A 72,089-nucleotide genomic window follows, 5' to 3' on the forward strand; every position below is an offset into this window, starting at 1 on the left:
GCTTATAAATCGTGAAAACTAAGTTGAATAGATGTTACATAAAATAGGATTCATTAAATTAAAATAAAAAAAATAGTTAGTGTTTAGTCATATAAGAAAAAATGATTCAAGATATCAGTGTCTGCTAAAGGCAATAAAAGATAAATGGTTTCGTACAGTAGAAGCTTATTGAAAAAAATACAATCGTGATGAAAAGTCACAGATAAATTCATTTTAAGACTTGAAGCTTATAGGATTAAAAATTCAAATTTTTATCAGATATTATTACAATGAGCTCTAGCGAAGGCCAGCGGAGAGAGATGCGACGAAACTTGTCAGTAATAATTTCAAGATAAAGAAGAAGGAGAGAGAGAGAGAGACTTGTTGGAAGTGATACAGGAGCTAAAATAAAAGAATTGTTAGCGCAGCGGTTTAGACAGTTTAAAATTACAACTACACGCATTTGAGAATAAGAATTAAATTCGAGTAAGAATTAGTACTTGATCGTGGGTCGCGTGATTAATAAGTAAATTCGCTGTTTGGTGAGTATGTTCATGAAGTCCCGATTAACAAGTCAAAATTGTGATAAAAGGAAACAGAGACGGCAAACATAACAGAAGGAAATCAACAAATAGGTGAAACACACGATGGGACAACATGCCGAATAGACTTGGAAAGCATCATGATTGCTCACAGTACGTAGTTAAGTTATAACGAAAAGCAAAACTTTCTCTTCTGAAACTCAACGAAAAACTTAGCTGAAAATTTTGTAACTCTAGTTTGACGCTTGGCCAACTGCTGTTTTTCCATCATCTTCTTCCTACCAAAAGCTCATTTTCGTTAATTTGATATCTTTTTCTTTGTTTTTTCTTATCCGCTATTCAGTGGTTTCGGTTTCGCTTTTATGCTGGTCCGAAGGGAACACATCTGGTTTAATACAAATTAGTTTTCTTTTGTTAAAAGACACTAATAAAAAATATATTTAGATAATCTTTTAAAATAAAAACTAAATAACTATAATTAAAAATTCTGGAAATGTAAAATGCTTTTTTAATGCATTTTCATTGTATGCTCTTGTGATATATCTTTCATAACACTGTTCGGTATTAACACACCACTGATTCTAATATAATAGCAGAAGTCTCATTCCGAATTTCTTATTTTGATAACGCAAATTTAATGTGCACTGTTACGAAACTTTTTTTAATATGCAGACAATAAAAATGAAATTTATTCATTGAAAAGTATGTAAAACATATTTTTCAAAAACTCCTCGACTAATGTTTTTAACCAGCACATGCTTACGTACAGGATTATGAACTTCCACACTAATTATTTCCTTAAATTTCCTTGCCATTAACATCGATATCGTCGATGTAGTTGTTGACTAATTATTTTGGTTATAATCTGTTACACTGGAGGGGAAAAAAAAAAACAACAACCTCCCAATACCAAGAAATACTTGTGTTAGATAAACAAAATTTGGTAGGCGTGTTTATACATCTGAAAGATGACATCGATTCAAATTTCGCGCTTCCTGCACAAGTGTGACGCTAGTAGCGCCACTTAGAATTTGCATGTCAGGTTGCTTTAAATGCTTGCTGTAAAGCTCGTGAGATTTATTTATCTTTGAAATTTGGTGTATTGAGTTGATGATAGCCAAGAATGCCTTTAAGAAGACGAAGAAGCCACTATCAACTGCTCACCGAATTTGAACGAGGTCGTGTAATAGCGCTACAAGAAAGTAGATCCCCCCCCCCGTGATATTGCAGAAAGACTTGGCCAGAATGTATCCACTGTACATGATTGTTGGAAGCAGTGGTCAAGGAATGGTACTGCCTCAGGAAGATCGGGTTCTGGGCGGCCACGCAGCACTACTGAGAGGGAAGACCGCAGTATTCGGCGTACAGCGAGCGCATCGTACTGCGTCTGCGGCAGAAATTCGAGCTGTAGTTGGTACCACAGTGACACAACGAACTGTTAGAAATTGGATACTTCAAGGACAGCTCCGAGCCAGGCACCCTGTAGCGTGCATTCCGCTGACTGCAAGTCATTGCCGTTTGCGACGCCAGTGGTGTCAAGCCAGAGCTCATTGGAGAACGGAGTGGATATCTGTTGTGTTTTCTGATGAAAGCAGGTTCTGCCTTGGTGACAGTGATGGCCGTGTGTTGGTCAGAATGAGGTCAGGGGAACGCCTGCAACCAAACTGTTTGCGGCCTAGACATACTGGACCTACAAATGGTGTCATGGTCTGGAAAGCAATTTCCTATGACAGCAGGAGCACTCTCATGGTTATCCCAAACACACTAACTGCAAACTTGTACGTCAGTCTGGTAATTCAACCTGTAGTGCTGCCATTCATGAACAGCATTGAAGAGAGAGTTTTCCAACAGGATAACGCTCGCTCTCATACCGCTGTTGTAAGGCAACGTGTTCTACAGAGTGTCGATATGTTACCTTGGCCTGCGGGATCACCAGATCTGTATCCAATTGAGCACGTATGGAATATCATTGGGCGGCAACTCCAGTATTATCCACAGCCAGCACTTACCTTCTCAGTATGCACAGAACAAGTACAACAAGCATGAAATACCATACCACATAGAGACATTCGACACCTGTATGATACAATGCATGCACGATTGCAGACTTGCATTCAAAATTCTGGAGGATTCATCGACTATTAATGTAACAGCATTTCACATTTTATATGCATTTTCATGAGCTTAAATTAACTTGTGATCTTGAAAATTAAATCAATTAAACATGTTAACTAGACAAATGCATTGTCCAAATTTCATTACTCTACAAAAAAAAAAAAAAAAAAAAAAAAATTCCCCATCTATGTACATCAGATGGACTTGTATCTAGGAACAAAAAGTCAATTTCGATTTACACGAGTATTGCATCCATATGAATAAGAATCAATATTTTTCCGTAGTTACAAACGTACTTTTATTGATTCCGCTAAAGGAATAAGCAGTTTGCTTTGAAAAATGAGATGTTTCAACTAAATTTTTTAATGAATATTCAACAAAATTATCTAGTTGGGAAATAATATTTCACAATTTTTTTGACAGTAATATTTCTCTAAATATTATTGATGTTGATATATAAAGTATTACGTTCGATTATTTTTAATTTTTAATTTGATTAGATTATTTTTAATTATTTGATTTATTCGGTTATATTCGATTTTTGCTGACTGAATTGACCAAAATAACCTGGGGTATGTGCGTATCACGCTTCAAATCGCTACGTTCTTAACTATATATTCCATTATTCATCTAAGAATTTTCTAACAAGGCACATTTGCAAAACGTTTCCCATATTTTAGGGAAAACATTATTGCCATTACACTGTTGGAAATGCAGTTACTTAAATAAAATGATTTTTATTTTTTAAAAAATTCTTTACCATCAGGAGAAATATTAAGCTAAGGAAATATGGAACAAAAAAAATTCATTTTGATTTTAAATATTTTTTTATTATTTATTACCTTTAATTAAAATTATTATTGAAAATCTTTTAATATTTATTCTCTTATCCAATTAATAATCTGTTAATTAATTATATTTTAAGGGTTTATGCCATCCCTCAATAATATCATTTCAGAAGCGACGACTTGAAATGAAGATGAACAGTCTTCTTTATTCTTCGAAAACTTTCTACTTTTTAACTGAAATGAAGATGACCAGTCTTCTTTATTCTTAGAAAACTTTCTACTTTTTAACTGAAATGAAGATGACCAGTCTTCTTTATTCTTAGAAAACTTTCTACTTTTTAACTGAAATGAAGATGACCAGTCTTCTTTATTCTTAGAAAACTTTCTACTTTTTAACTGGAGAGCTGTCGGTACAAGTTCCTGGGTTTATATTTACTATGAAAATGTTGTACAAGGATTGAGTTCATAAATTAGCTACAACTTTTTCTGTTACCTTGACAGAATCCTCTGGTTTTGTGTAAACTCATATAATTTTTATCTATATAATTAATTAATGTTTCTTCCATACTAATTCCGAATTTAGAGATCTTTTATTTAAGTACAAGTGCCAGTTTTCGAGGTTTAAATATTTATTTAATCAATTGGTTTTTGAAAATCTCCCAATTATATGAACCAGTAATAGTTAACCATTTTACATTGTTAGAAAGCCAAATCTGATCTACTATCCTCAAACACAATGTTACAATTTTTTTTTTTTTTTTTTTTTTTTTTGGTTTTAGAAAAGCAGAATGATTTTTCTGCCAGTGATTATGGATTTTCCCCCTTCGTTTTCCATTATTATGATCACATGGAAAATCGTTATTGTGTATTATTTTATAGAGATATGTCTCATTTTATTATTTTTCAAATAATAAAAACTAATCTAATGAATTAATCTAATTTATTTTATTTTCTGTATTTTGAAGCTCTCTAAAGTAAATGCACAGAACAGTGCAATACATTTATCTTTACATTTTACATTCGAAAATCGACAACTATATTCTATTTTCAAAACTAAATTTAGAAGAGTAAAAAGCAGAAATGTTCTGTAGAGAGCCTAAAGAGATATTTAAATTGAAGAGATTTTTTTTTCGGATGAAAAAAGGAAAAAGTTAATAAATATGAATAGAAGCATTATAATATTTGTTGGTAAATGCTAGGTTAATCTTGCATTAACCAATAAATTCATAAATTGGACCTTCCTTCTTTAAAAAAACCCCCAAAACAACAACAACAACAAAAAAACGTTTGTCGGACATACAACAACTAATGGATAATTGTATCTTTATGTTCATTTTATTATATTATTAAAAAATGCATCTTGTCTGCTTTCCGAAGGTATTTTTAATTTCAGTAATTTACTCATTTTTTTTTTTTTTTTTTTTTTTTGCCTTCGTAAAATTCAGTGTATTTTCGAACTGAAGCTAATTTTATATACTTACATGAATTTCAAAGATTTAGAAAATTTCCACTTATATTAGCGCCGAAAAATTCCTTTCCTTGTTATAAGTGAGCCTATACTGGTCTTAAACCAATTTCTATACATTTAAAATAATATTTATATTTTCGATTTGAATAAACGAATCAAGTAATCGTAAACGATTCGACAGATGTATTATTTAAAGTGTACCTATTTCTATTTCAATAAACGAATCATGTAACTGAACATTACGAATCGAAAACGATTCGGCAGATATATCATTTAAAGTGCACCTATTTCTATTGGAATAAACGAATCATGTAACTGAACATTACGAATTGAAAACGATTCGACAGATATATCATTTAAAGTGCACGTATGCAAATCCTCTCCTATTTATTTATATCTTCCGATCTGGATCGGAATTTCAGTAATGCAAACAATCTTAATTCAAATCATCAGAAGACTCTAATGAAAACTAATTAAATTTTTCGGTTCAAATACCAGCTTGATAAATTTTTTAGAAAAATAACATATACTTTTAATTGAAAAAACAAAACAAAAAAACTTCAATTTTTGAATAATTTTAGCTGGATATCTTCGTCAAATTAATAAGATTTTCAGAAGATCTTAGTTTTATTCATTTGAAAAGATATTAATCTTGTTCTAAGTCTTTGCACTTGTCTTAGTTCCCTCATTTCTCAAATTCATTTCACTTAAAATTTTGTCTCCCATTTTCATAATATGATAATTCAGTAAATTGAGGTGATATTTCCTCAGTTTATTTTGTAAATCAAGAGCAGTTCTGACACTCATTGTTTTATAACTATTTATTAGAATAGAGTATAGCTGAATTTTAACTGAAAATTCTTTGAAATTTTAAAAATTATCTATCAATAAATAAATTAGTACAAATATCAGAAAGGCTTCATGGGATTTTTTGAGCAAATATGCAACTACATATATGTAGTTGCATATTTGCTGAAACATTTGCAATAAGAATTCATTATTGCAAATATAGCATTGAAAACCTAGGATGTAATCATTTGCAACAGGAATCTACTTTAACCCTTCTCTTTTCTAATGAACGAAAAATGAAAATTTAATCACGAAATGGTGATTACATTAGATTCTAAATGTTCTAATTATTCATATTTATTACTGCTGCAATTCTCTGTAATTAAAAAGGCTTTTAACGTATCAATTATATTTACCGGTAACATAAGAAAAAAGTTTTTCGTTTTAAAAATCTACTTCTGTCAATATTTTGTTTCTAATTTATTTGACTTTTGTTGCTCATCAAAGACAAATTAAATTAAAATAGTCACAAGACTGATTTGTCGGAAGTAGCACAATTCCTTTTTCGGCCTTTTATAAAATTTTATAGTTATAGATTAGTGCCCTACCTATAAAAGCTTTCTAGTTGCAATTTTTTAACCAGTCAATCTAGGGTTGTAGGGATTCAAATGATGGATAGAGTAGAAGGTGATGGTCGAAGGAGTTCTTTCCGGTGTTGATGGCAGGAGATGCGGCTACATGATCTTGAAAGAGAAAGGAAATCACTCGCGCTCGCCATTGTGAAACTATCAATTTCCGACATCTCGTTTTCTTCAGGAGGACACAATAGGAAAATCTCTTTTCATTTAGGTTGCTCTTGAAGGCCCTTTTCCGGTGACGGGAATCGCGCCCAGGTGGGATTACAGAATGCTCAATGCTATTTGCCTATTCATATTAGACATGAAGGAATGTAACAAAAAGGTGAAGAAAGAAATGTTTTCTAATGGCAAGAGCTTGTTCAAGGTGAAGGATGAGTAGAGGTGAAGGTGTGGTCAAGATCGCCCCTTTTTGCAACATCCTCTCGGATGGGAAAATCTTTCTTCTGTTTGAATTGAATTGATTTCAAAGTAAAAGACACATAACGGGGTGAGTCGCTTCCTTTGGTATTCACTATCGAACACCGTGCTTCCGGGTTAATGCCAGGTAGTTAAACAAGTAAGTAGGGAAAGTTATATGAATGCATTAAATAGTCAGAGATTAATAATACGCTAATCCAAATAACTCAATGAGTCAGAATAAAATTAATAAATAATCATAACCCGTGATTAAATCATTATTAAAAATGATTAATTATATATGGTGATTTCAAAAACAAATAAGTTTCTAGCAATGATCTCACCTTCCAACTATTGATTATATCTTGCATAAATTAAAAAAAAATTTGATGTCATTATTTAACAAAAATTATTGTGGATTTCGATTTCTAATTTGTTATTGAAAGTGGTTAAATATGCAAACTAATTTTGATCATCAGAAACCTACATGCAATCAAAAGGCAGGAATTACTAAGCAGCGATGTCAAAGCCTATTCATTCGCATGATATAAGAATCGAGCGGCATGTGATGTCTTCAGGTTTATTTACAGTAAAACATGGTAAAGAATTATTATTTTGGCTTATCATACACAATGTCTTGCTTGTTGTCCAAAGGTTGATCATACTAAATTAAGGAGTGAAAAACATGTACCGATTTTAAACATCTCATGTTAATTCTAAACTTTAAGTTTTCTCCTTGCTATAACTTTACTCCTTTATACTATTATAACATATCAAAATACTCAGTAGACTTTATCTTTTAAATTGATGCATGAAACTTCTAAAACTGATCACTTGTTCAAATGTAGATATTAATTTATAATTATGCTATCAACAGGTCTGAATGAAGCCCTATAGAGTCCTTTAGGCAATGCAAGGAGCACTCTTCCCCCTAATGTCCCAAACCAATTAGTTTTTATTGATTTTATTGCAATCGTTTTATCAGCAGTTTTCAAGTTTGGAAAACTGAATTAATTTAACAGTTTATTGTGAAACATTATCAAGACAGCTGGTTTTCAGTATTTTGCATATAAAAAAGTTTAAAAGTTATTTTGAATAAAATGATAAAAATTTATAAAACTATTTAACAGAATCTAAATGCGCTAATACGAAATTCGTAAATTCTATGGATTTACGAGCAGTTACAGTTACAGTTAACAGCAATATAAATTAACTACATTAATTTACAAAATTTCGGGAAAACATTAAAAAAAAAAAAAAAACGAATATTGCTCTGAAACTTAAAAAATACTTAATTTTCTTTTGAATACATGGCTCTTGTTAATCATATTGAAGCACCATACTTTAATAATAAAGAAAGGAGGCCCGATAAAGTTGAAGACCAATAGACAGTTGCCTACTTTGCTATTTGATAATTTAGCCTTGCTAACTATCACTGGTAATCAGTTTCCCATCTTGTAGATGCATGTGAATATCCTGCTTCACAAACTCAGAAAAAATTCATTATATGAGATATTCTTTTATTATTTAACAATATTTAAATGCTGATTTGATGATAAAAAATAAACCATTTACGATCATTTTTGTTGTTGCAAGTTAGTGGGACACCCTCTACTTCAACACTGAATAGAGAAATCCTTAGACGCTCTAAGATGACTTATAGTGAGGCATTCATTTTATATAATCCTTTTTCAATTAATGTATGTGCGTGCACATAGGTACAATCATTAACAAAAATAATATGACACCTCTGTAACTTCGTTATATATTATCTTTATAAAACTGGTGTTGATGGAAATGACTTATGGGGACAGGTTTGTTTAGATAGATGTATTGATTAATTAGATTAATCAACGTAAGTAATTAATTAAGTTTCTCAAAATTTTCCCATTATTCCAATCATCTTTTTTAGCTCAGACAATTGCTTCTCATGAAATTAGCCACCAGACTCGAAGAAAATTTCGAGAATTATTAAGTTTTGAATACGGCGTCCAGTGTTAAAGGAATCAAAGTTTTTGGCAATATATTAGAAATTATATTTCTAATTTTTTTGGTTTATTTAAAGAACATAATTCTACTACACATATGGATAAAGTAAATTTATAAATTAAATTTTTTAAAATAAATTTTTAAGCACGACTGTGATAAAAAAAAAAGTGAATTGTAATATAGTAAATTTTTACATGATAGCAAAACTAGTATACTAAAGCATTTGAAACCTAAAAACTACGAGCATATCTGCAATAGTTTTTGAAATATTTACAAAAAACTGCAAAATTCCCATTGTCGATTGGTAACGCCTTGAAATTCCTACTTGCTGAAGGACTGTTTATTATTTCTAATTGTTTCTATCTATCTGCTTTTCGTGATACAAAAGTTTTAACTAATCTTTTAAAATCGCCATTGGGTAATTTCCAGATTAAATAGTTTTTATATAAAGTAGAATTTTATTTCTTTATATTTAATCAGTTGATATAAAAGATATAGAATATTAAGACTTTCTTATTAGAAGAAAGAATACTTATATTGCTGGATTACGATTTGATGAATGATTTATATCTTACTATTTTTCTTTCCAAGATTTAATGCTCAGTGACTAGTGGTACAAGTAATGAATATTCATAGTTCATATTTGATACATTACTTCTTGTTGTATTCTCACATTTTTTTCAACTGTTTTTGATGTATGTGGTTAGATTTAAATGAGAAACTGCAATATCGCAAAGTTCATTGCAAATTAATGATCACTTGAATATTTTTTATTGCTTTTTTACTGTGATTACCCTCAGTGCTGAACGCATTTTATGTTTGCATTGCAGATTAATACTGTAACGGAAAATGCCAATTGATGTTTTAGTTACTTTATTGTAATAAAAACTCGTCTTTTGGGCATTAACTGTTTGAATCGAACATTCAATACATGAGTACAATTTTAGTGTCAAAATTACATAACAAATTTCATATATATATACTTTGTTGCATTTTTGAGCAATTTCGTTTGAACACTCTGGAATCGACAGACTAACAGACAGTCAACCGTTTGATAGAGATGGTCCAAAATTTGATACAGATTTTTAAATCTTATAGTAAAACCTTATACCCAGTACCTTATACCTCCCTTTTTCGATATTTAATTAGAAAACATATAAATTGACCTATCTATTATGAAGTTAAAGCAGAAAAAAACTTTTATATTTTCAATATATTTGTAGTGGTGTGGTGTGATGAAAAGGCAGTTCCTCTGTGTTTATTTACTAAAAAAAGTGTTCTAATCTAAATCTTCAAGAGACCATCTATTCTTTTACCATCATCTTCTGTCAAAACATTGACTCACACGTCTTCTTACTAACCACTTATAATAGCTTCTATCTGACTGACTTACGGCCTCGTCTTCTTGCTTCTTATATACACACATTTTACAAACTCATACTTATTTCTATATTTATACCTATATTTATGTGCGTCCCTATCAAGCCGTTACATATTTAAATGTAAATGCATGTATTCTCAATAATATTTATTCGAATGGTCAAAATGACGCCTTCGGTAAAAGTAGGTATACTATATACATTCCTCCGAAACTAAAAAAAGAAAAGAAAAAGATAATATTTGCGATTATATATCTTATAAATGTAGGTAAAAATTAATTAAAATATTCACATAAAATACGACAATAATTTTCTTGAAGAAAATGAACGAAAAGTTTTCTCATAGGAGTTAAAATGACCCCTTGGTAAACCTAGTGTTAAACTTTATACATGTATTTAGCTTTTTTTGAGCTACCGTATTCGCATACACGTGGTCGAATAAACAGACATACTAACTTCCCTTATTTTGATTTAGTTAAAACTTGGTGCAATACTACATTTTTGGTGTAAAGGCCATATACAAAATTTCATCGTTTTAATTCGTCCACTGAAAAAATTTCATCACAGACAGGCGAACATAATTCCATTTTTTAAAAATAAGGGATGTATAAAACATGAAGTTTCAGTAAATTCACATGATTAAATTATTAGAAAATCACAGATTTTTCTCTTGCCTACTTTAAATACAAGAAAAAATAAAAAATAAAGAAAAGTGTCAATTCTGATGATTAATTGTTTCATCATCAGTTCATATAGTTAAAATAATCGCATATGAGCGATATTTATGGTGAAATATAACTCATATGCGATTATTTTAACTATATGACCAATTAAATTTTCTTCTATGAATCAATCCTCATTTCTGTTATTTAATATCCTAAACTTACTTATTTTATTAATCCGATAAAAATATTATTGAAACCTGTTTAAAATCAAAGTGTTAAAACCAAGTACATGTTATAAACAACAAGTACTCCTTATCTTAAAGAATTTTCTAACTGATTAACAATATATTCAACCTGAAAATAAAACTACCTCCCTTAAAATAAAGGCTGATGAATTCATTTGCTTAAAATGCCATTATGCGAATTAGTTTCTAACCAATGAAATAAAATTTCACTTAAAAACATTGGAATCAATACATTTCATTGACAAGAAAAATTTCAGGATCAACTATTGGTGGATTTAAAAATATTTTGAAAAGTAATGAAATGCTTAAATTTATTTTTAAAAAGCCCATATATTAATTTGAATTTGAAAATGAATGCCCATGCTAAAAGTCAGTCTTAGTCACGTTTTGTTAATTCTTTGGAATCACATTGAAATAAAAAGAAAGAATTACATTTTTTACCTTTAGCAATCTGAGATTAATTTAATATATGGTCTTTAGTGGGTTAGCTCTTTTCAGGCGGGGTTTCAGGCAAACAAAATTAATTATATATCAGAAACTACTGCAAATTTTGAAACGAAATTTTATACATATATAGAAAAAAGCATATTAGATCGAATTTTTTAAAAATCTCGATTTCCGTAATGAGAAAATTCAGAGATTCTAATTAATTAACTATTTTGATTAACTCGGTTAATCAGCTTTTCGATCAAAATAAATCAGCCATTTTGAGAATTTCCATCGATACCAATTTTGTGAAGATGCGATAGCAAATAACAAAGTTACAGAGGTATCCCGTTAATTTTATTGATGATTGTTCAATGCTTTCAATATTGTAATAATTTAATATTGTTCTTATTCTACGCCCAAATGATGGTGTATAAGAAGGTTTGTTTGCAGACAAATATGGATTGCAATACCGGTATTTTGAGCCATTTGTACAGTTTTGTAATACCGGTATTCACAAGTTAAAATACCGTTTTTTCGGTATTTACTCGAAATTTTTAAAATTGTCTCCACTATATGTTCAGGAATAGCCTACATTGCAAAATAGTTTTTGTTTTTGTCTCCCTAACGGGCGAAATTAATTAGACTGTGAATACAAAGTTGCATCGTCGAATCAAGAAAAGTGATAAAATATTGTTTGACAACGGATTGTAAAACCCACCGCGCTTTTGCGAATGCGTTAGGATGGCTTTAATTCGACAAAATAGGAGTGAGAGGAAAGATTAAAGGTGGAGAGGTTTACATTTAACAATGAAGACTCGCGGTTTTATGAGACGTAAACATTACAGATAATTAGTAATACAAAAGGAAAAAAGTACAAATGCACAGTAAAATATTTCAGAACAATTTTTATTTAATAAAAGTGACATAAACATTAAATTATGAAGAATAAATGAAAAAATTAAATGCTGTTAGAAATAAAACAACACTCACATACATGTGAAAAAAAATGAACAAAAAAGTATCTAATTGGGGAATGGAAGACGAGGGATTTAGAGGTAAATACTTGGAAAAAGTATATCGCGTATTGTTAACAGTACCACCAATTAGCGTAGATGCCGAATGAGCGTTTTTGATAGCTGGTAATTTTTGCACAAAATTACGTTCCAGGCTTAATGACAATACAATTGATGCATTATGCTTTTTAAGATCACATTTCAAAAATTTCTAATAGTACCACAGACTGAATAGTCATATTTACACTTTTTTTTTGTGTTTTAAATAAATAAGATGTTCCTTTACTTTTTTGTGATTCTTTATATACTGTTATAATTTATGAGTTACAAATTATTTTTTGTGATATTTACAGTCTCTAATAAAGCTGACAAATAAAACAAAGAAACATTTGTGTTTTCTTTCTTTTCTAAAATTTCTACTACCGGTATTAAAACCAGTATCAAGATCTAAAACTATTGGTATTGAACTTTTGGTCCGATATTACAATCCCTACAGACAATGAAACAAAAAACAGATTGCAATGGAAACTCTATATTTCATTCATGTCTTTGTAATGAAAATTCACTTCTTATAGCATAAAACTCTAAACAAAGGTTGCACGAAATGCCTTTCAAAGTATAACGAAGGCATTGATGATGCATAATGTTTTAGCACCACTGCTGCTAAATTAGTATTAAAAAAAAAACTACAATACTAACTTAACAGCAGAGCCAAAAACTGCAATTTAAAAATCTATTTTTAACAGAAAAAAGTAGTTATATATTTTTTGAAGAGAATGGTAATCATTTTCTCATGATTTGCTAGAGATAAATTTCAAAAGTTTCAACGCCTTATTACATTTCTTTTTGAAGTTGCAGCTTGAATGTTTTTAAATCAAGCAACAATCTTTGAAACTTCTCCTCTGATACGACAGAAATAATATTTTCATAGAGTAAAATATCCGGATTTGGTTGGAGATTTCATTATCTTCAGAAATGCATGCATTTTATCCTATCAACAAAAAATACAAACACATTCTTATTGGTCCGTTCTATTATCTTTCTGACAGCAGTTAAAAGTTGCGTTTCTACAAATGACATATAAGATGCTATACAATGAATCTAGAAATAATTAAGAAGGCAAGCCAAACTCGTATGGAAACAACTACTTGATAATGTCATTAATTATATTGATCAATAAAATGATACTCCATCCGGACACAATCTCATCCTGAGCTCTTTGAATTCCCCCTACTCTGGGCGACGCATTTTATAACAATATCTTTGAGGATACGTTCGAAATGAAAAATTTCATTCATCAGAATATCGCCAATGCAAATTTTAAGGATTTTGTCTAAATAACGTTTTTGATGAAAATAGGTAGCTTCATATGGAATCCCCTGGTGTAAAGTTCTTTTAAAATACCACTTCGTCATCACAGGGTTTCTCCATATCAAAAGTACCAAAACCAGATAATTCTTGGTCATGAAAGCATCTCATATTTGTGTTTCTAATTGCAAAACCTTGTCTTAGGTACCATGACTGCGACTAAAATCCCTCTGAAAAATAAAAAGGATGTTCTTTAACTTCAAAATGAAAACCAAATGTTTTTTCACCATTTTTTTCCATGGATTTACAGACTGTTAGTCAGTGACATGGGTCCCTAATCCGGTTTTCTCTACAGAAGAATTCTTTATTGATGAAATACTGGTACCAGATCTAGTTAAATAGATTTATTTTTTCAAAAAATAAACAAAATTATTTTCCATGCCTTTTTTACCGAAACAAATCGAGTCGCAAACCAATCACGAATAGCTGTAGTCTAGTGACATGGCACACTGTCATTCATAAAAATCCCATCGTCGTTTGGGTACATGAAGTTGATGATTGGCTGCAAGCGATCTCTAAGTAGCTGAACATAACGGGTGATCGGTTCAGTTGGACCAGACGAACCAGTCCATTTGATGTAAAAAAAGCTCCTACCATTATAAAACCACCACCAGCCTGCACAGTGGCTTTTTAACAACTTGTCCAAAGTTTCTCGGGGTCTGCGCCATACCACCATCAGCTCTAACCAACTGAAATCATGGCTCATCTGACCAAGCCACGGCTTTCCCGTCGTCTAGGGTCCAACCAATATGGTCACGAGCACATAAGAGGAGCTGCAGGCGATGTCTTACTGTTAGTAAAAGCACGCACTCGAATCGGTCATCTGCTATCGTAGCCCATTAAAGCTAACTTTTGCCACACTATCATAACGAACACGTCCGTCGTACATCCTACATTGATTCCTGCGGTTGTTTCACGCAGTGTTGCTTGCCTATTAACACTGACAACTGTACCCACACGTTACTTGTCTCGGTCATGAAGTGCAGGCGGTCGGCCACTGCATTATCCATGATAGGAGGTTATGCCTGAAATTAGATATTCTCGGCACATTCTTGACAATGATGTTGAATTTCCAAAAGATTTCCGAAATAGAATGCCCCATACATCTAGCTCCAACTATTCTGCGTTCAATGTCTGTTAATTCTCGTAGAGCGGCCATAATGACATCAGAAACCTTTTTACATGAATCACTTGAATACAAATGAAAGCTCAGCCAATGCACTATCTATTTATACATTTTGTATGTGATACTACTGCTACCTATATATCTACATATTGCTATCCCACTATTTTTGTCACAGTGTAAATGCAAACATAATTTTTAATCAATGTTTAAAAATCTCTTTCATTTTCTTTCTTTTTTCATCTATTTCTTATATGCTCAACATACTTTTAGATTTGAATGAAAAAGAGAGAATTTGAAAGACAGATAAATGAGAAAATTCTATTAAAGTTCAACCATAACAGGAGTCGGCTTTGAATTTAGGCCTAAGAAATATTGATGATTCATTAATAAATTCCTAATAATAATAAATATATAGGAAATCATTCATTAAATATCAAGATAAAGTAAAAATAACATTTCAAAAATGAAATATTTTCACTGAAACATCTTGTGCATTAAATACACAACACATTAAGAAAGCATTTTATACAATATAAGAAATTAACTAAAAATAGAAGAGGATGAAATCTTCAAAAATTATTCATCAGATTAGTCAAAATTTATTTTCATTTGAAATTAAAAAAAGTAAGATGTAAATTTGATTATCCAGTGTTATATTGTTGTTAAACTCCATAGGAGGTGATTCATTATTTTCATTTCATTTAAATTCTGATCCCATACACAAATAAGAACAAAACGAGAGTAAATAAATTAATGTCATATTCTACTTATATCTATGACAAAACACCGTTAGAATCAAAGAAACAATTAAGACATGACAAAATTTGTATATTTATTCACTATAAAAATTGTACTGATTTAGTTTAAATAAAAATCCATTCAATAAATAAAAATTACTTCATCAATCAGCATTTCATATATTATAAAAACAGATTAATAATTTTGAACTCAAACAAGAAAGAAAAAAAAATCAACAAACGGTAAAATACATAAAAATACTTTCAATTGAGGTAAAAATGACTATATATACACGATAGAGTACTACAATTTGAAAATAATTACAGTACTAGTAGATCAAAATCAATCACGAAAGACTACATTATAAAGCATGAAGGGATAGGACTCATCAGATGACATTACTCAGTAGATTGCTCAAGCTTACTGAGGAAATGTTTGGTACAATACAGCATTGTTTTCTCTGAGTAAAGGCTGATGAACCATGTCGCGTTCAGGTGAAAGATATACTAAACTCCCTCTATTCCTTGCTAGTGAGTATGTAAAGTAACCTGAGTTAGCTCTGGTAATTCCATACACAGTTGTTTGACGCTTCCTGAGCCACACAATCATAGCGATAATTGAAAGGACAACCCATATAGTGCTCATAATTATATCTATACAAAAAGAAAAAAAAGAACAAAATGTGAAAATAGTGAATACAATAAAATATTTCAAAGAACATAGATAATTAAGAAAAGACAATAATGGAGTAGCATTTCACAAATTTAATTAAGCAGTGGCATAACTAAGGTAGGCAAGGCTGATGCCATGGATGCTATTTTGAAGAGTGAACATATTTAAAGGCCAAAGCACGGGGAAAAAATAAGAATTAAAATTTCTTACTTTTGTGCAGAATATCTTGATTATTTCATTGATATTTGTTATATTTCCGAGCCGAAAATGATAATTATAACAAATGTACAAAGGAGTTTAATTCGATTCGAAATATCAAGCACCTTCACGTCTATTTTTGAACAATATTTTTAATTATATTAGTTTTTTAATAGTTTCAAGAATTCAACTCGCAGATAAAGAGAAGGCGCATTTCCCTCGTATTAAAGATTTGCTATTGGATAAATTATAGAAATCAGGTTCAGAACCAAATGCTTTTAAAAATAAGGGCCATTAAGAAAGTTATTATTCTTCCAAAACCATTTACTACTTTTTTGGGTTTCATTTATAAAAATTTCAACAATAGAAATAGAATTACATGTAAGACGTGGGTTGAACGTCTTAACTCTTGATTATTTGCTTAAAAAGAATAATTTTATTTTATTCCATACATAGTTAAAGAAGTTATTGAAAGCAATTTTTTTTAAACATATCATTTGTTTTTTTTTAAAAAAAAATAAACATTAATTTATTTAACTTTAAATAAAGGATAACCATTAGTTAGCATGGGCTAATACTCCTTCTCCATGGTTCGAGGACCAAGTAATATCCATGCCTACAAGAATACCTACTCTTATCAAAGCCAAAGAGATTCTACACATTTTAAACGGCACAGTAGGTCATTCCTAACAATTTGGTCTATCAGAATAAAATTATTCTAATATATTTATACACATTACTTTTATATTTAGTTTATTTGAGAAACATAAAAAATAAATATGGAAAAGATAAATACAAAATTCTGCTTGACTATTTCAACAACATATACTCACTATGCACCTAATTTCATTGCTGTCCTTAGTTTTTGACAATATTTTTAGGGATGAATGAATTAATATTAAACAGAAAACGAAAAGTTTAATCTAATGGATGATAACACTAATTAAATAAAATGCTAGTTATGAAAATTTTCCTATGTGTATTCAGACGACTATATTATAAAATTTTTTGCATCTACGAAGTAATTTCTCGGCGAGTTTGGATTTCTAGTTCATTTCAGAAACTTCGCCTCTTTCGACATGTCTACAGCTAGCATATATTTGGAAACAGATAAATTTTGATCCCCCGATTTGAAAATTCCATCTAGACTTCAATAATTGAATTTTTGGTTATTAAAAGATTTTCAAGATAGATTTCGAGTATCTACATAATGCAAAGGCCTGCTACGATAAGACGGATTAAAAAATGTGAATATCACGGTACAATGCCAAATAAACTAATGTGAGCTTTTAAAATCCCCGAATGATACGATAAATACTTTAAAAAATATTATTTTCTATATCATGAAAATATTATCCTCCTGAATATTTTACAAATATCATGATTCTTACAAATACGGTATATTTCAATGCGAAGATCATTTATGGACTAAATTTCATTGTTATATCTTACTATAGTTCAGAAACAATATTTAAATATGTTGACAAAATTTAACATCATATATAATTTTGTTTGAGTGAAGAATAAATAATGGATATATTTTAATCATTTATTCATTCTGAATGAGCAAAAGTACCTGTATTACTACAGTGATTGTTGAAACAATAATGGACAGCATGGAAAAACCCAAATGAAATTTCAGGTATAAGTGTTTCAGATTAAGCATTAGAGTGCAAGAAGACTGAAAATTGCTTCCATTGCTTAAAAAGTGCTCATGGTTACTATAACAATGATGACATTTTCAAAAAGCAAATTCTAAAAGTTACTACGATCAAAAATGGAGTTAAACACTCTCAGCTAAAATACTAACCATAATTGAAGAGACACAAGATAATCTATTGTAAATATACAGAATTATCGTAAATTATTTTACAGTATCTTTGCACTAGGAAAGAATTATACTTCATGTTAACTGATAAAGGTATTTCAAATATCATAAAAGATGGAATTAGTGTATGTGTTGTAACTTCAGTATATGTCATGAGAACCAGTTTCTGCAATTACGCACTTGCAATTAAAATCAGTTTTTACAAACAAGGAATTAATAATAATTTTTTACTTATATGGGAGCCAAAATAAAAAAAATAAAAATCAGACCAAATCAGTACAACTGATGGATAACTATACTGTATTTCTGCTTACTTCTGATTAGCTGATACACACCTGCCTCAATACAACATAAAAAGTAATAATAGTTTGCTAAAAATATGATATTTTGTCAGGCGACATATAGACATAAAATCAAGAATAAAATAGCATATTTATGATTGTAAACATACTGCAAGTACATTAAATATGATATATCTTAAAAAATATTTAAATTCTGTGCTAAGAACACAAAATAAAATACACCAGATGTAGCAATGATTTTTACAATCTTTTGAATTAAGTTTAAAAGGATGGCAAGATAAAATACTTCCAAGAAATTTAATATTTAAGATATATATTTTTAAAAAAATTAAATTTACACAATGTTTACAATATCTCACTCATCTTATTTAAATGATGCATGAAGCATATATTTAAAATTAACCAGGGAGAAAGCCAAAATTGATTTTAGAAATTTCCAAAAACTATGCTTAAAGATTTTCATTTGGCTAATTCAGAAAAAGCTATTATAGATAATTAATCCTCTAATAAATAATGTAATGTTTCCAATATTATTTTAACCACATGCTATAATTAACAAAAAGTTTTAAAAGTTCAACGAATCACAATTATAAAAACGTACTTTTATTAGTGCATTATCAAGTAGCAATTGAAAGTTAATTGAAATATTTTCTTATTTTAAATTAATTAATATTAATATTGTGGAATCTTGAAACAATTTCCCCCAAATTTACTACTAGGATTACTCATACGGAATGAAAATTTAGATTAATAAATTAGTTAATAATTAAGTACTAAAAATATTTAAATAATATGCTGTCAAAGAAAACACACAAGTATACAAAATTTCAAAATTCTGGCAATCAGGAATTGAGTGAAAAGTTGATTATTGAATGAGTAAGTAAATATTTTTATAACTACGAAACAATGAAATAAAAATGTATTAAAATACAAGGGTCATACATATGATGTTAACAATTCCCCAGTGATTAAAATTTAAATTCAATATTAAAATAAATATATAATAATTCAACTGTTACAACCAACTGTTGTTGTTGTTTGCCAACACAGTGGTAAATCGTGAAATATGTGAATCTAATAAAAATACTTATTAATATCAGATTATATAAGTTCATGTATTATATCTATTCAAGGGTGGTGAGAAATTTATACTACATGTTAGACATAACAGCGATAGATGCTTAATACAATTCTTTCATTAGCATACTTTAGAAGAATACAACAATTTTTTTTTTACCTCAGTGATATTGACAGCACACATAATTATCAGATTTAAGATAATGAAACCTTAATTCATTTTAACAGATATTTTTAATCCATTGAAAGTGTAATGGTGTTTTACTGCTAAATTCAGAATTGATTTGCATTATTTTGAATGCTACAACAACAAAATAAATAATTTATTTTAACATTGTAGCTTGAATTTTGTTATTCTACATCTCCACAAGTGCAGATGTTAACCAAATATCTTGATTATGCAAGATGGAGCATTTCCTCATATGTGATTTGTCATAAGGCAATTACTATAGTTGCCACTTTCTTACAAACATGTTTTTAGAAAATCACAAAAATCATACAGGTTTCAACATTATTATTAATTAAATTTTTTATTCCAGTTTCAAACTTTGCCACTTTAAATTTACAGATACGTGTACCTACAATGCATATTTCCCCACTGACGCGAAATTCTGACATGCATATTTCAAATGACAATAATACTATGTGCTTATAAAATTTTTTTAAATGAAGAGCAAATTTTTATTATTAGAAAATCTGAGATTTATTAGTAAGCTATAAATTTTTAAGAATTATAGAAATCTGTAATTATAAAAACAAAGCAAAATTAAAACAACAAGCCTTACATTTTAAAAATTAAATATCATCATAACCGGATTCTTACCATTTGCTTGGAATGGTAAATCGTTAGCTGCAAAAATGCGAGTCTTCGACACAGCTCTTTTAATTATGTTTAATATAATATAAGACAATCTTGTTCCAACAAAATCATCATAGAACAATAGCATAACATAGCAGCCAACAACAGATGAACCGATTGCAGTCATCTGAAAAGTGAATAACAATACACAGATTAAATCCTATGTCAATTAATAAATCAGTATAGCTTAACAGCAACAAAAGAATACGCAGAATTTAACAAAACACATAAATTAAACTTGACTAGAGCATTGCTTACATATTTCTCAGTTATATGTCATTAAATAACACGTTTGGTTGTAATCCGATCATATTTGTAACCACTGTAATGATAAAATAATTTGTTTATACTATCAAATCATCAGTCATATGACATTTTCGGTATTAAAAAAGACTGGAATCTCCTTCATACAATCACTTTAGAGGATTGTATGAATTGCACTAACGGTAATGATTACGGAATTATTCTTTCTTGATGGATTAATAAAAGAAAAATTGTCGGAAAGAGAACGTGAAGATGTTATTCCATCACAAAAAGACACAACTGAATCCATAGAAAAGTGTTGAGCTTATTTTGTTTGTCAAAGACAATAGAAAAACATTTAATTGATTGTTCCATTCATAATACTGCATTTATTTTCAGAGATAATCAGCCCATCATTAACTTTTAAAAAACTTTTTTGAAAAAAAGTTAAAGTCTATCTACATACGCATATATAGTATAAATAAGAAATGTGTAATTTGAGCTCAAGATATGTAAAAAAGCATGATTCTGATTTTATGATAACTGTTTAATTTCAGAATTTTATTACTACTTTTAAAACTAAACAGTAATATATTAACACTATTTTAAAATGATTTCCATATAAATTTAAGTTCACTTGCTTACCAAAAGGCACATCTGTTTATTTAAATTTCAACTATACGACTTTCACATCAATTCCTTAAAAGATGTATAAAAGGTGCCTTATTGAATTAAAAATACTGAAAACTGATTTAGACACAAAATACCAAAAACTGATTTAGTAAATTAATATAAAATCAAATCGTAATATTCACAATATGCATATAAAGGCTAAGTTTCAACCAACTTTCAATTAAATAAGAATTTAATAAAAAATTTAATAATACTAGGAAAAAATTTATTATTTGGCGCATGGGATATTGGTTACGCATGTATGAAGTAAAATGCTTAATTCCTTTTTAAATAGAAAAATATACAATAACAAATTAAAATTTAACAAAAAAAGAAAAAAAAAATGTGCTTTAAAACTGTAATAAAAATGTGATATATAGATTGATTTTGTAAAAATCACCAGTTTCCTCCACTTGACATTAATTCAATAAAATTGAATTTGTAAACAATATTTATAAGCAACTTGTAGTAAACAATCAGTATTAAACCTGATGGTAACTAAAATTGTTCATTAATGACGCTAAAGCTATAAAAAAATTAAAATTTTGAATACGGAACATTAAATACTGAATAGATATTTCTAAAATAGATATTCCATTATATTGTTAAGGATTTCCTCTTCCGTCTTGGGTTCGCTTTGATAGTGGTAGTGATGGTGAAGAGAACACAATCAGCAGGATTCAGTAGAAAACAACGACGTTTATTTACACGAAGAGACGAACACAAAGAAAACGAATACACAGACGACAATTATTTACAGCAGAAACGAACAAAGGACAGCATACAGAAGCACACTACAGACGACACTAGCCCACAAGTAGTAATCGTCCATAGCACACGAAGCGGCTAGACAGAATCCAGCAGGAGAGGGGATCCTCGGAGCTTCGCTCTACGGTCTCTCCAACGGCTGAACTTCTCACCGCTCTTCTTGCTTTAGCTACCGACTCACTACTTCTTACAACTGACTACACACAATATACGACGCTGCCTCCACAGTAGACAACAGGATTCGGCACACTGCAGTTCAGTACTCACGCCACACAACGCTGGTAATTCGCCGTTGCTTCGCTATTCTCTGGAAGGCTCGTTACGTGTCGGCGACTATGATTACTTGGCACACGATGATGCACATCTTGAGAGTGCCGGCTTTATATAGTTCCAGGAGGCAGGGCTAGAATCTTCTAGACCAATCAGGCGTAACTCGGTTCCTAATGGACGGATCGACAAAATTCTCGAAGTTTTGAGTATTATCCATTTTGTCGCCAAATTCGTCGCCAAGCTCTGAGATCACTGGCTTGGCATCCGACAGCATCCAATAAGGATGACTGTAAAACGGTCTTTCTTATGATGACACTATATGTGCTGGGAAGGAAAATTACACGTTTGTAACAATATACTTAAAAATAATGATTACAGTTTACTGTTAATAATTTAGCACTGTTCAAAAAGCCCCTCAACAGATAATTAATTTTTCAATACCGTAAGTTTTTACAACCTTTCCACGCGTGCTTGAGAATTTTTAAATAAATGACATCAAAAAACAGTTTGAACAGCAGTTCCAATCATTAGTCATTCTGTACAACTATTTCACTACCCTATCAACTTGAAATAAGATAGCATACGATTTTCATATCAATTCATATAAAATTTACTGAATGTATTCATCAGCATTTATCATGATTGAAATACATATAGGTAAAATCTATTCATGATAATTTTGAGAGGGAAAATGTTACACAAATGATATCTTACCAAAAATGGCACGGCAATTGCGAACACAGCAACAAATAAAGTTCCAACAGAGAGTAAAGACCAAAAATTTTTGTTGTTTATAAAAATTTCCATATTTCCTATGAAAATAGAGGTAATCAGTTATAAAAAAAAGGATGTTTAAAGATGAATAAAAATATAGTATGTTTATGTCTGTATTTTGCACACTGGGAAATATATATATAAAATTTCCTTAATTATTTTATTATTGGATTTATCTGAATAATTTTTTTTCAAGTTAATTACAGCAAACACTCAATATAACTAAAATGGGAATTTACATCAATGCTTTAAAATTTTTTAACAACAGTCAGTTCAAGACTAATAATTCGCAAGAAATGACTTATTTAAAAGCCATTTGAATTTGAAATGCTCAGATGAGATCCGGTGCATAAAAATTTTACAAAAATATGCTAGCTTCTTTTAGACACTATAAGTTTCTCCGAAAGCAAAACACAAGAGTACTTCATATCAAAAATGAAAAAAAAAAAAAAAAAAAAAAAAAAAATGTGACTTACATCGTTTTACTATCTAGGCTCAATAAAAAGGGGAAAAGATATAGAAAGTATTTATACACATACTAAAATACTTTTCCAATAAAAACTGCTATGATTCATCATCACTAATTACTTCAAGATAAAAAGGTAAGTGCAATTTTCAATTAAGATTATGATCTACGAATTCGCTTATTTAAAACACAGCAGACTTAGACAAACTTATCAAAAATGAATCCATTTAATTAAATTTGTACTTAATTTTTTTTGATAAAAAAGATGAATTTCATTATTAATTATATATATTAACATGGAATACATCAGTAATAAAATTTTTTTAAACAAAAATACCATATTAAATTGAAAAGCCAGCCAGCCAGCTAAGAGGTGAGGACAGAATACGAAGAAAAGACAATGGTTTCTTTCCAATTCTATTTTCTATCCTGCTTCTTTAGGTGTATTTTTATTGTTTTTAGATGTATTGTATGAAATTTCTGAGAAAAGCAAACTGTACTTGTTATAATTTTGGAAAAAAAATATGAACGGCAGAATTTCACACTTCAAAAAAGATCATCATCAACAACAAAAAATTTATTATTAAATTTTTCTTCCGATAAAATATGGCATCGAAAGGGGCTCAAAAAATTTTAGAAATCGAGAAAATTTGAAACAATAGGCAATTAACAATATATTGAATCCAAACGAATTAAGCATGACTATTGTGACAATCGAATATTAACATGTGTAAGAATAAAATATATATTAATAAGACAAAGATACTTTTATATTTGTTTTCATATAAGCATATTAAAAACAAATAATATTAGAATCTCATACTGAAAAATTATATAGAGATGAAATAATCAATATTCACAGATATTGTAACAAATTACAGAAAACAAAAATATCAATATTTCATCACACAAAGTTTCAATTATTGTTCAGATAATATTTTTTTCAGATGCAAACAAATAAAAAAAATACTAAAAATCATATTTCATCAATATAACTTACCCAGAGGCGTATAAATAATAGTAGCTGATATCAAAAATCCAAAGACGAATCCATTGAGAAGAAACAATATTATAGGATGTCGCAGCCACAACCACATAAATAAGAAAAATAAACCACCTAAAATTCCAATTACCATTGACAGCTCAGCTGTACCTAAAAAATATTCCCAGAAAACAATTTACTTGATTACAGCAGATTTAAATCGAATTTATTAACTTAGGTTGATACAATAAAACAATGGAATTACATTCATTCAAATTATAATTTCTCTCGATCAGGACTAGTCAGAGAGAAATTTATTGAAGATGCAAGATGATTTGGGTACTCCTATTCCGAAGATACGCTGAATACGGTTATACACCATTCTCCTTTTTACTTGTTACAATGATACCTTAATTTACATTTCTAATTTGATATATGATCCCTATCACGATGGTCAGTTTTAAGGTAACCTAGACGTTTTTATAGATGTAAGTAGACACTTTTTAGCGTAAGGATTTAGTAACAAATGGAACAATAATAATAATTAAAAAAAAAACAATTTTGTCACAAGTGTTCTTACAAAATTAAAATATCTTTTATCTACTGTGAAAAATTTTAATTTTTTAACTACCTTATTTTGGGAGTCATATGTAATATACAGGGCCTTCTTATCACAAACAAGAAGTCAGTTTCAGCTTTCTTGACACATAGTATATTTGAAAGCACAGCAATTTTAGAGCCTACTTATCTCCAAAAGGCCCAGTTTTAGCCTTTTTGGAATACACTGTATATTTCAAACAACAACAATTAAAATAGAAAAATGGATATGCAATAAATGTTCCCAGGTCCAATATTCCAAATATACAATTAGTCTTTATTTATTAAATATAATGCATCACATGCAGATTTCTTTAAAATAATGGATTAAATATATTAAGAGTAAAAGAAACTACGTACTTTCTTTTGAGAAAGACAAATATTTTCCAGTAAGTATGAAACCAGTCAAAAACGACATCAAAAGTCCAAAGAAGAGAATAACTAAAAATTGAAACATTTTATAATTAAATAGTACAAATGGAAAATAAACAGAAATCGTTAATTAAAGGAGCATGACAATCTTCTCCAAACTTTGTTTTAAATACATTACTTTTAGTCAAAAGTTTTTTTTTTCTCATATAATTTCAACTTCTATAATTTAATATTTTAAATAATGAAGATTGAAATTAAATAAGGAAAAAATAATCAATGTACAAAAACCAGGTATACTAATGTCCAAAAGTTAACTTACAAATAAATTTCCAAAATTATCAAAACAGATATAAGGCACAGTGACCCAACATAACTTTAATAATGGTGCAATGAAAAAATTATGATGAACCCCTTACAACAAATGTATTTTTATAAAATTCTTATAATATCAGTATTCTAAATGTCAAATAAATTTTAACTTAGAAATATGCATATTTTATCTGAAAATATGGCTTGGTAATATTAATGTGAACGTTTTTAAATTCCATATATATTTATGATTATATAGTGGTCTTAACGAAACCAAAGAAATATATTCGACAAATTAATTTTTTGAAACATACATCATTTAAACATAATATTATAAATTCGGTTCAATATTCACTTTTCTTTTTATCATCAGAATTTTTCTTTTATCTCTCGAACTTCAACGTTCTACAAAAGATCCCGTTCAAATGACATGAGGTGCCAAATCAATTTTTCATTCCTGAGGCTTCGTGGTTCGCATTTACATTTGTGTAAAGCTTCTGTTTAGAAAACTTCTTTTATCATCAGCAATACTTACTGTTAGAGAAAGGGGGGGGGGATCCTGAACATCCCTGCGAAAGGTTTGGAAAGTTTCCAGCAAGTTTATACTTCAAGTAAGTTAGAATATCCAATGGGCTGGTCACTAGGTCTAGCAGAGGTTAATATATTTCTTGATGCCATTTAAAAAAATAACATAATTATGATTACAGACACTTAAATCAAATAAAAGTCCTTCGCACACGCCTATGATTTTATTCTGTTTTGCTTTCTTGTAGCTAGATAAAAATTCAAACTTTGTATTTGCAGTGTTTAATTGTCCAAAGCTTTTTGCATAGAGTTGATTGTGAAATCTAAAATATAAAAAGCCCAGTTAAAAAAATATTAAGAAAGAGCTTCTTCTTGAAATTTATAATTAAATCGCCCATTTTTCTATCTTTCTGAAGTCGATTTTCTGGTTTTTATTGAAAGAAAATTTTTTTTTTCAAAGCAAGAAATATTTATCGTTTTTCCGGAGCTGTTAGGTCTATTTAAATATTCATCCTTTCCTTCATGCTTCCAATTATCCAGGCCGCTCCTGTACATAATATTAGAAAATGTGATGTTATGTGTAACGTGGAAAATAGTCGATGCAAAGTAATAGTCTATATTAAATGCCTTTTATAGGATTAGAAAAAAAATTAAAAAAAGAAAACGCGAAACTGATTGATTTTTCCTATTTGGGATTTTCGTCCATAAAAGTGTGTTTTTATAGAGTAAAATCTCATGCCTTATTGATAAGAGTAAAAATGAATCGTCGTAATCATTGAAATTATGACTTTTGAAGAAGAGCAATCTGCAGGTTTGAAGGCAGCAAGTTTCAAAAATAGTACCAGAACCAAGAAGACTATCCGATATCATCCAAGAGGAGTGACACCAGCAAATGATGGATATGTGGCATTAAATGCATGCATTTTTAGAGAGTTAATGGCTGGAGAATTTTCTTGGACCTCACAGTTACAGTTAAAGCACGCAACTATACGCAAATTGCTTACAGACGCTAAGATGAGATGGATCTTTAGGACTTTTCCTTAGAACAAACTCAAACATGCTGTATGAGATTGGATTTGTTAATCTGGCTTGTCACACCATTCAGTGAAAATTCTCTTCTTCCAGAAAAATATCTATATGCTGAGCTCTATGTGTGCTTGTAGTATTGTTATTAAAATTAAAATCGTTCGCTCCTGGAAAAGTCTAACATAAGAAGCAATGGAATCACTTGTATAGTGCTGAGTGACCACAGAACCCACATCAAAGACATACAGAGGTATAAGCATGGCCAACATTATTCAATCTCACACAAGGATTTCAATTTAACCGAAAGTGATTGATTTCACTCACATCGGAGCATCTGTTCCTCTCAACACACTGCAGGAAAAAACATTTTTTATTTGGGAAAGAGCAAGATTTTCATTGATGAATCGAAATTCAGCACACAGAGTGCCTGTTGACGAATCTTCATCTGGGGAAAGTTTAGTACCTGTTACTATCTTTGCAATATAAGTGAAAACAATCACGTCGGTAGTAGTGGAATCCTTGCATGGGTAAAAATAATGCTGAACAATCTTACAATATGCATATTCTTGATGTAGATTGAGTGATTATACATTATTATAGAGATAAGGTTCTTGACCCTTAAGTTAGCCTTTTCCATGGAGGTGCTAGAGGTTTTTATAGATGACAATAGGAGGTACTTCTCTTCCAGGATTTAAGATCTTCACTGCTACAAGAATAAGATTTGTTGCAATAAGCTTTCCTTAACAACCTCACTTTCAGCACGGAGTTTACTATAAGAATGTGTAATGATCACACTCTTTATAAGCAGGATAATTCTTAAAATATCAGATGTCAGATTTTGGACACTTTTAATCTTACTCGAGTACTCGGAAAATTTGTGCTCTTTTTAATATGCCCTTTTACATTTGTGGGTCACCAGCTGAATGCCAGTCGATTTCGCTACCATTCGCCATAAACGTCAGACATTAAGCTGCGTAGAAGAACAGACATAAAGAGACATCGAGCAGCGACGGTCAAAACCAGACATGATGAACGTTAGAAAATGACGGCATATTATGTTAAAAACGCGGCACCCCAATCTTATAATGAACAAGAACTATTTAATTGAATATAACTTCTGTTGTAAATATTACTTAATAAATAATGTAATGCTTATCCCGCATAATATAGTCCTTTAGAAAAAAGAATTTCTATTTCATATATGGAATCTATAACACCTATTATAACATATTACTCAATTATAACATATTATAATTGAGTAAGCAAAATTGTTTTGTAACTAACCAATTATTATTCTAATCATATATAATCCAGGTTTGCAACCCAACGTTTAGACACCAGAGTTTATAATACATTTTTTTTACGAAGGTTTTAATCTATCTTTTGACGATGAAATTCGTCAGTAATGAAATATATTTATGTGACATGTTGGGGTCTTAAATAATTCTTGAGTGATTTTAATTTGAAAAGATTTATTTGCAGAAACAATAAGAAATAGGGAAAATTAATAAAATTTACAAAAACGCTTACAGTCGAATTTTCAAAAATTTACTATTGATTATATCATAAGTTTGATGAGAAACCTTCTTCTGGTGAACTTGAAACTAAGGTAGCAAGTGTTTTAAATCCTTCATTAATTTTATTTCTTCAAAAAGCCTGTATTTATAAATATTTTATTTCATTAGATGAAAGAAAAACTGGGAATTTTGTTTTAGTTCCTCTACAAAAGAATTTATAATATTTAATTTAAGCAAAATATTAAAATCTTCATAATGTGAATTTATTAGGAGAAATCAAATTTTTAATGAGCTTAAAATTATATGCAATACTGCAAAACAAAATATAACCTTAAATTGAATCTTTTTTTAAAAATTTAATTTGGTTTCTTCTTCTTTTTTTTATTATAAAAATAGAGTTCTTAATTTATACTTCCTTACATTGCAATAAATTCTGTATAAGGCCAAGATGTCTAATTTTTATGTAAGAGATATCGCATCATTCACAAAACTATTGATTTATTAAAACATCATTTGCACTCTCTTTTATGAATCTAATGTGAAAGATCAAGGTGTCTATAAAAGATATTGCGATTCATTTTGCAGCATTTTACTGACAGATTTAGGCACTGATGATCTAACACCATGTGATTAAAGTTGAATTTCATCAAATATAAAGTCAAAACATAGCGCTAAATTCAGCTTTATTGTAAAATACTGCATATTTTACTCATTTCAGTTAAAGCATTAAAAATGCATATGCTATTACTTACAAAAGGATTCAAGATATCTACTCCTGTGGATTATCAAGTATCACATAAAGGTTTTAATATTTATGTGAGATTACATTTAAGAAATAAAGTATAATTCTTTTGAACATTGGAAAAAAATAAATAAATAACAGACTTCAGTTACTACAGCCTGCATCATAGACGGTTAGATTTTATGAATGCAAAGTATAACATGATAAAATTCTCAAGGATTCATTTTCAAAAAGTATCTTGGAATTCAATCTTCAATTACTTTCACATTCAAGTTTTAATCATAATATTTAGAACTTTGCTTGCAAATTTTCCAAACATATATTAATTAATCATTTCTGAATAGTGTCAGAAACATGAAATATGCCTCAAAAGCTTTCATTCACTTTAATATCAACTTTAATTACAGTGACGTACCAAACAATCACAGATAACTGTTCATGCTGAATTATATTCAGAATATGAGCAAGGATTGTAAAGTAATATTTGAATGTTTTTATATTATTGACTGTATGGGAAGAAATTAAATGAATAAAGTTATTTGTTTAAAATGGTTCCATAATATATTTCATTTTCCAAATATCTTATTTAAATGAAAACTGAATTTTTTGCATTGTTACAATTTAACAATAAGAAATTTAATTATTGTATTACTTGTGCTATAAAGCACAGGATGTAAACAAGCACATTATCACACTCTTCTTAAATTTATAAAAGCTTTACATAAGATACCAGCAATAGTAACAATAATTTTAATACAGAAAAGGACTTTTGATAATAAAAATCTTACAATCATTTATACATACCTACACTAATGAACGAATGTCCAAAAAAAGCCACCATAAATCCATATATAGAAAGAAGAAACAAAAATAATTTGCCTTTAAATGAATCTGAAAATAAATGTATAATAGTAATTTATATTAATACATAAGTAATTTACATAAACCAATTACTAGAAAGAAATACATTGTTCATTAGAAAACATCAAATTAAAATGGAAAAATAAAGGCCTAAAAATAATACAATTATTCAGATTGAGAGAAAGTGAATTATAATTGAAAGGATTTTTTAAAAAATGAGATGAACAAGAAATATATTTTTAATTCTGAAAAACAATACTGCACTAATCGAGCATTCAATAAAATAAATTAATGAATACAAGTGACTGATAAACGCTTAGTTGTTAATTAAAAGTTGGTACATAGTTTTATAATAAAAATTAAACCCAACAAAGGTATTTATGTCATGTGTATTATAGTAAATGAATCTAAGCAATATTTTGTAAAATGTAGGAATAATGTATTAAAATACAACAATAAATGAATGGATGCCTAAAAATGTATGTCAAAGGTTTAGAAAAGTAAGCCTTGATTACAATTTAACTACTTGTTAAAAAAAAAAAAGACTTACATTTTATTCGACAACCACTCTCCGTGAAATCAAAAGAGGGACATCCATAGGAAACAACAGGTACATAAGCAGCTTCTTTTATTTCATTATTTAAAGTAAATTTAGCTATCACATTATAAACAACACCAAGATTTGGATACAACAAGAATGAAAACCTTGTATCAGGGTGTAAGGAATAAGATTTTGCCTGAAACAATTGTAAAAGAAATTGTTAAAGATTAAGAAGAAATTAAAATACCAAAGAAGAAGTAAAAAAATACTTCCACTATATATTTCATAACAATATTTTTTTTGAAAATGCTACAAGCAGTTTCTCATAATAAAGACTTTTTTATTATAATTCTCAATTAGTCACTGTGAATTTAATTTTTTTCTAATAAGGACAATTTTTACATAAAACTTCAATTTTCACATAACTGCGCACACCATAAATACAGGGGGAAAATGCCAGAATACTGGATAGTGATGATATGTTTATAAGTTAACTGCGCACACCATAAATACAGGGGGAAAATGCCAGAATACTGGATAGTGATGATATGTTTATAAGTTGTTACATTTATCCACTTTGATACTAATCTTAAAATGAATCAAGTTTAATTGAGTTTCGTGGAATTAACGTCCAGTTTGGAAGCAACACTAGAGCTATTTCGGGACAGACCTTATAATTTTGAGTCCCCGTCAGATGACGAGGGCGACAATTGAGCAGCTGTGTCTCAGTAAAATAAAAAAGGAAATTAGTACAATAACTAGCATCTTGATTCGGACAAATTTAAGCTGAGTTTTTTCCCCACAGAAGCCTTAAAAAATGAAATTTCAAGAGTCCACGCCATTCTGCTGCGTTTACTATGCCTTTTTTTTGGGGGGGGGGGTCACAAAACTTTTTCTTAGTAATCCATTTTTTTTATCAGAGTAAATATTATAGCTGAATTACCAAATATATTGCACTAATAAGGAAATGGATTTCCTTGTAATATTTACAACATCATCTTTCCATTTTTTCTTCTTCTCGAAATTAAGAAAAGGGAACTTTACCGAAATTCTCTTCAAATGTTCTTAATGTTTGAAAAACGCTCTTTTATTTCTTCAGGGTGTCAGTGATTATGGTATGACCTACTTAATTTTCAGGCAAGGAAAATTTAAACGGATCCTTTATGATGAAATATTTTCGAACATCCTTCAGATTTCCAAGAACAACAACGAGACAAGGATGATAACACCTTGAATGGCTTAAGATTTCCCTTGTTTGCAAATCATTTGGGAAAGTCAATTTCAATCGGATTTTACAACCTCAAACGCTGGAAGTAACACTCAGCATTGAAGATATCGGCAAGCTTAAATTCGGTTAGTCAAGGAGATGAATTTGGATTAGTAAACTACCAAACATGATCTAGCTCCAATTACCACAACTAAAGACTTTTCTAAACAGTTTCTTTTGACAGCTATATTTTGAAAATTCGCCAGGGACGTACTACATTTACATAAAATCGGGGATTACGAGCTCGTAGATTTACGCGAACTGCAAAAGGCTTTCATGCACTATCGCTTCTCCTACTAGTAGTACTAGTACAAGAGACGGTGATCATATCAATGAGCAAATGCTTCAGCTGAGAGAAGGAGATGTAGATGACGCTTAAAAAAGCTAAAAGTGACATAATCACGCAGTGATGCACGATTGCATTAATAGTTAAAAGCAGCTGTTTTCTTTCCCAGATTAAACTTACTCTAATTTACTTAATTCGCCCTTACTTAATTTACTCTTTCTCTAATTTTTATCACGCTTTCGTGCAAATTTTTGTCTATACTATACAATTATAATGCCTAGTTAACGTGAGCCCTCTTGTGGAAAGATTTCACTAGATGTAAAAGAATTTCATTATAGATTTAAGACCTCGGAACGATGACACCTTTTTCCTTTCTTGTATTTCTCTTACATGTATGGACTTATTTTTTTACACGCTTGTAATTATCATACCTATTGAAGGTAGCGTTTCATGTGCATACACTTTATACTTTCTCCTTTCCTCTTTTACGATTTAACGTGAAAAACCGTAGTGAATTCGCTAAGTCTGATATTAATTTAGAATAGTTAGATTAAAATCCTGTTTTAGAATTACATAGAATATATGGCATGAAACTCATAATTTTGAATTGAATTTTTTTTATTTATAATCTAGAAACTCAATTTTTTAAAAAGAGGTAATCTTAACTGGAACATCCATACCACACTAGCGTTGAGATATAGATGTCTCAACATACCTATAAGCATATTAAAATTAATATTGCTGCATAAATATTTACTTAGCATTTTGCATACAATATGTTTTTCTTTTTTGCATACGTTAATGTGTTTTGTTTGTACGATTTGTTTGAAAATTGGAAAAATACCGGAACTTTAATAACAGGTAGTATTAGATATTTCTGCAACAAAATATTCAATATTAGTATACGTTGCACATTTCTGATCCACAAATTTTATGCTAACCCATTACATAGGGGGAAAAAAAAAGAAAAAAAAACTACTTCTTTTTATTTCATCTTTTTCTCACCAAACAACCATAACTCACATCGCAGATGAACTTGGCCAAACATGGAATAGTCATACTGAACCCAAACTGAAGTTATTAAAGCAATTAATGGTTAAGCAAACCTTAACCATTAATTTTTTTAAATTAATATCAATGGTCGTTGGCAAATGCCCAGCCTATGAATTTGCAGCTTTTGCGAACTCTTTAAAGCATGGACAGCGTGCAGCAGAATGTCTTGAATTTATGAGATTTCATTTATAAAGACATACATAAAGTTTATACGAAAAAACAACAACAACAACAACAAAAAAACCTTGGCTAAAGAGTTTTCTGAAAACGCATCTATATTTTGGCTAAAGGCAATGGGCTAATTAGTATTTGAAACATTGAGAGAACTGGCTTGAATCAATAAATTTTCTGTTTAAGTTTATAGATGAAAATTTGCAGAAGAGCTTAGAAGAAACAACAAACCAAAGGCAAATGATAGAATTCAATAAATTTTATTGGACTGCAATATACACACTCACAAAATCAAAACTTTTTTCAATTTACACCCTACACAGAGAAGTTTGATCTTACTAATTGATGTAAACAGTAGAGTTTATAGAAGACAAAACTCTCTCATAGTTCATTGAGACAAATCCATTTTTTAAAATAAAAAAATGGAGGTCACAATGGCTTATATTTTGTCAAACCTGCAAAATGCAGGTGTTATCCATTGCTAGTTCATTTAATAATCCAGTGATTTATCTATTTCTATACCTTTACGGCACCCAAGGATGGGAAAGTGGAATCACATAATGCTTGTCACATTAATGTAAGTACAAAAGAATGGAAGAAAATTACAAAATATCACTACTAGTAATATCACTTGACAATCCGTGGAAAAACTTCCACCTTCATTGTAAAAGCATTGAACTCTTCAAACAGTATTTTGGCAGTGCTGTTTTAAAAGTTGGACAGTATTATTTAAACATTAAATTTGCAACTATTTTTTTTATAAGACTTTAAATTTGCACACCAAACAATGAGCCAATCTAGTTATGCCAGAATTTATATACTAAATTTGATCAGATTTCTGAAATTTTCTGATAAAAAATCATCACATACAGAATTTTTTTTTGATGTTTTTAGTAGTTGAAGAACAATTAGATGCTTATAGCAAATGTATTTCAGACTATAAACTAGAAAAGGCTTATAAAATTGAAATTGGTTAGCAGTAAATTCATTATCGAAAAATTCTTAAAAGAAACTTAGTTGTAATTTGAATAACTCTCCAAAAATAAAAAGAAACTTAAAATATTTAGTAACATTATTTTAAATTAAAAATATAGATGAAACATACAATTAAATGACAAGAAAATAAATACTACTAATTTCTAAAAAATTGAATCAACAGTTTTTGAATTTTTGATACAGCTTTCTTTGAGCATAAATTTTATTGCATGCTTAAAGCCAAAACCATACAGAATGTCGATACTATTTTTTAATTGCATTTATTTTAAAATTAATCACCAAATTTTCTCATTTACAATTCTTTTCAACAAACTGTAATTTTGAATAAAATGGAGATAAAAATCCTGATGGCCTACCCAGTAAATTTGTTTGTTTGTTTGTTTCTTATGGCACTTGCCACTGACAAGCCCGCTGTTATGAAGACAGCGATTTAAGCCTGAGGGGGAACGTCTCTTATTTTTTATAGCAGCGCCAACTAGGGCCAAGAGTACGACTTTCCCACTCACGCATCATTCATTCGCTTGCACAACCCCTTTTTACAGGAGGGCACATTCACACATCTCACAGATAGAACAACAGAAGAACAACCATGCCCAAACCGGGACGCCCAGATCACGGGGAAGACGCGCTACCCCTATGCCAGGACGCCGGTAGTAAATTTGTAAAAGTGGCAAAAGGTATGGAAAGCAGCCACATTTTAATCATTATTTAATTCTAACAAATTTCTAGAATATTATTTTCTACCAATATGCAATTCGTTTTTAATTAGTGGAAAGTTATTTCTTCTAACAATTGAGTAATGGCAGAATTCATATAGAAGGGACAAAGCACAGCCATTCATAGAGTCTACATAACAGCAGAATTACATTAAAATTGCTAGCTACTTGAATGATATCACATAAAATAAAACAAACATGTTAAACACTAACAAAAAATATTCAGAAATAAAAATACTTTTAGTTTTCACTAAAATTTATCAAAATACATTTGAATTATTGTAAATATTTTAAAATTATATTAATAGGGAATTCAAAAAAATTAGAGAAAAAATTAATTACTGAGAAATTTCAATCAAAAAAGTTTGAATTGGCTAAGTTTTTCTATATCAATAATTAAGAAAAATTCTGAGAATAATACAACAATTATCTTAACAGCATCACAATTTAGCTCAAAGTGAATTCATCTCTGCTTGAAAGTTTGAGATGCAGAGAGAATTCACATTAAAATTGATATTCATAAGTTAGACAACTTAAAATATTTAGAAAAAGTTACAAGAAATGGCTTCCTTTATAATATTTATAGATTCATTTTACCTTAGAAGAATGTTCTTTAATTGATGACACATCACTCATGTATTCAACTTTTTTAAAGAACTCAGATTCTCCAAAATCATTTTCCTCAAGATACAGGACATAAATGTCATAAGTTATATATGGTAGTGAAAAACTGCATTTTGTGAATGGCTCATCTCTGCGAGATCCAAAACTCGCATGTTGAAATTCTAAGTAAACTTTTAGAGAATCACTCTTTAATCTTAAATATGGTGCTATTTCAGTAGGGAATTCCATATTACATCCACCTGGTACTGGACCTAAAATGATATTACCTAGATTAAATCAATCTGAAAAATCCACAATTATCTATAATAGAAAATATATGTTTATAATATGTTTGTTTCTGCGATGTTACTAACTTTATTAAAGTTCATTATCCATGATACATGAAGAAATTCAATGTATAAGAAAGAACAAAATGGCAGAATTTAAAATACTTAATAAAACTAAAATTATAATTTATATTATTATTAGGTAGTTTAGAAAGTCTTTGCCGATTTTTGTGGCTAAGTAAAAGCTTTTTGTACTATAGTGGATGCCACTTAATGTGATCACTTTTAATGATATCATTCACTTTATGATATAAAAACATTCTTTGGTCCTAAGGCAATTATATTGTACACAAAAATAGTTAATGTGATCATTACATCATTTAATATATCAGTTTTGAAGTAAATAATTGACTAATCCTTCATTTTCAACCAGTATTAATGAGCAACATTCATGAAATTCCTCATTCCACTTGCAAGGAAACATCTGGATTCCAAGGAATGGAATTCATATTCTTTTATTTGAACTAGAGCAGTTTGGATTGGTTTGAAAGGACAGCTATGCTGCAAAGCTCGGATAGAAATCAGAACAGCCATACACCACCAATATAAGAGATTTAATTATGAATGTAAAATGTATGTATATAAAAAATATTGATTAAAAAGTTAGAGACAAAACAGAAATTTTTAGCAGGTATGAAAGTTTACTTAAAAGGAGTAAACATAATGCTGTGGCAAGCTGAAAACTTAACAGCCTTTTTTTTGCCAAAATTTTTAGCTTTTTGTGAACAAGACCAAGTAAAAAAAGTTGATGATTGCAGTGAAGAAGAAGGTGCTAAAGAATGCCCTCCAATGAATGTCAATATGAGCCAAGCTCTTGATATTTTGAAATGTTGCATGTAGTATCTATTGCTCAACAAATTTTAAAAAAACAATAAAATTACAAACAACTAAAAATGAACTTTTAAGAAATAATTGTCTACAACTAACAGCTAATGAATTTTTAAATAAATTATAAATAGCCCTGATATAAGTGTTTTTTATATAATAAAAATATTGTCGATTTTACACAATTTGTTTATTATTATCTATCAGTCAATATTATCAAAATTCTTAAATGTGATCATATTAAGTGGCAGCAACATTAATACAGAATTTTATTTAATAGTAAATGCACTACTTCATTTGATAATGATTTACCATATTTTAGAATGTTTCATTCCCTACTTTCGGGCATAGTTACAATCTCATCACTAAAAACATTCAAGATGTTGTTCCCAATCCACCAGAGAACTGAAAGTATTTGCCTAAGAAAATTTTGCAATGATCAGAAGCAGATGGTAGTTTGGAGGTGCTAAGAACAAAAACATTTGAAGCAACAACTTCTGTTGGGTGGCTAAATGTTAAAGCAGTATCCAAGTGAAAGACTTTTCCCCCCTTTTTATGACCAGTCACTCCTAAATGCTTTTGGATAACTGCCCACTATAAACAGTCTATTTAACGACCATATTTAATCTAATCTAATTTACTGTTTAGCCAAGCAACAGCAGCTCATAATAGTCAATGCCTTTAAAATCTCGTTATGAACAGATCATAACATTCTGGGGATCAACATTAGATTTTGGGGTGGTTGATGGCAAAGTACATGATGACAACATTACCATTTTCATACAATGCTACTGCATAGGACCATTATTATTAGAACCTAGCCATTATTATTTTCATCATAACAGAGCAATAAATTGCATGTAGAAACATGGTCCACGTTAAGTTTTCTCTTTTAGCTTTAGTAGTCACTTGATGTTTGAGTACTTACTCCCTAATTTAGCCATTTATAATAGACTGAATTAGGGACTCTGAGAATCTCTGCAATTTCATTTGTGATAGCATGTTAACTATTTGTAATTAGCACCTTAATTTGATCACTAACTATCATTAGCATTACTGATCTAACATGAAAAATTCCAAGTAAATTTGCACAGTTTGCTGACATATAGCACTATTTCAATAAATAGGGCACAACATTTTTATAACAGAAAAATATTCTTATATTTATAGTCACAGAAAAGTATTAAATATTGAAAATACATTTCTTTATTCTCCAGATTTATACTAACAGCAAACAAATACAACTAAGCCAAAGCTGATAGTAAACAAACACAAATAGTGGCAAAATAAATAAAAAAAACACATCACATATAAGAAAATATACATGTGCATAACAGTAATTCAGCCATTAATAGCAATCAATGCAAGCTACTTGAAAACAGCCTAAAATTTAAGAACAATACATTATATACAACACTTTCATTATTCATACATACTTAAAGAAGAATCAAGCAACAAATTATTAGAAATTAGATGTAATCTAACACTGAAATAAAATATAAAGTGTACAGCTAACATATTTTTAAAATTTAAACTTTAAGGAAAAGAAAAATATACATAGAAGCATATGTAAAATCTAATATATATATATATATATATTCTTTTAGAAATATGGGATTTAAGATAAAAAAAATGAATAAAATTTTACCAAATGAGTCTAAAGCTGTGATAACTATCAATACAGGCACATCTTCTTGATTCAAATTTGACAGCCATATTTGCTTCTCATATTCAGAATCATGCAATTTGACAACCAAACCAATGTTTTTCCCAGTAATACTGTTGTGCACAAAAGCTTTAGGTTGTTCAGATAAAGTTAAATTTTCTGTGTGGGCATGAACTTGACAGGTAATTGCAGATATATTAATAGGAACATCAACTATATTAATAACCAAAGTCCTATTCTTAGGCAATGTATAAAGTTTTTTATTTCCATTAGGTTTCAAACTCAGTGTTATGCTATCTTCAGATCTAGTCAGACCTAAAAATGAAATAAAAAGAATAATATATAAAACTATATTAAACAGGTTATTCATTTACAGAATAATAAATATCTTTATAAACTGAACAAGAGAACTATTTCGCGAAATCATGATCCATATTCAATTAGAATAAATTTTACATAGATCGAAAATAATATAAATTAGGACCAAGAAAAAAAAAAGTGCAGGTCTAACAAAAGCATATGGCATCAATACTTTTTGTGACAAACTGTAATTTTTCATGGTGATAGATAGTCAAATGCAATAACTCAATTGTGCTCTTTACTTTTAATGTTTGGCATGGTTTGTCAAACAATCTGCTCTGTATTCTTTAGCTTTAGCAAATAACATTCAAATTAGTAGATGCTGTGTTCAATATACATTATTTTAGAAAAGCATGCCCAAATCTGGCTATTAAAGGGAGAAGTTTAACATACAATCATACAGGAACTTATAGATCGGGAGAGAAACTGCATTATATTGTTGGTGGATTTAAATACTATGCATAAATTTAATTAATTAATTACTTTTCTTGTTGCTTATCCCCTTTGGATTGATCACCAATTCAAGCCACTTCCAAAAGATAGATTCACATGATAAGATTGTAAACTGACTTCCCCTCATTCACCAGCTGCCTCACAGAGGTGTCAATACGGTCAATGATACGAGGGGAAGAAACATAGACCGAGCAGTGGCAAGGAGTATACATCTTTTGGCCTCTGATGAAGAAAAGAATTTTTATATGGCCAGACCTTAGCCTAGATAAGAGCGTTTGAACACTCCTTGGAATAAATCAATTACTGAAATAATAAACTGAAATAAAATGATGTGCTTGATTCTGCAAAGCCAATACATGTGCCACCACTATATATAATGTAGTAATGTAATGGTGATCAAATGCTACCACATTATAATACCAAGAATTTGTATAAATTTATTAAGTCCCCAGGAACCAAGCCACCAGTAACTATGATATTATATCACTTTTATCTCTCTCTTTTTTTAATGAACTATTACATAAAATGCTAGTAATTTGGAAGCGAGTAAAGATAAAGAACAAAAACAGACTCCTTGATTCCTTCTTTAGATCACTGATTTCAAAACTATGGATGATCTATATTTTATGGTCAGATTTTAAAAAATTCTATTTTATTTTAATAATTATTTGTAAATAATAACAATACAAAATACTGTAAAATAATTTCATTTGTTTGAAAATGAAATTTCCTGCAATGCTAAATGAAGAAATGATTCTTAAATATTGGAAGCAAATTGCTAAATAAAGAACATTGCACACCTTTTATTGAAAAGTGAATAGATATTGATAAAATTCTGTGAACGAATATTTCTGCTTAAGACGAATTTAAAAGTCCAAAACAAACGCCATATCCTTTTTTATTCAAAAAAAGATAAAAAAATATATTTTAATGCATTTCTGTTTCTATGATTACTAACATTTTATACTTTACCACAGAAATATTTTAAAATATCATAAAGAATAGATAAAAATATTTTTTAAAAATTAATCTTTCACAATATATGGTGAAATTACAAATTGAAATATCTTTGATATACAAGAAATTATTTTTATTAATAAAATTATTTCCCCCACTAATCAATAAACGTATTTTTAAAATTTCAATGCATAAGTTTCCACTAATTCCTATTGTAATCTTTAATGTGATGTTCATCCCATCGTTAAATTTAACTATCGTGCATTTTATTTTATACAATAACGAATATTAAAACGCATCAGTTTTCAAATATAATGACATGAAACAGTACATACCTGGAGAAACACTGAAAAAGCAAATAATAATGAAAAAACCGCTAAAGCTTTTTGACAACATCGGGATTTGTTTATTTACATTTTCAAGTTCATATATCTAAAGGAGAGAATTTAACTGCGGCTACAGTGAAACTAGATTCTAAGACACGTGATGTTATTCATCTGATTTTTAAAAAATATTCAAATAAAAATGTAATTATTTTATAAATATTAATAAGTTATTTTTTAATAAATTTGAAAAAATATTTCTAGAATATAATGCCATTAAAGTAACTATAATAAGGCTTCCAGATATGAAAAATTATTTTCCATTTTATTGAGTTAATATCCCACAATATCATCTGTCGATTTGACCAAGGCCTTATCACACGGGCAAATACAGTCTACTCTTTCATGGAACAGTTTTCCGTTCATGCCTGCAGGCAACCGGTAAGCAAGATTTTCAACCAGCTTGAAAATGTAGACAATAGTGACAGGACAGATCTATTGCAAATGTTCAACCAATCATGTGAGACTCTACAGTGATGTAGTTTGCCAAGAATTGCGCGATTAACGCCAACTAATTTGTAAAATGTATTTTGTATATTTTCTGAGTCACTCCTTCCGTGTTTCTTAATAATAATAATAATAATAATAAAAAAAAAAAATAGCGGAAAAAAAAATTGTATGGTCGTTTGATAAAGAGTCTGCTCTGATTGACTTTGTTCATAAGAAACCTTCTCTTTGGAATCCTTTAGATGTCCGCTATGGTAAAAAACATGCAAAAGAACGTTGTATGAAGCTATAAGAATTGAAATGATTCGAAAACGGCCTGAAGTTGAAGAGTTTTTAACATCAAGTAGGTGAAATATTCTATGTTTCTGGGTATGATCTAGTGATCAAGATACATTTTATGCGAATACAGTTTATGATCGAACTTTTTAATGCATAAAGAGGGGATTTAACCAATTTAAAATTCTTTTAAATACGTACAAAAAAATCCTCATAAAAATTTCTGTTTGTATATATATTATAAGCATCTCATCTTCTAAGCATATAATAAACATCTCATACATTTTGCTGAATTATTTTATATTGCATTTCTTTTAATCCTAGCTAAAATATTTGAAAAATATGAAACACATGAAGAAGGTTGTAAATTATTTAAAAAATTATAATGCAATTTATTAATTCTATTTTTAGCCATACACAGGTTATATAATTACATAATTTATTAGATTAGACAAGAAGATAATGTGGTCAATTAGCTCCTAACTTATTACTTCCTTATTCATTATTTATTTTCATTTGTGATTATTGTTTCACTTATGTAAATATGTATTAACATGCAGAAATACTTTTTCTTACAAATATAGCCAATTATTCATGAATTTAAAAGCAAGATTGTAAGAATTTTATTCCATATTCACTTACAAGTCAAATTATACAAAATTAAATTTGGTATTGCGTAAAATAATTTTTTGAGTTAAGGTTATTTGGTTACTTAAAATTACATGATTATGACACACACACACACACACACACACACACACACACACACACACACACACACACACACACACACACACACACACACATATTTCTTATTATTAAATTTTTTTTGATTTTTCCAGAAATACTTCGTAAGAAATTCTGTGGGTTGAGGTCGTATTTCCAATGGGAAGAAAGAAATATAAGTTACCTTCAGGCTCAGCAGGTCTTGATATTGCACCAAAATGGGCGCATTATAAAAGGCTGCTGTTTCTGAAGGATACTATTTTTGTAAACTCCTCTGAGTCGAATTTAGATTACTCCTTTAAGACCGAAGCAGGTTGCTCAAAATTAATGATAAATATTGCAAAAACGTTTTTAATTCCTATATCATGCTTTTATTATTTAATTAATGAATAACTTGTATGTTAAGAATATATGTATATTTAGTTGCAATTAGGTTTAATCATTAACCTTTAATTATTCAAATTGAATGATAAAAATCTGGCCAAGAAAGTGAATATAGAAGTTAATTGAAATAAAATGTACAACCAAATAACACCTAATGTGATTGAATTTTATTTAATAATCATTAGTGATCATATTAGCATTAATTGACCATGTATCATCAATCGATTAATATTAGAGAACGGTTCAGTCAGAAAGGAAAGAAATAATGTATCTAGTCTCTTGAAGGAGTGGCGTGGTACTTTTATTCTTAGCATAGGCATTTTTTATCTATCTATTAAAAAATATATATTTAATATATCTATTGATTATTAAATAGATATATAAATTTTCTATTAAAATATATCTATTGATTAATAATATTTCATTGTATAGTGAAAGTATAATTATTTTTAGATTACTGTGGAGGAAAAGGAAGACAGCTTGGGACTTGAATCTTTGGGCAATTTTGTTCCAGAATCTTCTGCAAATTTTGTTCCAAAGTTTTCGGCAAGCTTCATAGTTGAATATGCCAAAAGAACCGCTGCACCAGAAATTTCTAATTAAGTCCTCCCCCCCCAAAAGCGGCGACAAGCAAATGTGAGGGAGGACATATTAAAAATAGTGTCCGCGGAATTAAAGAAAAGAAGTGAAGCTTTTGAATCTTTTCCCAATGCTGTGGGAAACTTGTTGTAAGCATATTAAAAAAATTGTTACCGATGTATGGGGAACAATTTACGTGAAGAACTTTTGAATTAGTCATGGATTTTGAAGAAATCCAACAAGATATATTTTTTAATAAAAAAAATATTTTTTAATGTTGATGTGAATTGTTTTCTTTTTGGGGAATATGTTTGATCAGATTGAATCTTTAATTTTAAAAAAATAATGGTAGGATCTTTTGATGATGGTAATTTCTTAAATATTTCAGTAACAGATTGTATCTAACTTAAAATTTTTAATTAATATGTTAAGTTAATAAGGACCAATTCCACTTTCTAACCATGAAATATTTATTATATAGTTCATTTGAGGAAATCGTAAAATATGAATGATTCTGTTGCTGTTTAATCCTTTTAATGTAAAAAATACTTGTGTAGTTTTTACTTTTTCTATTTAAGCTTAATTACATGCACACTCACAAAATCGAATTTTTTCAATATATTTTAGTTTAAATTTAATATTGATAGGATAGGAATTAATATGTTTGAATTTATAAAATACCAATACAGATGCAGTACATTTTTTTTTCTTTTTAACTTGTACTTGTTACTGCAGAAATTAATAATTTATTTCAGGATTAGTAACAAAGCTGTTACTAAAAATAGCAAATAATAGCTTTATTATTTTACAGAATACATTGTTAAAAGTTTTAATAAATAAACATTACAACCAGTCGAATGGTACAATAAGTATTTACAATAATAGACAATAAGATCGACACTATTTAGAATGAAAGACATTCAAAGGAAAAATTACAGTAAAAGCATTTTCAAACTTTCATAAATGTACGGCTTGCCTCATTTTACTATCCTTATTATATACATTGTACTAAGTACACCCTAAAAATTTAATTTTGAGCAGAAGTGACTTCTAACTAATTCAAATTCTAATTAATTCAATAATTTTTTAGCTGAAACTAAATATGTCAGTTGAAAGTAGCAATTTATTAATGCAATGGAATTTATTTGTGCTGGATTCATAATTTATCTACAAATTCCAAGATAGCTATTCATAGCAATAATAGTTGTAATTTTTCAATTCAAGCTACAATGGGCTTTTGTATACTTTGAAAGCTAATGGTATCACTTGTAAAGTAGGCTTGCATTAGTCAGTTTTTTTGAAAGAAATATTTTTTCTACTTTATTTACAAATGTTTGTTTCAAATCCATCCTATTTCAAGCACTCGTCATTTTTTAAAAACAATTTAGTAAGGGTTATTGATGTTCTAAAAAACTAAAAATTTTCATTCCCTCATACAATAATTTCTTCAATATTTGTGATTCAGGTTCTATATACTTGCATCAGCTAACCTTGCAGTAAAATATATTTTGGGTTGAAGAATTAGAAACCGTTAATATAGAAATTGACTTAGGAGTACAACTCTCCATGGTATATTCCAGGGAATAACATCATATTACAGCGACGTACGGTTTCGAATGATTATAGAGATTCTGTAATTCAAAAGCTAAAATGAAGAACCGCTGCCTTCACTTTTCACCTCATTTATCGTTACCTTTGATCAAAGTTTGTCTCTTCGAATAGCATGCTGAGCTCATTTCCTTTTTGCTCGTGGTAAACTGATTGTTAATTTGAAATATGAACTCATTTTCTTGTGCTCGGAAGATTTTATGTTAACTTTTTATCTCTTCAGGAATAGTTGTATATGATTATTGGATGTCACTGGAATCTTTTGGAAGATTATTCTGGAAGATTTATTTCAAAGCAAATCAGTAAAGGTTCAATGTTGAAAGGCAATGAAACCCAAAGCATCGATCGATTTTTATTCTTGATGTTGATCGGACTGGACAGAACAAATTGTTTTCGATTTAATTTTGGTTTCAAGGCAGTATTAGAAAAAGTCACCATTAGCCTTACCTCATTGCTTTAATCACACCTCTTTGCCTCCAATGGAAAAATTTCTGTATAATATTATGAATATCAAAGAAATCGAATATTGTTTGAAACTTGTATAATATGAAGCAATGTTTTCGAGATTCTAAATCCTCAAAAACATTGTAAAAGTAAGTGAACATAAAAATATTTATTCAGGAGTTATTATTTTTAAAAGCTATTTGACAATTATTCTTTAAGATGTTGAGCAATTATTCTTAATGATATTGATGTTGAATAAGATGTTTTTTTAAGATGAAGAAATTAAAATGTTAAGATATGTAATAATATTAAATACAAGGATTAGATTTTCAGCATAGCAAAAATATAAATATTAAAGTCGTCTCAGAATTTCGTGAAAAAGGCAAGCATTAAAACTTTAAACATGTAATTCTTGTATATATAAAAATTTATTTCGTGTATCTCGGAAACGGCTTGTGGTGGTTTGGATCAAATTTTATGTTTAAATAAGATTTTGCTGTTTGAGTTTATCTATATAAGTGTCTTTTCTGAAGAAAAGTGATTTCAATTATAAAAACACTTTTTATAACTAAATATTGACATGCGGCTATACATAAGATGCATAAAAGTATCAGAGATGGTGAAATGGGTAGGGCTTCGGACTCCTATGTATTTTATCATGTGCGATCAAGCTTTTGCAGTTTAATTTGATTTCGCTTATAACTTTAATTGAGCTATAGAATAGGATTTTATTTACAATTTTACAAAAAAAAAAAAAAAAAATGAGCAAAGCGCGGCCTTCTAGATATTTTAAACAAAGCAACAGTTCTTTGAAATAGAATCGAAAATTCCTTTTTAAAAAGTAAAATTATAATTGGCATCAACATATCATTATATGCAATAGAATGAGCATGGTATTATAAAGTCTATGTCTATCGACTTAATTTAGTATGAGTTTCACATAATGTGAAACAGTTACGGAACAAAACTGGTAACTGAGTTTGATTTTCAATGATGTAAAAACATTATAAATGTCAGAAGTGCCGCGCAATACATTGAAAAAGGAATAAAAAAAGTAACCCTCATCTTAAATTATTATGTTTATTCTGCTATTCAATATTAAATTATTAAACCCTTCACGAAATTATTCTGTTTAGACAGCTATTAAGAGCTATTATGAGTAACACACGTTTTACATACAACTATAAGTGTTTCAACTATTAATAAATGTTGAATTTTTTTTGGTCATAAATAAAAACCAACCAAAAAATAAACGGTTTCGTTACCTGTACTACCTATGAACCTAATTCTCTTAATTTATTCCAATAGCAAATCCTTATTATGAATGGAATTCCCTCCGTTTTTGACTTTAAATAAGTAAACATAAAAAAAATTTCTATTTAAAATTAGGTGTAATAACTGCTTTGTACTTTATACAAGAACAGAATTTTTTAAGTAACACTCCTTTATCATAATTAATCGCCCGCGTTGTCAATATCACAGCAGCTCAGTGGATAAGCCACTAGACAAACAGTTAGTCATACAAATGATCTTGCGTTCGAAGCTTGAAGATAGGATTGTTGAGTAAAATTATCAAGGAGTACTACATAAAGTTATTTAAAGTTTATTGTTTCGCTATATTTAGAGCTTCATTATAATACAAGACGAGATAATTTTGTACAATATCATACAATACTTTTAACTTCTTCCAATACTGTATAGTATTGAACAAAATTGCACAATATCATGAAAAAATATAATATGTGTAATATTGTAAAGTTCTTAAATTTTATACTGTTTCAATAATGGAGAAAATATTATATAATTTTACTTTTGCAAAGTTTAGGATATGGGGCGATGTATTTCATATATATCTGCTGTATCCATTTAGGTGCCAATATTTCGTTGATGACACAAAGCGATGAACTGCTTCGTTCAGTGGTGGTGGTGTGGTCAGTTGTCTACAACAACAAGAAGAAGACACAAAGCGATGAGAATCTCTTTTAATTTTAATTATTAAGATGCAAAATTTATACAATTATCAACAGATATCAACTTCTAAGATACTGATATCTGCGCAATTTTGTCGAAACAACTGATATCAAGGGGCTACTAAATGAACTCATCTTTAAAAGCGAGGGCTTGGTATAGTAGAATAGAATTCTTAAAAGATTGAAATCAAAATTACTTTGATCTTTCATCAAACGAAAGAAGATATAATGGAAGTTTTAAAAATGATCAGCTGCGATTTTGAATATTTCACGGTGATGATGAAAGAAAAAAAAAAGGGGGGGGGGTAATGTGAAGAAGACATACCGATTGGAAACTCATATAGAAGAATTTTTTCCATAGTACTCAAAAAAAAAAAATTTTTTTTTTGAAAAAAGAATTACTTTTAAGATTAGTAACGCTTTCACAGAACAAAATTTTGGCAAACGTTTATCGTTATTTGGTTCAGAAACATCCGTCCTACCATCTTTCATTTAAAGCATGATGACAAATGATCACAAGAAATTTTTAGCAAAATAATTTGACATTCACATTACAAATTTTTATAAGTTGCAACAAATTGTTACACCTTCTTTTAAATGGAATTAAAGAAGTTAAAAAGTCTCTTTCAGTATCATGGAAGACAAAATTCAACTATTTTTATTGAAAATAAATGGTTAAAAAACAACAGAAAAATATTTATTCAATTAAGCCTCCGAATTCATTAAAAATTGAGTAAAAACCATTAAAATTTTATTTAAAGTAAGTAAGTAATATTTAAAGTATTTATTTAAAGTAAAAAAAAAGTTAAGATTATTTAAGAAAAAGTTAAGTATAGTTATCAAAAGTTTGCTTTCGAAAAATTCTTCATTTGAATATTTACGATATATCTAACATGTTGGAATTATTCTGTTTAAATATATTATCAATAATTACAAAAATCCGTCTGCGTTTTATTGAGAAGTCTATTCCACCTTTTTCTAAATACTGAAATTTTACCAAAAAGCTGAAAATAGTTTCGGGAAAATAATGTCAGTCTTGATGTCTCAATTACTTTTAATTGCTTTTAAATCTAATTTTCAATTTATTCAAAAAGTAAATTCTTAGTTACGAGCGGAAATCGCTTTCTTTTTAATTTCAAATTATATTTTTAACTCGCAATTGTAAAAAAGTAATTTAATTAAAGTGGCAATCAAAATGAGAGGTCGAGGTGCATGATTGTATTGAGGCAAATTCCCAAGCAGCCACTCCTTTATCGTAATATATGATCTTTCACTAATCCAATGGATACATGCTGAATATATAGTTAAAGATCCGGCACCGAACCTCGCGATAAGCCACAAATGTTAATAATAGGAAAGATAAGATGTATGAAAATGTAACACATGCTGAGCAAATATATTATGCACAAGTGAAAAGTATTAATTTCCTCCTTTTACTTTTAATTTTAATCTAATGTTAAAATATTGGGGAAATATTTTAGGAATTACGTTTCTGAAGATTTGTACAATATCAGAAACTATATTGTGCATACAATATCGAGAAGCCTATTTTGCAACACTGGAATTCAATATTGAACAATATGAAAACAGTCTTATATTTTACATATTCTCAGTATTGTAAAGAAATATTATATATTATTTTTCCAATTTTACAAACCTATAAAATTTAGTGCTTTGCTTCGGACATACAAATATGATTGTAAAAATAATTTAACTTTTCAAGAAGTATTTTAAGTGAATCGGAACTATGAGAGAAATGCCTCATAACTTTACCTGTGAATACTCAAAACGGAAAGACAATCTGAGAACGCAATACTCATTTTATGTATTCAAAACCGAAATTTTCTTTAAAAAAAAAAGCTGACTCGGCACATTTTTTAGACTTTGATGTTCATATGATACGGCAGATTGATGTCAGACAATCAAAATTACGGCAATTAGATTCTAGAAGGCGCGAGGAAGCCAAAAGGTTAGTGCGACTGTGGCGAGAAAAGAAATAAATTTGAAAACCCTGAAAAAATGACCCGCATAAGACTCATGTGACATATATATATATATAGCCGAAGAGAAAAGACACTTTTGTAATTTTAAAACTTCTCTTTATCCATCCCGGGAGGCATACTTTATATACAAGCAAGAAGTGACGAGACACGTCAATCTACAGCACGGCACAAGAGCGGAAAGAGAAAAAAACGAACGAAATATTTATTCCCATGATTATAGACTGTAAGATTCTGATAGGGATTTCTTTACACGCGTCGATTTAGGTAAAGGAATTATAGGGATCTTTAAAAAGAATGTGTTAGATCGATACATTTTTATCATTTCACTCAGAGTGTGGGAACTTGTCGATCTCAACAATTTTACAGAGCTTTTATTTCATTAATTAAATAAAATAGGTGGAATTGGATCAGGAAATAAGAGAACATTTTAAAAAGAAGTTAATATGGCTGAATTAAGATGAAACTTTGCAAATTAATTAGGGTTTAATTTAGGTTTTAAAATATCATTGCACACACACACACACACACACACACACACACACACACACACACACACACACACACACACACACACACACACACACACACACACACACACACTTATATATACTGAAAATCAATATAAAAACAGAATGGGAATCTTAGCAAATAACGCATGAATTTGATCATTGTGTTTTAATATATGTTTAGAGAGTGAAATAAAATATTTTTTACAAAAAAGAAATTCAGCCATGAAGCGTCGTCACAATGAAAAATTTCATTCTATTTTTCTTCCTGGTGGGCATTAAAAAATTCAGAGCTTATACCTGTTTTTGATCTTTTCTAACATAGTTTTTCTATAAAGAGAAAAGCTTTTAAGCTCAGATGATACAAATGCTTTTTGCCTTTTCCACTTCGTTTGAAATTCAAATCTTAGATGCTTTCTGTTGGAAGTTTCAAGCTTTGTGATCGTAAATATTTATATATTCACAACCAGATAGTACTAAGAAATCTTGTAGCCTTTTTGTGTTTGGTATTTGCTACTAATATGAATTAAAATGAAAAAGTGTTTCTTTTTTTCAAAATGTGTATTTCAAAACCAAATAGTAAAAGAGAAATGTGTTGATAGATGACTATAAGAAAAATGGAATTTTACTTACATTTTTAATAAAATCGATGATATTCCCGCGCTCCCCGGAAGTAAAGCCCCTTCATGTGTAATTTTTTTTTTATGTAAAAACTACTTTTCTATAAAATATTATTATCCTTCTATTGTTTAAAATCCTTTTTTTGTAGTAATTTATCTATCTATTTGCAATACTAACATAAAAAAAAATAATGTTATTAAATGAAATGTTTTTTAAACTAAATTAAAAGATCTATTGAAGTTGACGATTATAAAATCTCTCCGATAACTGCTTTACTCCATAAGTTTGAAATATTTGTGATGTTAGTCCTACAAATTTTGTTTCAAATAAAAGAAAGATTTAAAGATAATTTTGTGGGCCAATTATTTAAATTACGTTAATTTTTTATTCATAAAAAAAATTGGAAAATACACTGTATCAATAGTTTTCCTGACATAAACTGTTAATCCTTTCCACTTCTAAAGATTTCTCTTAGAATTTTGCTCAAGTGCTTTGGCATTAGTTCTTCAAACATATTAATGTTCATCAACAATAAAAAAAATATTTCATTTGCTCACAAAAGTTTTGCTTTCCGAGCCTTCGTTTGAACTGAAACGGAGTACATATTTTTATTTGGACATTGTTAAATCACTACTTTAAAACAAGCAAAAAACATCGTCAACAAATATGTATTAGTATAAAAGAAAATCTTGAAAAAAATGTTAGAGAAGTTTGAAGTCTTAACGTTCCCTAACAAAGGAGTACTTAAATAAATTAATATTAATTGAATTAATTGCACAGATAGGAAAATGATATTGTTCAAAAAGATAAAATTTTGAATTTTACGATGGTGTAACAATAAATTTTTTGGGATAATTTTCACCGAATTTACTAAAGAAAACAAGAACAATTTTGGTTCCTTCTCACAGGCTGTAGCCACGGCTGTCTTTGAAATCTGTATCATTTGTTCATGATACTTTTACTGTTTCCGTCTGAGCGATTGACCTACATTTGCTTTGAAGCCACATTAAATCATTATTTCAGTGACATCAAATATGATGTCAAAATAAAGGAAACTTTTAAAAAATAGTGGTAGAGTGACTCAAAGTCTTCAGTAAAGGAGTACCTACAAATTTCTTTAATTCAAGATCGTCTGAGTCAAATATTCTAAAGAATTAATAATAATTGAAAGAAAATCGCACAAAAATGAAACTGGTATTGTTAAAATAGAAAAATCTTTAATTTCATGATGGCATAATTTTTTTCCGATAATTTCCCCCTAAGCTATTGTGAAAAAAAAAAACCCGACAAAGTTTGGGCTAATTTCTCATAGCCCGAAGATTCTGATAGGGATTTCTGTACACGTGTCGATTTAGGATAAGGAAATATAGGTATCTTTTAAATAGAATTCGCTTAATTTTTTATCCCTTCACTTGGAGCTTGGAAACTGCTGATTTAAGCATTTTTATAGAGCTTTTGTTGAATTAATTATGCAAAAAAAGGTAGAATTGGATCAGGAAATAAGAGAACATTTTAGAATAGACTGAACTAAGATAAAGCTTTGGAAATTAATTAAGGTTAAAATTTAGATTTAAAAAATATTATTACACATATATAGACACACACAATGTGTTTTTACTTATATTAAGATTTTAATTCTTAATGAATACTTAGGAATATTCTTTTATGTCATATTCTTTGTGGTTTAGTTTCTTCATTGCACTGCTTTCAATGATTCACACTTTTAGGATTTTTTTCTAACTTTCATACTTTGATGAAAAAAAGGGCATATTCAATTTTCTATACACTAATATAAGCCCATCTTTGCAACTATTTTACTTTTGTTATTTATTTTTTAGTATTTAATGTATTTTAGAACTCATTATTATGAATATAATGGAATCGTAAATTCCATTTCTCTATTTTTCCTCAAATTCACTAACAGATGGAGCCTATCATATAGAATCAAAATATAAGTGAAATTAATAGGTTAAATGATAATTAAGCTCTAAAATTAAAATATTGTAATGACTTGGAAACAGACCGCTGCGTAGAAATTCAAAACTCTAGTTCATATAGAAATGAATGAAAAATATGTTATAAAACTACAACTTTACAAATATGAAATAAGTCGAGTAAAATTGATTCATTTACACAATTTAATTAACTAGGAAACTTTTCCAATCAATCGAAGTTTGATTTAATTGGATGATAGAATAATGAGAAAACAGATAATACTTCTGAAGTAAACATGCTAACAAAGTGAAACAGAAAACTTTAAGAATCTTCTTGGCTTGCGGTTCAAAATATTATGTTGTTTCACTAGTTACTTGGTATTTTAAAATAAGAAACATTTTCTTATAAGCATTTGTTCGAACTCATTAATATTAACAAAGCGATTTTCCATCGAGATAGGAAGCTAAAATTTTAAAGCTATATTGACGAAATTAATCCTTGAGATTTCATTAAAATCTTTATAGTAAAATGAAATTCTTGTGTAACTGCAAACAATCTTCTGTTCCAGATGATTACAGAAATACTTGTATTATTCAGATTTTAGTTATTAGAAGCTGCCAGTGAGAAGAAATGAAGTGAGTTAAACTATAATTTTAAATCTCTACCGTGAAACTGCAGAAAAATACATTTTCCATCGGAAAAAAAGAACTAAATAAATAAATAAAAAGAGCTACAGTTCTTGAGACAAAGAGCTTAAATTCTTGTTGGAAAATAAGACAAAATAATTCTCCCCGTAACTCGTAATCGAGAGTCTTATCGTAAGGTTCTATGAAAAAAAAAAAATCTCCCCAAACTTTAACTCCAGTCTTAATCGTAGATAGAGAAAGAAGACAAGGAAAGATGTTGCTGCGTTTGTACCACTTGTGAAATGTAAAAAGAAGACGGAAGAGAAAAAAGCGCCCTTCTCGTCTCTTTGTAATCTAAGTTTTTAACTTATCCTTTTTGATGGATGGTCTTACTTTTGTATTTTAGGATTTCTGAGCCGTCTTCTGTTGTCTCGAAATTCTTTGTTTAGATATGAAAAAGAACTTTCTTGAAGGCCTGATGGTGTTCTCCTTTCAGGAACAGTGATAAATAAAAAGCTCTGTTTTGTTTTTCAGAATAAAAAACTGTATTTTAGTTCCACCTAGTGAGAAAGAGATTTATTGTATTTTTACCACGCCTTCTTTGAGTCTTATAACTTTAATGAGGAATGCTCCAAGAATGATGAAGATGAAACGATCTCAGACTGTCTCTTTTTGTCTCGAGTTACCGTTTTGTAAATCTAACTATCGTTCTCATTTGTAACCAATGTTTTGCTCTATTTAATGTTTTCTCTTCCTCTCTTTTTTACATTTTAAATGATACTGTGTGCTTTAAACTCAGAGTAACTTAAGCGTTTAATCAAATGGTCTCACTAAAAAAAAGGAAGAAGACTTTCTGAGGAATGGTATCTGCCATTTTGGTTAAATGGTTAAGCAAGATAGAGATTATAGCTCGATTGAAAAAGAAAACTTTTTGTAGTTCACAATGTTACAATTAAATTATAGGCCTTAGCTAAAAGGACGAAGAAAAAAAATTATACAGATGCTAATTATTAGATTTTATAGGTCTACAAAAAAAGCACTTTTTGAAAATTGTTTTAGTTTTGATAATTCATTTTTATATTAATTCAATATTGATACGAAACATGAAATTCATTTTCTTTTAATATACAAGTTTTTTTTTTCACAAAACGCTCTCATATTTTGATAGAAATAAATCTAAATAATTGGGCATTTTTATTTTAATTTATCACATTAAAAATTCATACTTTATACTTGAGTTTTCTAACACTTTGAGGGCTAAACGAGTTAATGAGAAAGGTTACAAATCCTTATAGAAACGTATTCTCCTTTTCTGGAAACTTTCTCATTTTCTTTTCTTTTAGTGCACTTGTCGGGAATTATTTCCTTTCAAAATCCAACGTTAGTCGGTTATCATACTGACATTGCACTTTTCTTCATCCGCCTTTCCATTTCCTTTATGTCTTGGTGAAATTTTAAACCTTACCTCTCTCCGAACGTACTTTAATTTTCAGGAAAATAATTTGTGTATGAATAGAGAAAATGAATTTTGAAACTCACATTAAACCCTAATATTTGGACATTTGTCAATATCTTATAACTTTAAATGAACAATTCTTCTTGTATATATAAAAATTTATTTCGTGTATCTCAGAAATGGCTCTAACGATTTGGATCAAATTTTATTTATATAAGTTTTTTCTTTTAAAGTTTATCTATACAGGTATTTTTCAAAAAAAAAAACCCCTTTCAATTTTACACTCAGTTTTTTATAATTAACCATTAGAATAAGTTTATTCAACTTTCACTTCCACGAAGTGTGAACACACACACACACACACACACACACACACACACACACACACACACACACACACACACACACACACACACACACACACACACACACACACACACACACACACACACACACACACACACACACACACACACACACACACAACAAGTCATTGCCGAAAGAATTTTGGTCTTTCAGATATTCTCTCTTAACCATTGTTAACCATTGATTTGTAGTTTTGGTTTCTTCAGTTTACAGAAAACTAACTACGGCTAATTTAAAAGATGTACAGGCTTTTCCCTCATTTGTTCTCCTTTTGAACTAAATTTTTATTTTTTATTTTTCATCAGTTTTCTGATGTCAGGTCGGACTAATTTCACTTCCTTAAGTTTTACTTTGAATAAACCCGAAAATCATTCAAGATTTGAGTTTATGGTACTCTTTTAATTGCAAAATTAAATTGTAAGGTATCAAAAAGCACAGATTTCCCAATCACAATATTTGTGAGCCGAACCATTTACAGTATAAAGTGTCCTAGAACGATTCAAAATAATTATAAAAAACAGATGTCTGGAAATATAGGATCTTGGAGGTATTTACAATAGATTTTACACTTTGATACTCTCCCCGCTGATCTAATCAAAAGAGGTTTGACAATTAAACAATTAATAAATTGAACTTATGTAGTATGGAGGAATAAATCCAGTTAGATGGTAGCAAATGAAACTGTAGCTTCAATGCTCTAAAATTGATAATCATTTAAATATTATGAAAGTTATAAAATAAGAGTTTCATAATAAAATGAATTACTGTAGCAGAGGATCACCTAGAAGATAATCTCATTAATAGATATCCGTTCTTAGCAAACTAAGTAACGTTACTGTATAATATTTAGAATTCCTGAATAATAGAAAATTTGCCTCAAAGATATAGATAATTTTGGTATTTCTGAAACTCATGGTGAAAAGACTTATTCATCAAAGGTGTTCAGTCGAGCGTATTACGAAATGAAGTAAAATATTTAAAAGGGAAATAACATCTCCCAGAAAATGATGAACTTTTGAATTTATATCTTGATAAAGTTTGAGTTTTAACAGCTGGTATAGAATTACTATTTATAAAAGCATACAGTTTCATATACCTTGTTATAGATTACTACCATTAGGAATTTCATCACTAAGGTGTTCTAACTACACTTTTTCTAATTAGACAACTGTATTGCATATCATCCTATCTAACTAGATTTAAGGTGTAATCAAAAGGTGCGCGAATTGTTTAAAACACAGATTATTTGTCAAATGATGAATGATTTATATAGAAACAGAATTGTGCCATCTAGACCCTTTGATAAGGTAGATATTGAATTTGCTAATTAAATGACCTCTAGCAAAAACACCTAGTCAGTCACTGGCTGGGACTTCATTATTATATCATTCTGAGCAAAATACTGCTAATGGTTCTTTATATTTCACCTTTAGCTGAACTTAGAGAGCCGACACCTCATATACAAAAAGCCCCAGGGAGGACTTTCACTGTCAATACTGGTTGGATTTTCTTGCAGGAGCCCTTTATTTCCTCAAAAAAGGAGTAAATGGAAAGATGAAAGGAGATGGGTTAGTTTTTCAAGTATTTAAAAACAAGTATCGTCCTACCGTTCAGCCAGTTTTAAAATTTTTAAGGTATCATTGCATTACGGAAAAGTTGGCTCTCACTGTTTTGTAGTAATTAAAATTTTCACAATTAACCTTAATTTATCTTTCATTTGTATTTCTGCTCATGTATCTTGTACCTTAATTTTGTATTTGCTTTTTAAAGGAAATAACATTGTTTGAAAATTTTAATTTAATAAACGAAAGCTTTGATATGAAATAAATTTCTTAATTGTCACTCGCATTAAATATTGCATATGTAGCTTTATTATGCATATTATTTCAGGGTATTCAGGTATCTTTTGGATGATCTCTTGTCTGTTTCAAAATTTTAATTTATTATATCTTCTGTCGATACATATACAACGTTTTTTATATCGAATTAATTTTGAACTTGGTCAAAATTCTTTTATACTCATATTTTTTGCGTGATAATTTTGTATTTGAAATATATTTCGTAGATTAATAATCTTCATATGTTGCCGGTAATCCAAAACCAGTAGTTTTGAAACATCGCTAATATTAGGTGCTTTCATATATTTTAATCAGCGACATCTATTGATAAACTTGCGAAGTATCTATATAAACGACAATAGTTTTCAGTTTTACCAATTTATTATTACTTTATTGTTATCATTTTGAAAGTTTTCCAATATGTATTATTGAGTTATTCAGTGTATAAAGACCTTAATCATGGAACACTCCAAATTACATTTTCGATATTCATTGCTTTTTTTTGTTTGATTTGAAGAAATCTGCTGCCGAAGCCCATCAGACACTTTTAGAAACTTATGGTGGTCTGCTCCGTCCTATCCCAATTGTCGGTTTTGGTTTCAACGGTTTAAGAGTGGTGATTTCGATGTCAATGGCAAAGAACGGTCTGGAGGACAAAAAAAAAAAAAAATTGAAGACAATCTGTTGCAAAACTTATTGGACGAAAATGAGAAAAATATTTTGATTTATATATATTGCAATAATTTTTCTCAATAAATGCCCTTTTAAAGCGAAAAAATAATCAAAATACATGCAAGCACCTAATAGTTATGTTGTCTAACACATTTCTTGATTTATTTACGGTAAGCAGAATTAAATCTGCTGCCAAAGCCCATCAGACACTTTTAGAAACATATGATGATGTTGCTCCGTCATATCCCAATTGTCGGTTTCAACGATTTAAGAGTGGTGATTTCGATTTCAAAGGCCTGGAGGACCAAAAAAATTTGAAGGCAATCAATTGCAAGACTTATTGGAGGAAAATGGGGAAAAGTTGTAGAAAATGATGAATAATATTTTGATTGATATATATTGTACCAATTTTTCTCAATAAATGTCTTTTTAAAGTGAAAAAATGATAAAAATACGTGCAAGCACCTAATAAATTAGATAATGTCTAATAAAATGTAATATATAATTAATAAAGTGTTATCAATTATGTATTGGCATTGTTGGGAATAAAAATTGATTGAAAGCAAACGCCAGCATAAATTAAACAGCTTTTTTTCTCGTCAGATTCGCGGTAAAGGTAATTGCCGCTCCTAATTGTTTTCAGATAAACTCTTTCCATCCAACAAATTAGCAATGGGGTGATAACCACACCATGGCGAACATTCATCTAACTTTCCCGATCCGAAATCTCAAGCTAGACGGAATCCTTCTAAATTCATCTTCTTAGTTTATGGATTCCAGCCTCTAATGAATTTAGAAAATCAAGAATAGAATCGATCGCAAGCGCGGGTTACGTTTAGAAATTCCATTCTTTCCCTTAATTAGCGAGGGATTAGTTTTCCCAATGGGGAGTGATGTTAAGATCGTAAAGTGAGAGCGCTTAAGGAAAATATTCGCAATTATTTGCTGAAAACATTTCATTTAACATGCCGTGGTTCCCAATACAACTTGGGATAAAAATTTTAAATCCTAAAGCAGACATAAAGGATGCGGGGGTGGAGGTAGGGGAAGGAGTAATCGCCGTGTCATTTATTAGCCCTTATGGAATGAATGGAGGGTTGCTGGGCTTTACGTAAGGCAACAGATGGTCTACATTAAGCCCAGCAGTGCGTCAAGATTGCCGATTGGTTGTTATTGTTGCTGTTTTTAGCTGGAGTATTAGGAATTACTGGTAATGTGCTTTGGGGTTATGTCCGACTATGAAAAGTGTCTACTCGGTAAAGAAGGAAACTGGCGTAAGATGTATATTAGAAATGGGAATTTTAAGGAAAGTATTTTCAGTAATTTATTTTGTTTAAACATTTCTAATTCTAAACAAGAAATGCTTCTGAGTGATATCCTTAAAGATGATTCTTAATTCCAAGGCTTAATAAATATTATAGACTAGTCACCTCAGACGACTAGCTGGTTCGCTAGAAATTTTGCTTATATTTGTTTTCAGATAAATGGTTTAGATATAACTCCATGTCCATGATTTTGCAAAATTATTTTATATTAAAGTCGTATTACTTTAAGTGTCTTACTTTAGTTCCATTTATTGTGTACACGAATCTTTCTCGTGAAAATAGTTCCATATCGTCACAGGGCTATTAAAAAAAATAAATGCTCGGTTCATCTATCCTCTAAGTTTCGCGATGTTGTGACTTCATTTTTTAAATTTGTTTTGTAAACGTAACTTGTTTTAAACTTTAAAACCTGAATCCTCCTTCTTTAACTTTTAACAATGGAAGAAAATCATGTGATTCAATGTTTTCTGAAACAATGAAAACGGTTTGAATTTCAGGGCAACAATGTAATCCATTGCTAGAAATTAAGTAAAGAAATATATTTAAAAAATTGCTAAAATTCAGCAAAATTTTTCACGTTTATTAATTGGCATCAGTAAAAAGACAATTATTTTTTATATTTTAAAACGGTATGAAAGTTATTTTTATGCAGTAATATTTTCAAGAGTTAAACTTTAAAATTCAACTTGATTTTTAATTAATTAAAATTTCAAAAAAAATTACACCAAAGTGTATATCCCTATCCCCCAAGGTAAATAGGGTTTAAATGTCGTAGTTGTAACGATCTGGCCTGTAAAGCGCAAACACACACACACACACACACACACACACACACACACACACACACACACACACACACACACACACACACACACACACACACACACACACACACACACACACACACACACACACACACACACACACACACACACACACACACACACACACACACACACACCTCTATTATTAATTTAGAAGACTATATATACAATTCTATAATTCTATATGTAAGATTATTTATTTCAAGACTTAATATATACAATTTCATTTGGAAGGTTTTACCCTGCCACGTCTCGCCTGTTGTAATCGCAGAAATGCAGCAAACCTTTATATTATGATAAGAATTCACATTTTTTCTGACATTTTTCCATAATATGAATTCGATTATATGGTTTTAGCAATTAAAATGCCTATAGTTTGCAAAACTCCTATAAACTTAATTACAGTGGAAAAGTTGTTAGTACTCCTATAAAACATCTAAATCACAAAAGACATAAATAATAAGTTCTTGGATTGCAAAAGGATCAATACAATAATGTACACAAAATTATTTTGCGCACATAGAACAAGAGAATAAACAGAGTTCCTTCTCTTGCAAATTGACATTTCTGAACATCTTGTTGTGCTGCAAAATGCACATCATCATTTAACAAATGATTATAATCTAGGATAATCTTCCGCTCTTTCTTTCCATTTCATTCATTTTCCGATTTTATTTTAATTCTCATGATTTTAATATTTACGTGAAATTAGCATTTCAAGCTAAATTTATAACATTCAATTAAGCATTTAATATTAATATTATTTTTTTTACTAAGAAACACTTATTCAATTGATGAGTGAATACTAATCTAAAAATCTAGCAATGGAACTGAGAATTTGAATTCTAAAAGGATAAAATACTTTTTTTTGTTAAATAAGTATTTTTCAACTAGGAATAAAAATGTCGTGCAACAGATTTCTTTTATGAATTGATAAACAGCGAATGTGCTTAATTTTGAAGGGAAAAAATCATAATACTTTGATTTAGCCGGACTTGTTTCATAGTTATAAAGATGAGATTTTGTAATCGTTTCTGCAATTTTTTTCGTTTCTTTTTTCCCAATATTCAAGGGCTTTGAAATTTCATAAACTAGTCTTTTTCAGAGAAAACACTATTTGATTATTTTTAGAAAATAATTATAAGCTAATCGAAGTGAATTAAATTTTGTATTAGTAGCCTTACATAGCTGTGAAATAGTGAAAAAAACTTACTGGAAATGTGCCCTGTAATTATTATAACGAATTACAAATTAAAGACAAAAAAAGTTGAAAATAGATAAAACAAAAATATTATATGTTTTTAAGTACAATAATAAAAATGTGCTCTTAAATATTCTTTTTTTTATTTATTTTTAAAATACTCTTATATTGAAATATTTTTAAATGAATAAATATTGAAAATCAATTATTCATCATTTAAATCGTATGAATTCTTTAAATATTTAACAATTTTTTCTAATTTTCCAAAGTTAATTTATGGATAAATTTGTTAAGCCTGAGAAGGTTATATTATTATTATTATTATCTAAAAGAATACATGACACAGTGCAGCAAAGAAATTATGCTATTGTTTTTAATGCAAACGAATATTGTTGATGATCTCAGAGAATATTGAAGAATAGTTTGACAAAGGAGCCATTTATTTATAGCGATACACTAAAGGCTCCAAAAGATTATTAAAAACATAAGAGGAACGGATTCCGCATTTCTCTCTATTTACGCAGCATTAACGGAATCCAGATAAATTAAATGAGGTATTTATTAGAACAATAGCATCACTTTAACGTATGCGATTTAATAGCCAATGGACACTTACAGAGTAGGAAGAAACCATTTTAGAGAATATTTTGAGGGGAGAGAAATGAGAATTGAATTTCAACACATACGTTATAAAATTATTTTAATGGTTTATATTAACTGGTTTCATTTTTATAAAATTATTTTAATGGTTTATATTAACTGGTTTCATTTTTATAAAATTATTTTAATGGTTTATATTAACTGGTTTCATTTTTATAAAATTATTTTAATGGTTTATATTAACTGGTTTCATTTTTATAAAATTATGTTTTGAATTTACATTTTCGGAAACGGAGGAATGAAGTGGTAAATTGTAAAAGATATAATGATGTGACCTTTGAAAAAAGGATAATTGAAGAATTTTTCAGTTTTCAACACGAATATAATTACAAAAAAAAAAAAAAAAAAAAAAAAAAAACTGTTGTTGGTTCAATCTATCAGTAATGGAACTAAATCTTTCTTGTTGTTCAAAATCTAAAAATGTTAAAATTAAAGAAAATTTATTACATGATCTAGTAACATGTCGCTCTTCAATCATGTGGGGATCTTACTGGAGCAAACTTTCTTTATATACATTTAATTCCATATCATCTTCAAAAATGTTTTTTAATAACAACTGTAATTTTTATCTCTTACTAGCTTTTAGACATTCAAAATCCTTTTAATATCAAATTTTACATGTATATATGCATGCGTATTGTCTTTGAATTTCCCAATTGCATGAAACCTTGATCCCCCGAGATTATTGATTCATTCACCATGCTGCAGGTGTATATCTTTATTAATGCCCATTAAAGCAAACATTTTAATAATATGATTTCTCTACATTTCTCGAATATTCTACGTGGGATATTTCTAGGCCAACTTAATGTAGCAGCCAAACCGAATGAGATCCAACGAACACCAAATTCAAGAAAATTATTTTGCTACTTTAAAAGGATTTGTTACTATATTACAATTCTTTTCAGAGTTTTTTAAGAGTAAGACTAAATTCCTCTTTCAGAAATAATTTTAATTATAAAAATAAATATTATTAATACCATAAATGGAAGAGTTTTATATCAATATATCTTTAATAAATATAAGAAAAATAAAAATTAAAATTATGTATACTCATTTGAATTTCTCTATTTTCAATTTTCTAATTGTAAAAATCAGGTTTGAAAAACCTGATAATTTATCTGTTCATTGAGTATTTCGCTTCATATTTAGATTTAAAAAATAAAATCCGAGAAAACTCAAATTCTTAATGCAAAATAAAAGAATATTCTATGAAATCTGTTTTTCTGAAGATTTGAAAATTTTTAATTTGTAGATTATTTTTAGTCTTCTTCACAAATGTTTAGCTTTGTGTAGAGTATCGAGTATGCATTTTGGGCTTCATCCTAATGACGGATTGAATCTAAAATTTTAAAATTTGGTACCTGATCTTGGGGCCAAAATCGTAGATATATGTCATAAATGTTATGCTTTTCAGTTATTGTGATCGTAAATTCACGAATAGAGATTAACTGATATTCAATCCATACATGGGTTCATTTCAAAATGCAGTAAAGATCTATAATTATAATGGCAAAACTTATATGCCTAGTCCCATTTTATAGTTTTCTGCATTTTTTTTATCATGTTCACATGTTCACGGACGGGCGGACAGACACTCAGATTTCTTCTCCTAGACTGATTCCATTTAAATATCAATAGAAATTTACAATTTTAGTATAAAGCCATCAGACCCACATGAATTTCTAGCTCATAAACAGACAAATAGAGATAATTAAAAATATTTTTGGAATCAGAAAGTTCAAAAGCGTAAAGATTTATGAAAATCTTTTGGTCAAAATTTTTTTGTAATACTTTATTTTCGTATAATTTAATTAAAAAAAGGAAAGCAGTAAGTTGTGTAGCAATCAAAACAGCAATAAGTAGCAAATAGTAGTAGTAAAGGAAAACAGCAATAAGTAGCAAATCAAAGCAATTAATAGAAAATGAGTAATACCTCATATTAATAACGCAAAACTCCATCGCGAGGAAGGATTATTAGCAAATATAACTTGTGTCTAGAAATTGCAATACTGAAATCTACTGAAATTGCAATTTCTATTTAATGTATAGCAAATGATCGGACAAAAATAATTTAAAAATATGTATCATATTTACGGACGGAGGGAGTATAAGAGAAAAACAATCCTCTGAAATGAAATGGGTGCCATTGCAAAACTGATTTTTTTGAAATTTATGACGATGAAAAAATAATTTTTGTGCATACGTAGGTTTTGCTGCTATTGTTGGGAAATATAAAGTTTTTGTTACTTTTCCTTTCGTTAAATCTTTAACAAAAAGTTTTGGAAAAACCTTTCTTAATTAGCGCCTGTTATTCAGTAGGAACTGCCACATTTCAAGCTTTTAGGTGCAATGACTTGGCAGATTTCTTGAAGAGTAAATCAATCAATCAATGATATTAATCTTTTATTTAAATAAATAATTCTTGTTCATCTTTGAAAGGAACTTTGAGGCAATTTTTCCAACTCAAACAGCATCAGCACAATTTCTATAGGCATCTCCTGTAAAATCAGTTTTCTTGCCCAGAGGAAAATTTTAGCAATTTTTATATTTTCCTTACAAGGTAAAAAAAATTATCATGCGAGGTTTAATGTTATTCGCATTAAGCTGACAGTATTTTGATGCTGACTGAGCTAAATTATCCACCCAGACATCAAAAATTAGTCTTCAAGACTATGAAGTCCTCTCTTTGATAACCAATACCCGAATCTCAACCTTCATTCCTAAAATTTTGAAATATCTTTGATCCAGCGCTAAGGAATTTAAATTCTTATGCAAAACGTTTTTGATATCACAAATTTTCTCTATTCAAATAATATTTTTGTAACAAAACTGTCCTTCTGTTTCTAAGTCCGTTTCTGAATGTAATTTTGAAAATAATCCAATTTATTGAAATGTGTCCCACAGAATCATAAAAGTTATTGCTGTTATTTCTGATCCCAGGTATGAAACCAAAGAGTTCTAAGAAGTCCAAAAACAATAGCGGACCCCTTAAAATCTCAAAAATCGTAAAATTTAAACATTTAAGAATATGATTGGGGGAGGCGTGATCTGCCTCCCCCAATCTGCCTCACCAAGGACATTCAGCAAAGATCCTCCGTCCGTGTTGGAAGGTGAGGGATTTGGTGTGTCCACTAAAAAAACGAGAGACATCCGCTTGCTGTTTTCTAGAGATATTCAGACGGTGACACCAACCGGGACTCTTAGCAAAGTACCAAGGGTGAGCAAGTGGGACTCTCCAAAGTGCACTCGACTCCATCTTTTTGATAGAGGAGATTTGAAAATAAGTTTATGTTGCATCACCATGAAATATGTTAGCTGAGACAGTCTTAGCTAAGTTATCAGCTATCTCATTACCATTTAAACCAACATGTGAGGGGACCCATTGAAAGTGCATAGAGTGTTCAGCGGAGAGCCTGGCAATAAGGTCTAAGATATTCAAACTAATCTTGTCCCCTACTTTCGTCCAATGAAAAAGGTGCTGTATAGAGGTACGACTGTCCGTTAAAATCCAAATGTCCCATTCAATAATCCAGTTTATTGAAATGTGTCCCACAGAATCATAAAAGGATTTACGTTTATATTGTATAGCTTAAGAAAAGAGTGTATTTATTTTCTGCTTTATTTAATTATTATTAGTCGAATCTCGAATTATTAGAATTGCTTTCCTCAATGGATGTCCTTTTTATCATATATATTATTTTAAATTAAATTTCAGCCATTTGTATGTGCATGAAGGAGGAAGAAAGCACTACAATCCTGCTTATACTTTCCATCATCTTTAAAAAGAAACCCTGAAAACAAAGCATTACAAAATTTTATAAACATGAAATAAAATTTTGATACTTTGATGTTAAAATAAAACAAAGAGCCTTTTTTCATTCCTTTTTGGAGATTTTTCTTACAACAATACGAAATATCTCCTCATAATATATAGATGCATTTGATTTTAAAATGATTTTTAACATGTGCTAATGCTAATATTTAATATGTTTTAATAAGACTGATACTACCTTTTTCTGACTTGTAACATTCACGAATTTTAACAAAAATCTACCGAGAAAGTTATTTTATATAGCCATGAAAAATAAATACCGTTTCCGTAAGTATTTCGTTATTTAGAGTAAATTGTGTGTTTTACCGTAATACGATGCAGAAAGAGACATATCCAAAATTACAAAAGGAAATAATTTTCATGACAGGGCAATTGAAACATGTATTGAGTAGTGTTCGGCATTTCTATGATGTGACGTTATCTTCAGATAGTGTAACTAAATTATCGTTTTTTTTTTTTTTTTTTTTTTTACTTTTGATTCATCAAGGCTTACAAATGGCGCAACTGATTTATCGTTTGATTTCTGACTTTTAATTAATTAATATCGCGCCACAAAGAATTACGAAAATATCGTTTAGTGTTTTTGAACTTTTCCTCAGTTTTAATTACCGCATTCTTATAATACGCAACTTATGTTTATTCTTCAGCGTTTATTATTTCTTTATAACCAACCGCACTTTTAAGATTTTAACAGCACTCTTACGAATTGTAAATGTTTCTCAAAGAATCTGTACCGTAAAGCATCAAAAACAAATGAGAGACAGATATTTTAATTCAATAAATATATGCTTCTACTTAGCTTTTATTTGAAAACGTATCAAAAGTATTGCAAAAAATTTTCTTCATTCGCATAACAGATACCACTGTTCAGGCATTTCATATAAGAGGAAAAATTATTTCCTAATATTTCCATGTTGAAATAGCGCAGCATGTCTAAAATTCCATTTCAAGGAATGAAACTCCAAACAACCAGTTTTCGCAGACAAAATCTGAAAAGAAAATTTTTATAAATTATGTAATGTTTTAACATTTTATTTTTTCAGCATTTTCATTCCGCCGAGAAGAAAAACCGAAATTACAAATACGACATTTTTAGATTCAAATGAATATTAATTACAATAGAAATAAAAATATCATTTATACAATAATAAATTAAATTTAATAGCTTTGTACAGTCATTGCCATTTTTTTGAAAATCATAAATAAGAAAATTATAAATATTTATAATCTAATAATTTTAAAATTCACATGATTATCGGCGCATAGAACGTTCTAAGAATGCATCATTGTAATATAATTTGGTGGTGAACGACTATTTATTTATTTTCATTTTTTATCATTGATATATCTTCTTGTTTCTTTTGTTTTATAATACTTTTATCAGAATAATTTTGTACATTTCGATCTCGTTCTACGCACTTCTTAGTAACGTTTTCGAAAAAAGTCAATAGAATAACTTTCCAAAATTTGAAATTTTTGTTCCTTTTTGAAGCATTAGTAATATGATGAATAAGTAGCCCTTATTGGCACATCTTCTAAACAGTAAGAAAGTATTAAGATAATGAAAACTTAAGTTCATGAAGAAACGACTATATACTTACATTCGAAAAAAAAAATAATTCTTCAAAATTGCTATGAACTTATATTCATTCTTAAAATGCCTTAATATTTAAAAAATAAATTATGAAAAAAAATGTGAATGCTATAGTAGTGGAGTATCATCGATTCAACAGGAAAGGACATTTTTTAAATACATTAATCAGTATATACAATTTTCCATCGATTTCTGTAACGTTATTTTTCTATCTAGCGATTCAGACAGTTTTTTATGTATACAAATGAATAACATTTAGTTTCGGAATCCTAAACTTCATGTTTTATTCACAATTTTTATTCTGGATTGTAGCAAAGATTTATGAGCTGAGGTCTACAGTTTTTATTGTGTAAGTTTGCATTTTATCTCGATTAGAACCCGAAAGTGTTTATGAGAGTTCTATTAAGTATAATAAAGGGCTTAATTAAAGGTAGGTAAGAAAATTCCTAATAGGTAAGAATGTTATTAGATTGCAGTTTCATATCATAATTCATTATATCCTCGCTTCATGGGACAGGTGGAAATTATTTCTGTTATTTTCGTTCAATATTATTTTTTACGTTGTATTTGGCAATGTATTTTTTTTCCTGTTGATCTCTATTTGCTTCAATCTGACTTTAATGATTAATTTTAATTTGAGTGTTCATGAGCATTATGGAGTATGGAAAAAATCCCATCCAAGGAAGCAAAATACTTTTTTTTTGATACATTGTTGCAAGGTTTAGTGAAATAAGGTCTGCTGATTCATAATATTCTCACTTCATTTGGAGGTCATTGTTATTATTTTCTTTCAGTTTTCTTTCTATTTTGTATTTTGCATTGCAATTTTTTTGTTAGTGAATCACTATTTGTTTCAAACCGATTTTGGTGATTAGTTTTTCGTGAGCATCACTGAAAGGAAGCAAAACTTTTAATGTAGTAACATAATATTTTCAACTAAAGTGTACTGCAGATAAAGATTTTTTTTTTGAAAATTTCTTAAGCAATTTGCCAATGTACATTATATTTTCTACTTAAAATAATCTGTGACAATCGCACCTGAGATATAACACACAGTTGATATGGATTTTTCTCTTCTTTTTTTCATGACGTTGATATGGGACGCGTATAGGTGTGAATTAGATTTGTGAAATCTTAAACTGAGCTCTAGATTACTGCAGCCGATCCTTCTACAATTCGACGAAATGATGATATTGGTGAGGAAGACTACGAAAATTTAAGAATTGGAAAATTGTCAGAATATAAAGAAGTAAAAGATGTCGAAAAAAATGTCAAAACTTGCAAGATTGCATTCTGAGCAATACATTAAAATATAAAATACCATTGAATGGAAAGAAAAGCGATAGACAATCTAAAAAAATTCTTTGTGTTAACTAGAAACTTGCAATATTTATTTTGTAGCATAATAATGAATTACTAATTAAGAGTCGGAGAATCCATTCTCCTTTCTTATAAAGGATCGAGTGAACCCTGAGTGAACTGTCGTGGAAAGTGACGCATTTGTTGAGGAGTCGTTATCTGCACAATGCATAGTAATGTGAAGTCCATTTCTGTAAACCTAGTTTAGAAATGATATTCGATTGTTGAGCAATTCTGTAAAAATTTTTTTTTCAATATATTTGTACTTCTAGGGTTAAGCTGCTAAATCCATATTTGACAAAGATCTCGACTGAGCAATTTAAAGATTTTGTTGGAAATTGGAAAAACAACAAGTCATAGAAAAACACTGAATTTTTTTCTTTTGTTTAAAATAAAGCATCAACTGCTTACACAATTCTAATTTTCAATTAAAATTTTTTTTATTTAAATTCCTTATTTATAAATTTCATCTCTATATTTTTTATAAACATCAAAGGCTTTCTTTAATCTTTCATTTCAGCTAAATACATTTTATTGAGAGAATTTCATATTTGATTGACAAGTAATTATATCTTCTTTAAATTCTTCAAGTAATTATATCTTCTTAAACGAAATATTATTTCTATTAACAGAGCAAACATTTTAATACTTTTAGAAAATGCAATGAAAATGTGCTTTCTAAAATGAGTAAGTGATGCTGAGAATCGTTATTGTTATTATCTTTTATTTATGATGTTGGAGAATTTCATTGAGATTATTGGAATCTTTTATTTATGATCGACATATTACGAGAACCGATTTACTTGTACTGATTTGAGGATAGAACTCATAGCAATAACGTGTGAAGATACATATGAGTTAGATAAACTCATGGCGCCCTCTATTATCGTAAATTGAAACAAAAATCAACTAGAAATTTGTTTGATGATTATTTAATTTTTTGTTTTGTACTAAAAAGGTATCACCGAGAAGATATAATATTTTAAAGTTATATTTTATAATAGTATGTTAATTGTTTTAAAAGCAGATAAATTATTTATTTTTTCTTTAAAATTATTTTAATAAAATAAAATATGTTTAGCATCCATTCTATGTCTCTTCGCATTTTCGAAGGAGTATATGAAAAAAGTCTGAAAAAATGAAATGCTTTTAAAGCATTATACAATAATACAAAAAATTAAGTACATTATTAAAGGTGTACAATGGACGCATAATTTTAGTAAAAAACAAATTTTGTATTCTTCGGAAAAATTTTATTTATTATAAAGATATTTTAAATAATTATTACATAAAAAAATCATTGCCAATTAAAGAGAAGATATCTTGCTCATAATTTCTTAGTTGTTAAATTGAATTAAATTGATTAAAATTAACATTAATAGAAGCATGTTTAATAATAGAAGCATGTTAAATATAATAATAATAGAAGCATGTTAAATATAATAATAATAGAAGCATGTTAAATTAATAGGTATATTATTGTTGCAAAATATCGACTCATTTTTAATTTTTCCGAATGATCTGTTGGTGTGATGTCTGAATATTTTTATTCAAGTAGTAAGTAGTATATATATATATATATATATATATATATATATATATATATATATATATATATATATATATATATATATATATATATATATATATATATATATATATATATATATATATATATATATATATATATATCGTGTAGTTAGGGTCGGATTAAACCTTCTAGAGGACCTAAGGAGTTGCATGTCTCGGCCCTCTTTCTCTCCTAATTTCCACACCAGATATATTTTTATTGATTTTAACTCTCTATATAAGACGTTTTATATAGCAAATTATGATAAACTGACGAAGCATTTAAATACGGGTCCTTTTCGAAAGAATTGATTTCAGAATTTCTCAAATTTAAAAAGAAATCGATTCAATTTTAAAAGTAATTTAAAATATAATATAAATAAAGACTTTTGAACATAATCAAAATGTTATTTAATTTTAGAGTCAAGTATTTTTTAAATTATAAAGCAACATATTATTTAGACTTTTTCAGCATTATATTGTAAAGCTTGTAAAAGATAATTAATTAATAAGTTATATTAAAATTACATTCCATCATTTAAATGACACTTGATTTTAAATATCATCAATTTGAATACAAGGTTTTTATAAATTAAATGAAAGCATAAAATTTATATACTCAAAATATCAAATTCTCGGGGCTTTTAATTTTATAGGGCCCTTAGACAGTTGCCAACTTTTCCTATTTGATTATACCGCCCTGCTTGAAGTAATTATAGGTATTTTGAATGTTTACACCTTTTACGGATTTCTATGAAATAAAGTTGTATCACCACATGAAAAAGCCTTATCAGCATTCTTCATGGCTCATATAGTAAAGCAAACTGAACTGATTCTATTCTCGTCTCTGGTTGATTCTCAACGTGCTTGATGTCTTAGTAGTCTAAGCTACGGTATTTTAATTCAAGATATTATACATTTTTTGTCAATGCTCTAAGTATTTTCAGACTTTTATTTAAAATTCTGTATAACTATTCTATAATATTCTTTAAATATATAAATTCAGAATCACACAAATCGTGGACAAGTTCTTTGTTAGCTGATGCGAAGAGTTGCTTTCAGCTAATAAATCTGTTTTATTGTCAAATTGTGTCTTGCGATTCTTTCCATTCAACATTTTTAGTGGTGCCGGTAGAAATCCTTCAAATGGTATATCATAGTGATGGCCACCGCAAAAATCCTTCGTTTTTAAGAGGAGTATATTTCCTGATTTTGGACTCCTGATTTCCTCTTGATACCTCCTGATTTTCCTTCTCTTAAGGAGGGAAAGAGAACAAAGATGACGAAAGGAACCTGGATTGTTATATTATCGTCCATATATCAACAAGCAAGGAGTCCATTAATATTCCGAGAAGAGGTTGGAGAAGACACTAACAAAGGGCTCAAAAAAAGGATAGAATGCCTACATTCTACAAGTGGGACGTCATGATGTGCTTAGTCATTGTATGTTTCTTCCTCGATGTTACCGCAAAGCAGGTGTACAATACGAAGATGCCTTAAATTCATGGAAAACGATTCAATCTGAACTACATGGATTTTCTCTCCATATTGTGGAGAAGGAAGACATGAAACTTTGATTTTAGCTCCATTGAATACTTTGCGGGGGGTTGCTTCCCGTTGATCGTTGAAACGATCTGTATCCACTAGGTGAATGAATCGGTGTGGGTTCACTTCATTTCATTCATTGTTCCTAATTTAGGTATTTCGATATTCCCTCTGGCTTTCCGAAGTATGGATTCAGAATCTACCCAAAATAACCATTTTTAAAAAAATTTAAAATGCGTATATTAAAAAAAATATAATATAATATAAAAAATATAATTAAAAATATAATATATTATAAAAATATAATATAAAAATATAATTAAAAAATTTTTTGTTGCCGGCTACTTTTCCCGTGCACGTATCCCGTAC

At 29.1% G+C, this 72,089-nt stretch overlaps 1 protein-coding gene across 1 annotated transcript; it reads right to left on the bottom strand.

The window, feature by feature from the left end:
- Positions 1 to 15,740: 15,740 nt before the first annotated feature.
- Positions 15,741 to 41,390, bottom strand: LOC129958562 (transmembrane 7 superfamily member 3-like). The gene is made up of 10 exons (XM_056071109.1): positions 41,304 to 41,390; positions 39,181 to 39,513; positions 36,355 to 36,632; positions 31,278 to 31,464; positions 30,671 to 30,757; positions 25,736 to 25,816; positions 24,797 to 24,949; positions 23,271 to 23,368; positions 20,568 to 20,730; positions 15,741 to 16,320 (listed from the first exon to the last, which is right to left on the bottom strand). The coding sequence occupies exons 1-10, from the start codon at positions 41,362 to 41,364 to the stop codon at positions 16,088 to 16,090; spliced, it is 1,674 nt and encodes a 557-aa protein (XP_055927084.1). The 5' UTR covers positions 41,365 to 41,390; the 3' UTR covers positions 15,741 to 16,087.
- Between the last annotated feature and the right edge of the window lie 30,699 nt (positions 41,391 to 72,089).

This window comes from Argiope bruennichi, chromosome X1 (genome assembly GCF_947563725.1).
Source record: "Argiope bruennichi chromosome X1, qqArgBrue1.1, whole genome shotgun sequence".
In the NCBI taxonomy this organism is placed as follows: domain Eukaryota; kingdom Metazoa; phylum Arthropoda; class Arachnida; order Araneae; family Araneidae; genus Argiope; species Argiope bruennichi.

Excerpts from the sequence above, each read along its gene's own strand:
- LOC129958562 (XM_056071109.1), bottom strand. The coding sequence starts at position 41,364 with ATGTTGTCAAAAAGCTTTAGCGGTTTTTTCATTATTATTTGCTTTTTC. Across the intron at positions 39,514-41,303 it reads CTTTTTCAGTGTTTCTCCAG|GTCTGACTAGATCTGAAGAT; the intron begins GTATGTACTGTT and ends TTTCATTTTTAG. Across the intron at positions 36,633-39,180 it reads CACAGCTTTAGACTCATTTG|GTCCAGTACCAGGTGGATGT; the intron begins GTAAAATTTTAT and ends ATATCATTTTAG.